At 44.2% G+C, this 72089-nt stretch overlaps 1 long non-coding RNA gene across 1 annotated transcript; it reads right to left on the bottom strand.

Annotated features, from left to right (window-relative positions):
* Nucleotides 1-21136: 21136 nt before the first annotated feature.
* LOC138784651 (uncharacterized) lies at nt 21137-60010 on the bottom strand. Its single transcript, XR_011361902.1, has 3 exons — nt 59908-60010; nt 27475-27624; nt 21137-21999 (listed from the first exon to the last, which is right to left on the bottom strand). It is a non-coding gene; the product is annotated as an uncharacterized lncRNA (long non-coding RNA).
* Between the last annotated feature and the right edge of the window lie 12079 nt (nt 60011-72089).

Genomic DNA, 72089 nt, shown 5'->3' with positions numbered 1-72089 from the left:
ACTTATAACGAATCTTTATGAAAAAACTCAAAATAGCGTGAAAAATTGTGAAAAAATGCATTTTTCCAACTTTAAACCTTTTCTGCTTATACAGAAAATGGTTATACCACATAAATTATATATTAAATAGCATTAGCAACATGTCTACTTTATGTTGGCGGCATTTATCAAACTATATTTCATTATTTTTAGACAATAGGAAGCTTAAAACATTAGCAGCAAATTTCCAAATTTTCAGTAAAATTTCAAAATCAGATATTTTTAGGGAACTGTTCAGGTCTGGGTTCACACACAGTATATTTCAGGCTGTATATTTGAGGCTGTATAGCAACCAAAACCAGGAGTGGATTGAAAACACAGAAAGGCTCTGTTCACACAATGTTGTAATCAAGTGGATGGCCGCCATTTAATGGCAAATATTTTCTGTTATCTTAATACAATGGCTTCTGTATTGAAATAATGGCCGTTATTTACCGTTATATGACGGCCATCCACTCAATTTCACCATTGTGTGGACAGAGCCTTTCTGTGTTTTCAATCCACTCCTGGTTTTGGTTGCTATGAGGACCTGACATGAGGACCAAATACAGCCTGAAATATACTGTGTGTGAACCCAGCCATAAAGTGTATTTGAGGGGACTGTGTGTTAGAAAGCCTCAGGAAGCACCCCATTTCAGAAACTGCACCCCCTAAACTCTGCAAAAGCACATCCAGAAAGTTTTTTAACCCTTTAGGGGAGTCACAGAAATAAAAGCTAAGTGTGTAAGAAATTTGAAAATTTAAATTTTCTGTGCAGAGATTTTATTGTAATCCAATATTTTTCATAATTATAAACCTATTACCAGAGAAATGCACCCCAATATTGATTGCCCCGTTTCTGCAGTTTATAGAAATACCCCATATGTGGCCCTATTGCGCTATTTGACGCAACCACAAGCCTCAGATATAAGGGAGCGCCTAGTGAATTTCAATGGCTCCGTTATTTTTGGTCATTTTTGACTGTACCACTTCAGGTTGGCAGAGGCTGTGGGGTGCCAAAACCTAAAAAACACCCCTAAAGGGACACCATTTAGAAAACTACACCCCTCAAGGAATGTAACAAGGGGTGCGGTGAGCATCTGGACCCCACAGGTGCTTCACAGATTTTCCAAACAATATGGCTTGAAAAAAGACTAAAGTATTTTTTACACTAAAATGTTGTTCTAGCCTTCAATTTTTCATTTTCACAAAGGGATAAAAGGAAAAAAAAAACACAAAACATGGAGCGCAGTTTCTCCCGAGTACGGAAATACCCCACATGTGGACATAAAGTGCCAAGCGGGCGCAGGACGAGCCTCCAAAGGGAAGGAGCGCCAATTGGCTTTTGGAAGCTGGATTTCACTGGAATGGATTTCAAGGGCCATGTCGCATTTACAGAGCCCTCGTGCTGCCAAGACACTGGAAACCCCCCACAAGTGACCCCATTCTGGAAACTACACCCCTGTACCCCACTGGTGACGGGCACAAATGTGGAAAAATGTGACGTGAAAGTGAAAATTTTCATTTTTTCACTTTCATGGCACAAATGTGCCCGTCATCCAGGGGTCCATATCCTCACTGCACCCCTTGTTAGATTCCTTGAGGGGTGTAGTTTCCAGAATGGGGTCACTTGTGGGGGGTTTCCAGTGTTTTGGCAGCACGAGGGCTCTGTAAATGCGACATGGCGTTCATCATCCATTCTAGCCAAATCTAACCTCTAAAATCCAAATGGCGCTCCTTCCCTTCGGAGGCTTGCCCTGCACCCACATGGCGCTTTATGTCCAGATGTGGGGTATTTACGGACTCGGGGGAAATTGCTCTAAACATTTTGTGTTTTTTTTTTCTCTTTTAACCCCTTGTGAAAATGATAAATTCAAGGCTAGACCAACATTATAGTGTAAAAAATTTAATATTTCATTTTCACGCCACATTGTTCCACATTTGTGCCCGTCACCAGTGGGGTCCATATGCTCACTACACCCCTTGTTACATTCCTTGAGGGGTGTAGTTTCCATAATAGGGTCACTTGTGGGGGGTTTAACTGTCTGGGCAACACAGGGGCCTTTTGAATGCAACATGGCCCCTCGAAATCCATTCCATCCAAATCCAGCCTTCAAAAACCAAATGGCGCACCTTCCCTTTGGAGGCTTACCCTGCACCCGCATGGCGCTTTATGTCCACATGTGGGGTATTTCCGTACTCAGGGGAAATTGCTCTACACATTGTGTTTTTTTTTATCTTTTAACCCCTTATGAAAATGAAAAAATCAAGACAAGATCAATGATTTAGAGTAAAAATTAAAAAAAAATTACACTAAATGTTGGTCTAGCCTTGATTTTTTTCCATTTCCACAAGGGGTTAAAAAAGAAAATGAACACAAAACGTGTAGGGTAGTTTCCCCTGAGTACGAAAATACCCCACATGTGGACATAATTTGCCATATGGGCAGAGGGCAAGCCACCAAAAGGACAGAGCGCCATTTAGAGGCTGGAATGGGGGATGGAGGCCATGTCGCAATTACAAAGCTCCTGTGCTGCCAGAACAGTAGAAACCCCCGACAAGTGACCCAATTCTGGAAACTACACCCCATAAGGAATCTAACAAGGGGTGCAGTGAGCATATGGACCCCACTAGTGATGGGCACATGTGTAGAACATGTGCCGTGAAAAAAAAAAAAAACCATTTTTTTCATTTTCACGTCCCAAATGTGGCCGTCACCAGGGGGCCATATACCCGCTGCCCCACTTGTTAGATTCCTTATGGGGTGTAGTTTCCAGAATGGGGTCACTTGTGGGGGGTTTCTACTGTCCTGGCCGCACAGAGGCTTTGTAATTGCATCATGGCATCCTCTAATGGGAATGGCGGCCATACCTATTTAGCTGGGGAAAAGGGACAATTCTAATTTATTTGGGGGTATTAGGCCAATTATTAGTTTATAAGGTTGAAAATGACAGGTGTCCATCAAATTCAACCTGTGTTGATCCAGAGGAAGGCAAAAACCCCTCGTGAGGCAGACGACAGTAGCCTCATCACAGGGGAAAAATTCCTTCCTGACTCCATATTGGCGATCAGAATAATCCCTGGATCAACGTGACCCCTGAAATAGGAATAAGGGAAAGAATTTAGATAATGTAGAACCCCAGTGACGTGTGGTACGCCTTGGAGCGATCCAGTATGCAGAGGCCGGGGGGATCAGGACAGGTGTCACACTGGTAAATGGTGTCCTTCCTGATCCCCCTGTTACGCCACACTCTGCACTTCTTCTGGGGTCTCCCTTTCTCCAGTGTGGGGGACGTCACCTGGAAAATGTTGTCCTGGTGCGATACGGGGTCCTTCATATCCAGAAGCGCTGGGTCCGCTCCATGGCTGCTAAATATTAGGGCTTTATTACTACTTCTGATATGTTCGGATCGTGCCGCAAGCTACAGTAGCTCGGGCAGCGAGGGACAGGAAGAGGGGGTGCTGGTATAAAAGTTATCCCCGTCCAGGTGGTGACCTTTATCCAGCAGTGGGAAGATCAGTTCCCGGACGATGTCCCCACTAACTCCGAGGATGGGGGGGGAGGGGGCATCTGGGGGCTGGATTCGAGTGTCCCTTCCTTCATACACTCTAAGGGTACGTGCACACTGCGGAATCGCGACAGATAACCCTTTGTGCATTCCGCAGTTGGCACCCGCCGGCGGACTGATGCAGGCGCACGTCTCCGTCCGTGTCGTAGACTCCATTCTATGCACGGGCGGATTCCGCTCTGCGTCCAACATGTTGATGGAATGACTGATGATGGAATCCGCCCGTGCATAGGATAGAGTCTATGACACGGGCGGAGACGCGCCCCTGCATCAGTCCGCCGGCGGGTGCCAGCTGCGGAATGCACGAAGGGTTATCCTTCGCCATTTCGCAGTGTGCACGTACCCTAAATCTGTAAGTGTACCCTGAGGTACTCTCACAGAGTTTGTAGAATTTCACGCCATACCGTCATCTCTTATTGGGACTGTACTGGCGGAAAAGACGTGTCTGGGGGGCAGCGTACGCTACGCTACCCCCCAGACATGTCATTGGAGGATGAGGATGAATGGAGGAAAGAAGGATCCCCCCCATTTATCCTCACTGGCTGTTTCGGTGTCGGAGGCAATAATAATGTATGCGTCCGATACCGAAAACACCCTGGGGGGCCATCTTTATATGGGGATTGGTATATGGGGTATGTAGTGGTGTAGTGTAAAACTTTATTCAATGTAGTGTGGTGTAATGTAGTGTTTTTTTACGTGTTTTTTACAGTAAGTATACAAAAAAAAACTACGCCAAAAATGGTGTTGCTGATGAATGCCGCACTTATGTTCGGCACTTATCAGCAGACCGTGGCAGTAGGATATAAAAAAAAACCACCCTACGCCAAAAAGGAGGAGTTGCTGATTAGCAGCGCACTTTCGTGCGATGCTGATCAACACTCAGCGGCGATAGGGTGCGGAAAATAGAAAAAAAAAAAATTGGGAAAAAAAATTTTTTTTTTACTACATTCTGAACATCCCTGTAGTGGCTGATACGTGTATTACACTTATCAGCCGCTAGGGGGCAGCAGAGCGCAAGATCCGAAAATTGACGACGCTGGAGCCGGAAAAATACGAAAATAGACGACGCTGGAGCCGGAAAAAGCCGATCGGGACTCACGGAAGAAGCCGAAGTCCCGACAAGATGAAGAGGACGCCGGGAACCCGGAAGACGCCGATCAGGACCCCGGGACAGGTGAGTAATGTACAAATACCTGCTCCGGACCCCTCAGCTACCTAGCTGAGGGGTCCGGAGCAGGTATTTATTACTTGTGGGGACTTTGATCGCCGTGAACGGCCGGCCGGCTGGCCGGCCGTTCACGGCGATCGGGACGGTGGTACCGTGACCACCATTACTTTTTACAGTAATGACGGTCGGTGCCGTCCTCGGACAGCACCGACCGCCATTTTTTTCCGGGTCATCGGGCCACCGATGGCCCGGAAAGGTTCCGATCGCCGCTATGGGCTTATCAGCCAATAGCGGCGATCGTCGGCATGGGGGGGGTTAACAACCCTCCATGCCGACAGGGAGAGATGGCCTGCTATGTATTATAGCAGGCTATCTCCCCCGATCGGGACCCGGCCGGCCGCGGCGCCCGTTTAAAGGGCTGACGTACCGGTACGTCATGGGTCCTTAAGTGACAGTGATCCATGACGTGCCGGTACGTCATGGGTCCTTAAGAGGTTAAGGACGTGGCCCATTTTCGTTTTTACGTTTTCGTTTTTTCCTCCTTGTGTTTAAAAGGTCATAGCACTTGCATTTTTCCACCTAGAAACCCACATGACCCCTTATTTTTTGCGTCACTAATTGTACTTTGCAATTACAGGCTGAATTTTTGCATAAAGTACACTGCGAAACCAGAAAAAAATTCAAAGTGTGGTGAAATTGAAAAAAAACCCGCATTTCTTTTATTTGGGGGAAATGTGTTTTTACGCCATTCGCCCTGGGGTAAAACTGACTTGTTATGCATGTTCCTCAAGTTGTTACGATTAAAACGATATATAACATGTATAACTTATATTGTATCTGATGGCCTGTAAAAAATTCAAACCGTTGTTAACCAATATACGTTCCTTAAAATCGCTCCATTCCCAGGCTTATAGCGCTTTTATCCTTTGGTCTATGGGGCTGTGCGAGGTGTCATTTTTTGCGCCATGATGTGATCTTTCTATCGGTACCTTGATTGCCCATATACGTCTTTTTGGTCGCTTTTTATTACATTTTTTCTGGATTTGATGCGACTAAAAATGCGCAATTTTGCACTTTGGGATTTTTTTGCGCTGACGCCGTTTACCGTACAAGATCAGGAATGTGATTAATTAATAGTTCGGGCCATTACGCACGCGGCGATACCAAACATGTTTATTTATTTATTTATTTGTTTACTTTTATTTAAAACCTGGGAAAAGGGGGGTGATTCAGACTTTTATTAGGGGAGGGGGCTTTTTACTATTAACAACACTTTATTTTTATTTTTTACACATATACTAGAAGCCCCCCTGGGGGACTTCTAGTATATACACTTGGATCTCTCATTGAGATCTCTGCAGCATAGATAGGCTGCAGAGATCCATGAGATCGGCACTCGTTTGCTTTCGGCTGCTGCAGCCGAAAACGAACGAGTGCCGAGCCGAGGACGGCGCCATCTTGGACGCGTCCCTGGCCGGCATCAGTAACGGAGATCGCTCCTCCGGGACATGGTCCCGGAGGAGCGATCTCCCCCACTAGACCCCAGGGAAACGTTGCCTCCGGTAATCGGAGGCAGCTGTCAACTTTGACAGCTGCCTCCGATTAGCTAATTAGCGGGCACGGCGATCAGACCGTGCCCGCTAATAGCAGCGGTCCCGGGCTACTCGCGGCAACCGGGATCGCGGCACTTCAAAGCGGGGCCGCCGCGCGGCCCCGCTTTGAAGTGCAAGTGCGGACATATGACGTACCGGTACGTCATATGTCCTTAAGAGGTTAAAGGGGTTTTCCAGTGTGGGGGCACTTTTTGGGGGGGGACCGGGGAGGAGGTGGCTGAAATAAAAGATGTTCACTCACCTCCCCGGTTCCAGCGGCTGCGTCAGACACCCGGAGGCGGCCGGGAATCGGGGACCGGAGCGCCGTGATGAGTGAGCCGCCGATGGAACCGGGGAGGTGAGTGAACGTCCCCCCAAAAAAGTGCCCCCACACTGGACAACCCCTTTAAGGCCATGGCAATTGAACTGTGTTGTTTTTAAATACACAGGAGATTGTATAGGAAATACTGATCCATAAATAGGATAGAAAAAAAAAGCATAGGAAAGCAAGAAAACAAGTATCCAGGAGTAGAATAAGCGCAGCTTTTTTTCATGTTGTGTGTGGTTTTATAATTTAGCTCCATTCAATTTAATAAAACAGAGCTGCAAAACCGCACCCAAGCTGAGAACAGGAGTGCTGTTTCTGGACGAAAGTGGACATATTTATGTAGCCTGGATAATTCTTTTAATCCCTTTCCCTGGCCCAAAAGTAAGTTTCTTAATTTTTCTGTGGTCTCCTCCCAAGCGGTGTAACTTTTTTTTTTTCCAAACAACATAGCCATTTGCTGGCTAATGGGACAAGTTCTTTTACTGATTTTTAGGAGGCGTATTAACAAATGCAGCAAACCCAGCATCTTTTTAAAATGATTTTCATTTTTTTTGTTATCTTGTTCACTGTGCAGGATGAATGATAAAATCATTTTATTGTTTAGGCCATTACATTACATTACATACCTTGGGCTAGGATCACACTGTGTTTTTGCTGTTCATTAAACAGATCAGTTTTAACAATTTATTTTATCGTACAGAAAAACGTGGTCAACCACGTTTTTGTGTACTCTAAAAAAAAAAAAAAAAAAGATCAGTTTTGATTTGTTTATTTTTTTATAATGTATGTCAATGGGAAAACAGATCCTGACAGATGGCCTGCAACTGCATCCGTTTTTACCATCCATTTTTGCATCAGTTTTTCCCACTAAACGGATACTTTAACCCTTGGGCGACCCTGGACCGCCTATGTGTGTTCAGAGCGGTCCCGGGTGCGGCATGTTGCCCGGGAACGCAGCTGTTAGCGGGCACGGTCCGATCGCCGTGCCCGCTAATAAAGTAATCGGATGCAGCTGTCAAAGTTGACAGCTGCATCCGATTACTTGAATCCAGCCATCCCTGGTGTCTAGTGGGGTGGATCGCTCCTTTTGGGACGTTGTCCTGGAGGAGCAATCCACACATCCTACTCCTGGCTCGGCACTTGATTGCTTCTGGCTGCAGCAGCCGGAAGCAAAGTGCCTATCTCATTGATCTATCCTGTATAAGGCTGGGTTCACACTACGTATGTTTCAGTCAGTATTGTGGTCCTCATATTGCAACCAAAACCAGGAGTGGATTGAAAACACAGAAAGGCTCTGTTCACACAATGTTGAAATTGAGTGGATGGCCGCCATTTAATGGCAAATATTTGCTGTTATTTTAAGACAACAGCTGTTACATTGAAATAATGGCAGTTATTTACTGTTATATGGCGGCCATCCACTCAATTTCAACATTGTGTGGACAGAGCCTTTCTGTGTTTTTAATCCACTCCTGGTTTTGGTTGCAATATGAGGACCACAATACTGACTGAAATATACATAGTGTGAACCCAGCCTCAGTATACAGGATAGATCTCAATGAGAGATCAGAGTGCTTATACCAGAATTCCCCCAGGGGGGCTTCTAGTATAAGTGTAAAAGTTAAAAAAAAAAAAGTGTTTACATTAATAAAAAAAAAAACTGCCCTTATAAAAGTTTGAATCACCCCCCCCCCCCTTTTCCCATGTTATAAATAATAATAAATAAATAAACATGTTGGTTATCGACACGTGCGTAATTGCCCAAACTATTAATTTATTATGTTCCTGATCTCGTACAGTAAATGGCATAAGCATAAAAAATCCCAAAGTGCAAAATTGTGCATTTTTGGTCTCATCAAATCCAAAAAAATTGTAATAAAAAGCGATCAAAAAGTTGCATATGCGCAATCAAGGTACCGATAGAAAATGACACCTCACACAGCCCCATAGACCAAAGGATAAAAGCGCTATAAGCCGGGGAATAGAGCAATTTTAAGGAACATATATTTGTGAAAAATGGTTTGAATTGTTTGCAGGCCATCAGATACAATAAAAGTTATACCTGTTACATATCGTTGTAATCATAACGACTTGAGGAAAATATATAACAAGTTTTACCCCAGGGCAAGCGGCTTAAAAACGAAAACCACCCAAATAAAAGAAATGTGTTTTTTTTTTTAAACAAAATTCACCACACATTGAATTTTTTTCTGATTTTGCAGTGTCCTTTATGAAAAAAATCAGCCTGTCATTGCAAAGTACAATTAGTGGCGCAAAAAATAAGGGCTCATGTAGGTTTCTAGGTGAAAAAAATGCAAGTGCTATGGCCTTTTGAGCACAAGGAGGAAAAAACAAAAATGCAAAAATTGAAATTGGCTCAGTCCTCTAAGGGTTAAACAAACAGCAAAAACATTGTCTCTCTGATTTCCTTCCCGTCTAGACTATTGCAATTCCCTACTAATCGGCCTTCCTTCCTCTAAATTCTCCCCTCTCCAGTCCATTCTTAATACAGCGGCCAGGCTCATCTCCCTGTCCAGCCGCTATACTGATGCCTCCCCCTGTGCCAGTCACTGCACTGGCTCCCTATTAAACACAGGATACAATACAAAGTCCTCCTGCTCACCCATAAAGCTCTCCACAGTGCTGCACCTCCCTACATCTCCTCCCTCATCTGTCTACCGTCCTACCCGTGCCTTACGCTTAATGACTTAAGGCTAACATCCACCTTAATCCGCACCTCTCACTCCCGTCTCCAGGACTTCACCCGAGCTCTATGGAATACATTACCAAAGACTGTCAGACTCTCCTCCAATACCCAAAGCTTCTAACGTGTCCTCAAAACTCATCTGTTCAAGCAGGCTTACCAATTTGACTGCTACCCTCAAACCCCACCACCACCACCCACGCACGCACACACAGACATATATACACCCACACACACCCACACACACACAGACACATACATACATACATACATACACACACATACATACATACATACACACACAGACAGACACATACATGCACGCACGCACACACACACACACACACACACACACACACACACACACACATACATACACACACGCCAAGCATTTAAGCACTTAGACCTGTGCATGCAGGCATTGGTTGGTGACAGGTTCACCCACCCTTACCTGCACTGCCTTATTTATAAGGATGGCCGGACCATAAGAACAATGAAGCACTTTGCCCCTCTGCCATTTTGTCTCAAACCCCCTCCTAATAGTCTTTAAGCTCATGCATGCGAGCAGGGACCTCACTCCTTATATATGGATAATTATATGTATATATCTGTAATGTCTATTTTTGTCTATGTATGTACCCCCAGAATTGTGAAGTACTGCGGAATCTGTTGGCGCTATTTAAATTATTATTGTTGTTGTTGACGACGACGACATGAACCTAGCTTAGTATGTGTATTTATTTTTTTACTTTATATATTATTTTTACTTTATATATTATTTTTCACTTCTTTTCTGTTCCACTAGGGGACTTTTAAAGTGATCATCAGATTACTGCTATAATACACAGCACTTGTCCTCCGGTGCAGTGTATTGAGCCTATCAGCATTATGCAATGTACCTGGATGTGCTGCAGACACATCCGAGTACTCAGGCATCAATGGCAGGTCTGGGAGCCTTCAAAAGCCCCCCCCCCCCCCCCCAACTGCCATGGAGGCTCATTAGCCCCGTAGATCATGATATACAGAAGACTAGATAGATAAGTACTGAGCAGCTTACTGTCACAATCTGAAACTTTCATTCCTGGTAGATTAACCCTCTACATGCCATAGTAAGAACTTGATATAGTGGGGGCCCCGCTTTCAAACTGACAGCCAAACTCCTATGAACCCTACATGGGAGACCTGCACTGCTGTATTCTAGGCCTGTTGTGAAAAGGTGGTAGGCTAAAATAGGAACCCTTAATGAATGCTGTAAAAAGGTCTGTAAGAGGTTAAAGTATCTGTGTCATTTGAAAATTTTGGACATGTTACAAACACAATGAAAGGTTTAATGGGAGCCCATCAGAGGCCAGTGACCACTTTTTTCCCCCCATTGTGTTGTATGTGCCGTACGGCTATCTTCTTTTGATGTTTTAATTGTGTGTATGACTGAGGGACTATAAACGGTAAGTCCTGGCACTTGCAGGTTGTTGCTGCACTTTTCTGTTTTTATATGTCACAAAGACAGGTTAAAACCTTTTGATTCTTGAGGGCCTTTTACATGGGCCAATTATCATGTAAAAAAAATATTAAATCATTTTAATTTAAGCGTCATCTTCTGGTGTAAATGCAGCAGCGATTAAAAGACGAACTAAAATTGGTTCATGTTTTGTTGATCGCATCTTTTGAACTGACCTCAAAATCATTGTTAATCGCAATTACGATCATAATTACTATGAGAATTGTTACAGCCACGGCAGCAACCCATGTCCAGGGGTCTCCTGCTCACAGTTAAGATTGTGGGTTTTCACATACCACTAAGGCTTATCTGGGGTTGTGTTTCCTGGTGCTATTTGACCTCTTTGTTTTGTGGTTATGACATGTAAAATGTCAAAGTTTTTTCAAATGACAGGGACAGTTACAAATTAGTAAAAAAATAATCTTTTTGAAAATCTTTTAATTTTGTAAATCTCAATTCTAATAGTGTGCCACTGCACCCACTACTCAACTGCCCATATTTTGGCTTTCAATCATGTTTAGGGATGAGCGAACTGGCAGAGGTTCAAGTTCGTATGAACCTGAACTATCGGCTTCTGATTCCCGCTGTCTGCCCGCTCCGTGGAGACGGTGGATACAGCCTGAGGACCTCCTGGAAAACTGGGATACAGCCATAGCCATAGGCTGTATCCCAGTTTTCTAGGCGGTCCTCAGGCTTTATCCACCCTCTCCACGCAGCGGGCAGACAGTGGGAATCAGAAGCCGATAGTTCAGGTTCATACGAACCCAAACCTTTTGCATCCATTACAACAGCTACTACTAAACCATCTAAAGAGCAACATTTCCATCCTAGTTTTAGTTTTAGTGCATCATTTTTTTTTTATAATGCATTACTTCTACTGCTAACCCTAACCAGCTGCATGTGTCCTGTGATATCCATAATATTCCATTCTAGACTGATTCTGCTGGAAACTTTCCCTCAGTGCACAGGGTAAATGTTTAGACTTGAAAGTGCTCAAAAAAGGGATAATTTTGAAAGGGCTTAATATATACATATATATTTTTAAATAACACCAAAATCTTTATCACTCCCCAAAATGGCATACTATTTGGAATGCTTGTAAAAAGTTTTAGATTCTTAGATACCATAATGCGCATATAAACACCAACAGAGATCTGCTCTTTATAAAAGGCATAATTTTTGGACCTTTTTCTATTTCAAAAAGCACAAAAGATGCTTATGTTGCATTTGTTCACACTTCAAAGTGTCATACATGACTGTTCTTTGTAATTGGGGCATTTCCATGCTCAATCTGAATAAAAATGAATGACAGATTTCAGATATTAGGCTAGATTCACACACAACATATCCACAGTGGATTTATCACTGCAAATTCGCTGCGAAATCCACTGCGAATACTTGCCCATTTACTTCAATGGGCTGACATACTCAGAGTATCTCAAACTCAGCAACATTAACCCCCACGGCCCGGGAACATACTGTACCGGGTCCCTGCACTAGCCTGCTTGGGAGGCTCCTGGCGGTCAGCCAATCAGTGCGCTGCGGCAGGGCCCATTAAAGTGAATGGGCAAGTATCCACAGCAGATTTCGCTGAGAATTCACAGCAAGAAATCCGCTGCAGATATGTTGTGTGTGAAGTTACCCTTAAAGCAAACCAATCAGCCCATTTGGGCTGATTTGGTTCCCTGCATCATTGCAAAATGCTAAGCAGCTCACAGCACTTACTGAACGCTGCTACAGCAACAGCTTCATACGGGAGAAAAGAAAGTTTTAATCCCCCAGTGCACGGCAGGTAGTCATCTGTGCGATTCCCCACCCAAGTGTACTCAGTGCGCTATGCCTGTCAGTGCGCTCGACAGGAATGATTGACAGGCAGAGAGGCCTATTACAATTATAAGGAGGGTTGCACCAGGCTCCTACCAATGATTTTTTAACAGTGTTACGCCAGGCTCTCACCCACAATTATAGGCTATGTTCACACTGCGTATGATTCCGTCCGTAGATCGTACGCCGCCGTACATGTGCGGCTGAAACTACGGGCGTGGGAAAAATTGACATGCGGCCGCCCATGTCAATTCTTTGAGCAGATGGCGGATTGAGCTTGAGAAATACATTGAATCAATGGGATAGGCGGAACTTCAAGCAGAATCCGCTGCACAGCCTTCTTTTGAAGTTTCTGCTCGTATTCCGTAGTGTGAACATTCTGTATGCAGTGGCCCAGAAGACAGGTTTTCTCTAATTTCTCTCAAAAGTGTATATTGGTGTCAGGATTTGTTCTTATTTGTATGTTTCCTAATTATTCCTGTTCTGGAAAAGTGGTCCGACTGCAAACTATTTGTATTATGTCGCCCCCCCAGTGTCCAAGTATGGTACTTCTCATGTATATTCATCTACCTATGGTCCAATGGTGTGATAATGGAATAGGCTTGGTGAGTCACGTGACTGTTCCCCTGCTGCCATGGTAACTCCAATAGCTGTCGAGCTTTGGCTGGGGATACCATGTCACTTCCTGTCTACCTCAAGGGAGGAGGTTGTGTAGTCCTTTCCTCTACCTTCAAGAGGGAAGGTTGTGTGGGCCCTCTCTCCACTTTTAGGAGAGAAAGACGTGTGCTCTGCTGCTCCAGTGCTGAAAAGTAGTCCAGTCGGAACCTGGTTCCTTATTCTCAAGTTCTCCAAGATTCTCATCTCTAACAAAGATCTGGGTGTCGTTCTTCAGTCACTATTCTCATCATCATCTATTATCATCAACAGCAAGTATTCATTTCAACTCCATTCCGCCCAGTATCATATCTTCAGCACTACTACTCCCATCATTCAGTCTCCTTGCTTCAAGTAACGCTACCATCACAGCCTATTGCAGCATCACCCATTTCACAGTTAAATTCAAGTCTTCCTCAATCCTGGTTGCATCCAGAGAGACTGTTGCTATTAGTTACCACCGTTACAATAATTGCACAACTACCGTTGTTTCTGAACCCTGGCATTGGTCTAGTTATTGGTGCCTTGACTAGGGACAATGAAGAATTGCTCGGGCCCCGCATGGTCAGGTTCCCGTGGGTTAGTCAGCTCCCCTCGTGCCAATACCGTGACCTAACATCTGGCAACTGGCTACCCGGGTCCTACCCAGTACTACCACCTACTACTACCCTCAGCGGGAGGCCCCAGCGCAAATTTTGGCATCACAAACAGGATACAGACTAAGTTGTGCCAACTCTCAGTACCCATGGAACTGTACTACAACTCCCAGAAAGACTGTGTTTAAGGTGGTGCTGCTGAAGTGGACAATTTGCTGTGCCGTCTTGGGATTTGTAAATGTGCCCAGTGATAGCTCTGTGGTCCTCCCATGGGGGCCTACTGCCTTGGAATTACTTGCTGCGCCATGCCCCAAAGAGGAAGGGGTTAACTGCAGCGCCGCCAAAGCACGGGAACCGCCAGGCGCCATAGACTTTGCTGACGCCTCCTCTGACTTGCCATCCGAGCCCGCTGACGTCACAGTTGCTGGGCAGATTAGAGAACCGAGCTTGCCGTTCTCTCGTTCCTTCTTCCTCCTCCTGAAAAGCCCGCCAGTGCGCAGCAAGATGGCGGCCTACGAGGAGCACCTGCCTGCAGCCCCAGCTCTTGTGATGCCTACACTGCCTGAGAGTCTGCCTCCGCTCAATCCTGCGTGCCTGTTAGTTCCGCTACCCTCTGACAGCGATATCAGTTAGGGCTCTACTCTGTCGAACGGCGAAAGTCTTAGCCGGGCTTCCACGCTGGCCTCTGCCGATCCAGACGACGGACCTGTCGCTGATGCCAATGTCTCACCGAGACCCGATTGCTTTGATGCTCCCGAGTTCGCCTTCTCCTCCGGAGGGTCCGCATCGCCAGAGAGGGATGTGATTGTAAGTGGACCGACTGCTCTACCCCCGTTCCCTGGCCTTAAAGGGGAGAACTCTGCTAAGGCCACTACAGCTGCAACCGCTATGCCTACTGCTGCTCCTGCAGCTTCCACTACAGCGGGCCCATCCACTACAGCAACCAGCACTGCTGCTTCCACTGCTGTGGCTAAAGCCGCTACTTCTTCCACGACCGTCACCTATCATGTGGCCCCCATCATCTCTCCTATCACCATGGTGACGCCCAGCATTGTGGTCACTACTGCGTATAATGATGTTCCTGCCCCAGCGGCCTCACGCCACTACTATCCTTGGAAGAAAAAGAAGAAGTCCACCGAGGGTTCCTCTGCACCCTCTTACTGAACACCACCAGTTCGCTATAGTGATCAAAGTTCTTGATTGTCCCTATGTTATATTTCCTTGTGTTCACCTTGTTGACTTAGTGTAAGAAAAGTTCACCTGTAACATTTAAGGTTCGTGCCTGGTTCTCTTGACCAAGAACTTTGTTTGCTATATAGACATGAGCTGAAAGGACACTAAGTTATTACACAGTTCTTCAGTGCCTGTCCCAGAGACTTTTCATGGACGATGGTTTTCATTGCCGAAAGAGACTCATTCGAAACAGAGACACTTATTCAGTTCTTCCTAGAGCACTTCCATGAGTATAAAGTTATAAAAGTTTATTATTGCACTCTAGTATTGCACTTCAATAGTCAGAGTTTATTTTCATATCAGTCGTATATTTTTCCTCCTCCTCTGAGTAAGAAGCACGTTATATATCACCTCAGAGAAAGTCTATTTTTCAAAGTGTATTTCCTAAAGAGTATTATATTTTCCTCATATGTTGTATTATTGTATTCTCAACTGGAAAGATTCCTTTGAGCCAGTGTTCTTCAGGACCTCACAGTATTTTGTCTTCTGCGTTCCCTTCCTTGTGTTTCCATTGTTTGTCTATCCCTGTCTTGTCCCAACACTCAGTAGTTGCTACACATAGTAAAATTCAACACTCACACTTGTTCATACATACTGCACCTTTGGCACCTTTTCGTGTGTCTGGCCTATTGAATGATTGTGTTGTACGATTGACTGGTATGTATGAGGGATCCCAAATGTATGCTTGCTTTTATTATTTTATTCTTTCTCTTCCAGGTGTCCAAATCACTCCATGCACACACCTGCTCAAGTTGACAACATGCCCAAGGTATAACACAGGTCTTCACGTGTTCTTTTTCCAGTAGGGTAACCTATTTCATTGAAAACCTACTGTCCAAACTGTCTGGAATTTGAGGGTCGCCCGCCAGCAGTTGAGTAGTCCTGACTTCCATGTCAGATGGTTCACGCACTAGCTACCTGGTCGCCAGAGTACGTTAGGCACCCCTAGGTGAAGTCCTGACACTAGGGTTTTTCTCTCTCTTCACATTTCTTTTCATCACCTGTACCTTGAGCGTGGGAAACACACATACACCCACATTCCTTCCTCTTGTCTTGTTGTCTTGGTGCACCATGTCTTATTCATATATACCTCAACTTCAGATTCGCCGAGGTCGTCTCATTCTTAGTGGGGAGGTATGCAGTGGCCCAGAACAGAGGTTTTCTCTAATTTCTCTCAAAAGTGTATATTGGTGTCAGGATTTGTTCTTATTTGTATGTTTCCTTATTATTCCTGTTCTGGAAAAGTGGTCCCACTGCAAACTGTTTGTATTATGGGAAATGGAGCATCTTAGTTATGAGGAGAGATTAAAAGAATTAAATTTGTTTAGTCTGGAGAAGAGACGTTTAAGGGGAGATATGATTAATTTATTTAAATATATAAATGGCCCCTACAAGAAATATGGGGAAAAGATGTGCCAGGTAAAACCCCCTCAAAGCACAAGGGGGCACTGCCTCCGCTTGGAGAAAAAAAGGTTCAATCTCCGAAGGCGACAAGCCTTCTTTACAATGAGAACTGTGAATCTGTGGAACAGTCTACCACAGGATCTGGTCACAGCAAAAACAGTAGAGGGCTTCAAAACAGGGCTAGACAAGTTCTTAGACCAAAATAATATAAATGCATATGTATAGAACTTATCATCCCTCCCCCTTCCCTGTATCCATCCCCTCCTTGGTTGAACTTGATGGACATGTGTCTTTTTTCAACTGTATTGACTATGTAACTACTGTATATGTTGCCCCCCCCAGTGTCCAAGTATGGTACTTCTCATGTATATTCCTCTACCTACAGGGGCGTAACTACCACTATAGCAGCCATAGCGGTATCAGCGCATCAGGGGGCCCCATGGCCTGCTCCTGCAATACACAGGGGGGGGGGGGGGGGTTGGAGGGCGCAATCAAAAGTTTGCTATGGGGCCCAGCCATTTCTAGTTACGCCCCTGTCTACCTATGGTCCAATGGTTTGATAATGCAAGAGGCTTGGTGAGTCACGTGACTGTTCCCCTGCTGCCATGGTAACTCCAATAGCCGTCGAGCTTTGGCTGGGGATACCATGTCACTTCCTGTCTACCTCAGTAGTCTTTTCCCTACCTTCAAGGGAGGAGGTTGTGTAGTCCTTTCCTCTACCTTCAAGAGGGAAGGTTGTGTGTGCCCTATCTCCACTGTTAGGAGAGAAGGACGTGTGCTCTGCTGCTCCAGTGCTGACCAGAAGTAATTCAGTCGGAACCTGGTTCCTTATTCTCAAGTTCACCAAGATTCTCATCTCTAACAAAGATCTGGGTGTTGTTCTTCAGTCACTATTCTCATCATCATCTATTATCATCAACAGCAAGTATTCATTTCAACTCCATTCCGCCCAGTATCATATCTTCAGCACTACTACTCCCATCATTCAGTCTCCTTGCTTCAAGTAACGCTACCATCACAGCCTATTGCAGCATCACCCATTTCACAGTTAAATTCAAGTCTTCCTCAATCCTGGTTGCATCCAGAGAGACTGTTGCTATTAGTTACCACTGTTACAATAAACGCACAACTACCGTTGTTTCTGAACCCTGGCATTGGTCTAGTTATTGGTGCCTTGACTAGGGACAATGAAGAATTGCTCGGGCCCCGCATGGTCAGGTTCCCGTGGGTTAGTCAGCTCCCCTCGTGCCAATACCTTGACCTAACATCTGGCAACTGGCTACCCGGGTCCTACCCAGGACTACCACCTACTACTACCCTCAGCGGGAGGCCCCAGCGCATGTGCCCTAAGAAATCAAAGGATTCCTTATAAAAATCTTGTATGGAGACTTACAATATGAGTAAAAATTAACAATGTCACAACAGTAGAAAAAAATGAATGAGGGCACTCACCACTTATGTGTGTTCTGTCTTTATTTTATCTTCAGTGGAAACTCACATCACAGCAGGTTAAAATTTCATGTCGGGCACGAACGGAAAACACAATGCACGCATAAGTGGTGAGTGTCCTCATTCTTTTTTTTCTACTGTTGTGACATTGCTCAATCCTGGTGAATCTTTTATGAGGAGCACCTCCACATACACATACAATGTCTTGCACGCTTTAGATTACCATTGTGTCAGGTAGTGTCGGTGAACTTTTTCTCCGCAAGTCTTTTCACTAAAAATTAACAATGTTTTGTTGAATACAATTTTAAAAAAATATAATAAAAGTATAAATCACACACCCCCTTTCCATTTTTTTTTTTTTTTAAATAGTGTAAATAAAAAATCTAAAAATCTGTGATATCACAGCATGCGTAATTGCTGCTAAAAAAAAAATCACCATCACGTCTGGACAACCAACATTTTGTCATAGTCAGTCCAGGCATCATGCGAAATGCAGTTTTGCAACAACTGGAGAGCTGCTTCAACCACTGACGTTCTTATGTGACATATTTATGGCATACGACAGGATTAACCCCTTAAGGTTAAAGCCAATTTTCGTTTTTGCACTTTTGCTTTTTCCACTTTATGTTTAAAAGTCCATAGTACTTGCATTTTTTCACCAAGAGACCCGTATGAGCCCTCATTTTTTGCGAAACCAATTGTACTTTGCAATGACAGGCATTTTTTTTCCATAAAATATGCTGCGAAACCGGAAAAAAATCATTTGCGTTGTCAAATTAAAAAAAAAAGGAATTTGTTTGGATTTCGGGGAGTTTTGCATTTACGCCGTTCGCCCTATGGTAAAACTGACTTGTTGTGCATGTTACTCACATCAGTACGATTACAACGATATTTAACATGTATAACTTTTATTTTATTTGATGGCTTTTAAAAAATTCAAACCATTGTTAACATACATATGTTCCTTAAAATCGTCCTATTCCCATGCTTATAGCACTTTTATGCTTTGGTCTATGGGGCTGCCTGAGGTGTAATTTTTTGCGCCATGATCTTTACTTTCAATCGGTACCTTGTTTGCACATGTGCACCTTTTCGATTACTTTTTATAAAAAAATTTCTGCATTTGATGCGACCAAAAATGCGCAATTTTGCACTTTGGAATTTTTTTGCGCTGACGCCGTTTACCATGTGAGATCAGGAATGTGATAAATTAATAATTTGGGGACGATTAAATGCATGGCATTACCAAACATGTTTATTTATTTGTTTATTTATAAAATGGGAAAAGGGGGAAGATTTGGACTTTTATTAGGGGAGGGCGTTTTATTTAATAAACACACTTTTTTTTTTTTTTTACATTATCTGAAAGTTCCCCTGGGGGACTTGTATATACACAGCACGGATCTCTCATAGAGATCAATGCTGTGTATATACACAGCAAAGATCCATTAGATTTGTGATACATTGCTCTGGCCTGCGGCAGAAGAACGTCGGGGGAGATTCGACCCACTAGACACCAGGGACATGAGGTCTGAAGCATTTCAATGCAGCTGTCAGGTTTGACAGCTGCATTGGAATGTTTAATTAGTGGGCGTGGCAACGGGACCTGTGTCGGCTAATAGAGGCGCTCTTCGGCTACAGATAGCAGCCGGGAGCAGCGCCGTTCAGAGCGGGGTCCCGGTGGGACCCCTCTCTGAACTCCCCCTGTGTCACCATGAAGTACCAGGTACGTCATGGGACGCTAAGAGGTTAACCATGGGCCCAAGTTGCAGTTTATTTTGAGGGCCCAAAATCTAACCAAAAATATGTGCCCTGGACTCCTGGAGGGCCCATTCCCACCAAAAATGGAGAAATTTTTTCTATGCTGCATGGTTTCCTTACTATAGTACTATGAATAACACAAAATAGCCTTAAAACCATGTGTTTTACAGCAATTTTGCACAAATCACAGCAGAACTGCAGACTCTTCAGGAGTGACTTTGACATCACTACAGGTCCTTCTGAGCCTGCAGTGCACTATAGAGGAAGAGAAGGTATGTGAGAAAAGACAGTGGCGAGAAGGCCAGTTTGGGGTGTTTTTTTAATAGCAATAGTCTGTATAAAGGTAAGTACCTAGCTCTCTTCAGTTTGTAGACTGGGAGCAGGTTTGTTTTTAGCATCCTGGGTGCCCCTCTATACACTATAATGGGAAGTGCAAATTGTCTTCACTTTGCTTATTTGCGATGCTTCTCAGTGTATAAAATACTAAATTTCAGTGGGCACAATATGTATCCTAATAAATTTCAGGAGGCATAGGGTGTAATATAATGAATTTCAGGGGACACAGAGTGTATTATAATGAATTTCAGGGGATCTAGGGTGCATTATTAAAGTGACTCTGTACCCACAATCTGCCCCCCCCCCCCAACCACTTGTTCCTTCAGATAGCTGCTTTTCATCCAAGATCTGTCCTGGGGTCCGTTTGGCAGGTGATGCAGTTTGTGTCCCAAAAAGAAAACTTTAAACTTGTAGCCCCATGCCCAACGGCCGTGGCCTAGAATGTGTATGCATTAGGCTGGCACAACCTCTCCATCCCTTCTCCCCGCCCCCCTCATCATTAGGAATGCCCCAAGCAGACTTTCTACTATTCATCAGCTGTGTCAGCATGGGACATGGGCTGGATCGTTAAGGCACATGTGTAGTTTTCACTGCAGAGGAAAAGGAAAAATGGTGAAGAGGGCGCGGAGGAGGGATGGAGGGGTGGTGCAAAGTTAGGGCACAGATATTTAGAGCCACGGCCGTTGGGCACAGGGCTGCAAGTTTAAAAGTAGTTTTTTAGGACAATAACTGCATCACCTGCCGAACGGACCCCAGGACAGATCTTGAATTAAAAGCAGCTATCCGAAGGTACAAGTGGCATGGGGGGGGGGGGGGGGACAGATTGTGGGTACAGAGTCGCCTGAAGAATTTCAGGGCAACTAGCATGTATTATAAAAATTTCAGGGGATATGGTTTGGGCTTGTGGCAGCTGTGGTTTCATAAGGTAAAAACTTCTATAGTGCGTTAACCTAATTTAGCAATGGGTAGATTTGATTATTAGGGTAGAAATAATTGATCTAACATTATTATGATGATGACTGTTGTTATTATTATTATTGTTAGTATTATTATTATTATTATTAAAAATGTCAGCATTATTTGAATAGTAGTATGTGTGTGTGCATGGGGGTAAGTTTTGAGATGCTGCGGTTGGCCAAACTACCTAGAAACTGCCTTAGCTGAAAGCATAAGATTAGCATATCCATCTGTTTATACTGGTGTGGTGCTGCGCGGTCATTGTTTTTGCAACGTCCATGGGGTGGTTTGACCAAGATTCAGGAGTTTTGGAGCAGTGGTGTTGCTGGACCACTGGGTCACTCGCTCTACGGGTGCTTCTGGCGGTCTCGATGTCAGAGACTAAGCCTGTGGAAGATCCTCTGAAGGGCAAGTCTCATGCTAGGAATGGTCTAATGCAAAATTTTCAGTCATACATTGTCAATGAAACATTAACAACAATTTACAGTCACTTTTAAATTACACCATTTTTGTTGTTGAACAAAATGGCCCTATTCTTTCACCCTTGTAAGAAAAAGATTATTAATACATTTTTGAACCTTCATGCTGCCATAATGATTGCATTTATTGTACTTTTATTTCTGTGGAAATAAAGCATAGCTGGGATAATAACAGCTGTGATTGTAATTATGAATAACTTTCTTTGTTTGTTACTACAGCATCCGACAATATTTTTTTTCTCCTTTTTTTCTTTTTTTTTTTTTTTTTTTTTACAACAGAGTTGTTGAGTTGACAAGTAAACTCTAGCTTTACATCTCTTGTAAACCCAGAACATTATTTCACAGCTGAGTAGAGTGTGGGTCACACAAATGGTAATTGTTGCTTGGAGCTTTCTCCTTCTTGCCATAGCTGCACATTATTGGAACACTCTGTTAATGAGAAGGAACATTACATTGCAGGATTTAATTTATCAAGCATTGCAGTGCTACAAAATCTAGACGCCTCCGCTCAAAATCTGTTAAAATGTAGACAAAGGGTTTTTTTCATTCTAACACCAGGGCAACACTGAGACGTTTGGTATCGCTACAACTTAAATGTAACTTAAATTTAATTCAATGACAGCTGCAGTCCATGAGATTGTTTAAAACTCATTAAATTCCTTTACACGGTAGCTGTAGCTACTCAGAGTTTGCCATATATTAAGATACAGAGTGAAGCTGGCACTACCTGTCTGGATCTGATGTGGGCATAGGTATTAAAAGCAGCACAGAGGAGATGCAGGTTGAATGGCTACTTCAGAGATTTTTTCTAAATATTGCTTTAATAAAGATATATTACTTTGTAATATAACTTCATTAAAATAAATGTATATTTGTTCTCTACTACTCAAATTCTGTTGAGTGGCTCTGTTAAGGGGTGACATGGGACTCTCTGCTGCTGTGGTGACTATAGCGCTCTACTCGTCCAATGATGTTGTATTGTTTGCTGTGACGCCAGCACTGTAAGAGTGCACAGGTGTAATGTTGGTACCTGTTGTGTGGCCGGTTTATGTCAAAATGGTCAGTAACCTCCGGGTTTGTTCAGGGTCCCTTGGGCACTTGTCACGGCAACCTGGAGTGGTGATAGACCCATCCGGGTTGTTGGTACTGCCACCCACAGAGAAGGGAAAAAATAACCCAAGGTAGATGGTGGTGTGTGTAGGTGCAGATGCAAATATAAAGAGTCCAGTGCATTTAGTATAAAAAAAAAAATAGAATGCTTTACTGAATAACATTTGCAGGTGTACAGTACACTCAATACAGGTAGTGCAAATATTGATAAACTTAGTTGCTGGTAACAGAGTAAGACCAGTGGTAGGTAGGTGGCAAGTAGGTGCTTGTTAGGAGTAAGTGCTTGTAGTAGTAGTAGTAGTAGTAGTTGTAGTTGTAGTAGTAGTTTTTGTAGAAGAGAAGAAAGAGGAAAAGGGTAAAAGTGATACTCATACTCACGTATAGACTAAGTCTGATCGCCTTCTGCCCCTAGTTGTGTAGAACCCATCCTAGGTGGGTAGCACAAGCCCCAGTTGCCGGTTATCTGGGTGTAGCAAACTTCCAATGTTACCCGGTTGTCTTGCACTGTGCAGTAGGATATGTAGACCAATTCTGGTAGCTTTGTCCTACTGGAGTCAGCTCCTCTCGTATAGGTAGTCTTCCCTGCACATTTTTAAGAGGTTCCTGGCGTGGGATAGGGTGATCCTAGGGGTCTTCTCTCCCCTACGTAGGCTTAGCACTGCATAACTGTAGTGGCTGTTTGCATAAGAAAAGTCTAGATTCTCACACATCTGTTTACACTGAAAACCTAGTCTGAAATGACTCACTTCCTCCACCAGATTATCTCCTCCTACAGGGGCTATATTTAAACCCTCCTGTGAGTGGTGGGGCTAAGTTTGTGTAAGAGAGTAGAGATAGGATAGGACAAAAGGAGAGAGCACCTGCAACAGCTCAGCAAACAACACATGACACAAAACAATTAACCCATTACTCTTCAGCTGTGTACACAGAACATCAAACAGTAGAAACATCTAGTGGGGATAATAGAGCACTTCATCTACCACTTTAACCTGAGTGAACGACTAGGGTGCACATACAACACCCGTAGTGGAACACCACACTCCCACCAACGTTCATGTAGAGAACAGAAAGACTGTCTAAGAGTGCCCTAACACATCCTTTTTGTTTGGCGTTTTTAATGGGTGGAAAAGCCACAAAACAATGGTGGTTAAGGCGTTTTTGTGTGCTGAACTTTATTTCCTTTGTCATCACATGAGTTAGTTGCAGGACCCCAAAAGGTGACAGAAATGCCATAGGCATAGTAATGGCATTTTTGAGACAATCAGAACAATCCTATTGAAGTCTATGGGAGAAAGAAATGCCACAGTTTGCCGAAAAAACTCAAAACCCTCAGCATTAACAATGAACAAATGGAATGGACCAAACTTGTGTGCTACCCTCTGCAGTATAGCTGACAGCTGCCTCCTCCTCTTCAACAACCTCTTCCTTGTCCTTCTCCTGAAATTGCTGCTGAGAAGCCGACACGAGTGTCAAGCTGCGTTACGCCTTCTCCCATCCCGGCCTCCTCCGTACAGACAGTGATGAGAGATTCTTTGACCACACAGAGAATTGGTATTGTTAAGCTGTCAATAGCTTCATCGCAGCTCACCCTCTTGGTTGACTCCTCAAAGATGTGTAACATCTTTCATATATCAGACATCCATGACCACTCATGGGTGTGAATTGCAGAAGCTGAGTGGGAGGCACACAGGGGTTTTGGAGCTGATACTCCATTAACACTCTCTGCTGCTTGCAAACTCTGGCCAACATATAGTATGTTCTTTTCCAGCGTGTTCTGACGTCGAACTTTCACGTCCCACTTTCAACAGTAGCTCTGACAAATTGGCAGTGTGGGAGTTCGCTAAGCTCCAGAGCCGCTACTAGGTTACGGGCACTATGACACATGACCATGCCTGGTCCTAGGTAGAGATGATCGAACAGCGGAGAACCTTAGGTTCTATAGAACTCGAACCTTTCACATTTGATTCCCGATGCCTTCCCGGTACGTGGGGAAGGAGAAGACAGCCCGGGTACCGCCTGGAATTCTGGGATCCAGCCTAGGTAATAGGCTGTATTACTCTCTAGTCCTAGGTGCAGCAGTGAGAGTCAAAGTTCGGTCTGCTACATTATGGCGTGCAGCACCTCTGAGGCACTGTGCTTCTTCTCACCAAGCTGATGAGCTTCAGTGTGACCTGTTGATGTCTCCCAATGCCACTGCTCCAGAGCTTCCAGCTAGTGGCTAAGGGCGACATTACTGTGTTACTTGGCGCAACTGATGTTATGGAACACGTCCTGTTGCAAGGTGGGGACGGCACAGTGGGAAAAATAGTTTCAGCTAGCAACAGAATACCAAGGGATGGCGATGGCCATGAGGTTGTGGAAAGCCTGCAAACAAATTCCTGGGCTTTCCACAGCCGTCCATCTGTGATCAAATGTCTGGGATATGGACAACTAAAGGGATGCCGTGGATGATGGTGCAGGTGAAGGGGCAGATGCAGGCGAAGGGAAAGCTGAAGGAAAAGTAGCAGAGAGAGGCAAAGGGGCAGATGCAGCATGGGTGCATGTGTTATGGCTGGTAAACTGGACTGTAGTGCCAACACCCACAACAGGGGAAGAGGCAGTGGCAGCACCCACTGGGTCAGATTGTTGTCTGTTCGCTCTTGCCCACTCTAGTCTAGACTAGACTCTTGCCCAGTCTAGTACTTGCAAGCGCCAGCGCATGCCAATGGTGGTCAGGTTGCTCTTTTCAGAGCCCCTACTCAATTTTGAACAGCACAGTGCGCAAACCACCCTGACTTTGTTGTCCACACACATTAAAATATCTCCACACCAAGGAAGAAAGAGCTTTGCACAAGGGGCTGCTACGGGGAAGAGTTGCGATCCAGCTGGCTCTGGTCTGCCTTCTCCATAAGGACTGCCCTCTGCCTCTTGCCACTCCACTGCCTCTTCCTGTCTTTTGATGTGCTGCGCATGCCTCCACATCTGCACTGTTTTCCCTGCTAGACATTAGACTTGGCCAGGTCAGGTAACTCACTTTGTCATCCACCACCTCCTCTTCCACTTCCTCACTCTGCTCCTCCTCCTGCCTACTGGACATAAAAACAGCCTCCCTTGATGACAACTGTGTCTCGTCATCATTGCTCATCATTTCCCACTCAAGTTTCTGGTCTACACCACCAAAATTACCCGCTTCAGTGTTTGGGCAAAGGTACAAACAAAATCCCCAAAATCTCCTGCAATTCTTGTAGTACTTGCAAGGAATCAAATTCAGGAAAAGGACCTGAAAAGAGTGGGTTAGGATGGGATCACTCGTTTGGTAACATTGGTTAGGCTGGGAGGAAGGAGGATCAGAGTGAGGTTGCTGCTGTCCTGACTTTTGGCTATCGACAAGACTGGACTGTGTGGATGACTGGGTGGTGGACAGATGACTTAAAGCGTAACTGTCATGTATTTTTTTATTGCAGAAATCAGTAGTATAAGCGATTTTAAGAAACTCTGTAATAGGTTTTATCAGCCAAAAAAGCCTCCTTCTGTACTCAAGAAGCAATCTCCCAGCCTTCCCCTCCTGACTTCTTATCTGTGCATTATCAGGCAAACACGTCTTCATTGCAGAGAGGCCAGTGAAGACGGACTCTACTCTCTCCATTGTAAGCCTATGAAGGGGGGAGGGGCTGAGGGAGATGAGGGAGCAGGAAGAGGTGACATGAAGGTCAGCTGTTTGTAGACTCTCTGGACACCTAAACCACAGGATTCAGGTTTCAGAAAGGTCAGTGCTTATCTATGAACTTACTGAGAGAAGATTGCAGGGTGTTGTGCTTTGCAGAAATCCTCCGTGCTCAGTCACTCCTAAGAGCCTGTCCCTCTCCATAGTCACATAATGGAGACAAGACAGAAATCCTGCTTCATTTGATGTGAGGGGGGAGGCTGGGAGATTGCTTTTTCACTACAGAAGGAAACTGTTTTAGTACATAAAACCTATTACAGAGTTTCTTAAAATCGCTTGTACTGTTGATATTTAATGTTTTCAGAAAAATGACCCTGAAATGACAGTAACGCTTTAAAGCATTATCCACTATCCATTTGATCACCTGCTCCCACTGCTCTGGCTTTGACATCAGTGTACCCCAACCCTTAATCCAGGCTGCCTCTGAGCAGCGGGCATTTTTTGCCCACGTGCCTGTATTATTATCGCACCCCCATCCTTGTCTCTTTGCGCTAGCCTTCCTCATTGCTGAAGTTATAGCTTAACACAAAGTTGCGGGATATATGTGTTGTATTTTAATGCAATTAACTATAATTAATGTCCAGAAAATAGTTTTGTCTTAATCTAACAATAAGGTATTTTATGTTTTTAGTCCTTCTGAATGTTACTAGAGGTGTATTAGGGAAAAGCTGTGACAATAAAGGATCATGCTGTATTAAATACCAATGTCTACTAATTACTTTTTTTATTCTATCTGCAAGTGGGTTATACTTGAGAGAAAAAGCAAACCTGAAGCTATTAGACTGAGATCCATCATTAGATTTTTTATAAATATATACATTTTTATTTAAACAATAACGAGAATCTAGTTTGTAAAAATGCTCTATCTTGTGCTTCTTTTAGTTTTTTTTCAGGATATCCACGTAGAAGCAACCTACATGTTAAGTCATTGGCCTGTCTTAGGTAAATTTCATTAGTGCTATTAATCCTGCGCAATCACAAGTGCTGTCCATATGGGACCACACGTTTTGTGTCTTCTGGGCGATAACTACCAAAATGCAAAAAGAAATCAGTTGCTGTAGGTTTTCTGAAACTAGTAGTTGTCAGGTTACCTTGTTGCAGAGAAACCTGAACGTCTAATAACTCAATCGTGGTGTCACTATAGCGGCTTGAAAAGAACATATTTCTCCCATTAGAGTTAAGGAATTGGACAAATTCTTTAAATGAAGCGACATCTCCACTTCAAAGGATCAAGATATGGTCTACAAAAGAAAAAACTTTGATAAATTGTTTATATGGGTTGTTTACAGTAAAAACCTTAAAAATCAACACACTTGGTGAGGTAAATAGTGTCCTCATGGTCTGCTAATATGGATTGTTTGTTTTCCATGGAACACGAATAAATGACACACAAAACGGTCAGTGCCTCTAGTCATCTTTCTTTGAAGATTTTCAACTAAGACAACACTGGCGTGTATAGTATGCTTGTAAAGCTTTATGTATTGTGACAGGTGATACCCAACAGAATTTCTTTTTCTTCTCAAACCTTGCGTAGAGTGAATTGAACTATCCTGCAACAATTTTTATCTAACAAAAACACAGAAAAATGCAACAGCTCCCCGCAATGGCAAGATACAGACCCACTATAGATATGAAAATAGTTCAAAGCAGCCCCCAACTGTTAAAAAAAAATTCCCACAGAAATAATGAGGCTCTTAGTTACCATTTGCAAACAGTGTAAACCCCCCCACCACGATAAGGTGGGGTGGTTTACACTGTTTGAAAATGGTAACCAAGAGACTCCTTATTTTTGTGGGAATTTTTTTTTAGCAGTTGGGGGGGCTGGTTTTAACTATTTTCATGTCTGTAATGGGTCTGTATCTTGCCATTGCACTACAGTTGTAAAGTTTTACAGATGGTAGCAGGAGATACATAATAGTTGTTTTTTTTTTTTTAAACCATGCGTAGAGCACAATAAACTGTCCTGCGACAATTTTTATCTATCAGAAACTCAACTAAGCCAACACTGGCTTATACAGTATGTTTATAAAGTATTGTGTATTGCGGCAGCTGGTGCGTAACAGTGTTTTTTTTTCTTTTGTAAACATTGCGCACAACGCAATAAGGTAGCCTGCAACTATTTTTATCTAACAGGAACTCAATTAAGTCAAAACTGGTGTATATAGTATGCTTGTAAAGTTTTAAATATGGCGGCAGGTGATACGTAACGAATTTAATAAACTGCTGACAGACAGGTAAGTTACCCCTAGATGACAACTCCAACACTTTTGGGTTCAGAGATTCAACTAAATCTGAGTGTTTCTTTCAGACTTAAACTGCCTACAGAGGACTGATCTGCAATCAGAGACACTGGCTGACAGCTTTGGGAGCAGGAGGTCAGGCAGCATTGAATATTCATAAAGGAGAGGGAGGAGGAAGGAGTGGTGAGGTGTGCCAGAGTGTGGAACAAACAACTCCTCTTTGACACTTCATTATAGTAGGATTGTGCATATTCCACTGCACAGACATATTACCAAAAGGCACCTTGCTCACAAGGGGACTGCTAGCTACAGCACACTGTCAGCACCTTAGGTAGGGCCCGGTTGCTGACAGAATCCCTGTAAAATTTTTATTGAACTGAAACTTCTTATAAAATGTCAGCTTTTCAGCTTGTCGGCTTGTATGATTGTCCTATGCAGGGCTGTTTCAAGCTCCCGGTGGGGTGTGCAACCAGAGGTGCCAGGGCTAGAAGGGCTTTATTCAACCTATGCCATTGCAGTTGAAGTGGTATTTCTTATCTCAACTAATAGAGTTATTGTTATAGGGCTCGTCAAGATAAATCTTTCTGTAAATTTCTGTAAATACACCAGCCAGTGATCAGTGGTCTGGCTGGTGTATTTATATAGCTATACTATACACATTTATATATAGTATACCATTAGAGATGATTGAGTAGTATTCGATTGAGTAGCTATTCATACTTGTTTTTTTATTGTATATCCAGGTGAAAACACAAAAACTTTGTTTCTCCTCCCACCATGCTCAGCTCTTTGGTCAAGCCATAAATATGCAGGGAGGGTGTGACAGTCCCTAGGAGCGTGCGGGCATTGCGAGAACAGCTTTTACACACTTTGGCTGGCTAACTCATGTGACCTCAAACTATAAGAACTTAGCTCCTGTTGCCCATCATCAGATGCCATCTTGAACCTTGTGAGAGAGAGAGAGATCTTGGAGTAGGAACAATGAGGATTTTATCTGATTGTAGGCGGGCAAGACACCAAAATTCCTTCTTAGGGATAATCCAATACACAGCATAGCAAGAGCATATATCTTAATACACAGTGAATAAGCCGGCTACCAGCACATCAGCTGCTTATTCTCACAGACAGGCAGCTTCTGTTTATTGTGAAGAATAGGCTTCACTGGATCTATCTGCTCCTACATTCTAATTGTTGCAGGACAAGTTGAGGGAGAGATCTTGGAGTAGGGACTGAAAGAATTTTCATAGATTTTAGGCAGGCAAGATCCCAAAAGCCCTTCTAAGAGCTACTACAAAGCACAGCATACAGCTCCATTCATACAGTGCACAGACTACAGCACATCAGCTACTTAGACAGGCAGGCAGTTTATAATTCTCCTTTATACACCTGTGTTGGCCTATTTCGGTTTACATTGAAATTGCCACAGGACACCTCACTGCACTCTACGCTATGTTTAAAAAAAAAAAAAGAAGAGTCTGTTGCGTACAGGCTGCCACCATACGTAATATTCTATAAACATACTGTATACACCAGCGCAAACCAAGAGAAAAAGAAATGGCTGCACCTCACACCAATGGCTTGCAATAATGCCTCTCGGCTACATTTAAAAACCATTGCCAGAATGTTGGTATATAATTTAATCAAACCATATTGTCTCATGTACCGCAAGCAGGTCTTCTGGCCCACATGAGTCCCTACACTAAACCAACACTGTGTTGGTCAGCGACCGCCAACCCTGCAAAGCAAGCAACAACAGGGGAGGGGGGACCCCAGAATAGCCCTGCAACCCCACTGTCACAGGACCAAACCCACTGGGCCCCCCCACACACACACCCCGCAGGCACCTCTGTTGGAGAAAGCAGCCGCCAAGCAACACAAGTGTGAACAAGGTAATACTAGGATCAATTGTCTAGCAAGCTAAGAAATACCTGATTCCCCAGTGGACTTAAAATGTAACTTTTATTAATTATGTTTTAAAAAGTACTCTTTTCACCCAGTGAGTTGTGCAATGTTAAAACACTTGTGATCGGACAGTTGTGTCTTACTTGATAGGGGTCACGGTTAGGTAGTAAGATAATATTGGTCTTACAGTTATTTGATGTATAAGTAAGCTGATCGGACCAGACGGTGGTGCATTACTTCATGCACCAGCCGATAAAGACCCTGTGAATCCCACAATCAGTCAAACCGTACTTCCAGAGGAGTGCGTGCCCGCTTAACCAATGGACAGTACGGTGTGATATCGAGGTACTGCAGGACTCGGATGAAATGCTAGCCGAATCTGCAACCGTACTGGAGTAGTGGCAGGAGAAACGAGTGTGCGGCAGAGTGCCGGTACGGTACCGCTCGTGGTGGAGCTGCATCTGCTGCTGATTAGATAGGGGTTTAGCCGAGCTAACCCCTTAACACCCCACAATCTGTCAGTGGTGCCTCTAGGGGAGCGCAAGTCGTATGTCCTGTAGACGGCACCAGGAAAGCTGTCGGATCTCGGAAGGGACTGTTGGACGAGTCCGTGGCTAAAATACAGAGTGGTAGCGGGGTACACAAGCAACCGGCATATCACCGATGCAGTGATCCTCGTAGTATAGTAACCCCTATTTGCTGAGGTGCCTAATCAGTAGCTTAAGAGTAGGTTAGCAGTATTTAGGGCAAGCTATATTAGAGCTATATTGCCCAGGAATGATTTAGTATACGTTCCGAGTTGCTCCCACAGCATCCAATAATACCCACTACTAGCTAGATCAATCACAAGTGGTTAAAAGTCCCATTCTATCTCTGACATGTTTTGTCAGCAGGCTGCTGACTTTTTCGAAGTGATAGACTTTTAACCACTAATGATTGATCTAGCTAGTAGTGGGTATTATTGGATCTGTTTTGTACAGCCAGGGACCGCGTGCATTAGCCGCCGTGGCCAACTGCCGCAGCAGGCTAATTAGCTAGTTAGATGTAGCTGTCAAAGCTGACAGCTCCATCTAACTAGCGTTACAGCCCCATCCCTGGTGTCTAGCGGGGGAGATCGCCCCCCCCCCTCGATCCCTTCTTCCTACCCAGGCCGGGCCTCAGTGTCTGTATGACGCTGATCCCTGGCTACAGCAGCCCTGAGCAATCTAACACTGATCTCATTGATCAGTGCATTGTAAGTACACTGCAGTGATCTCTATGAGAGATCACTGCAGTAATAATAAAAGTCCAGGGGGACTAAAAGTTACAGTTAAAAAAAAATAAAAAAAGTTTTTCATCAATAAGAAATCCTCTCCCCTAATAAAAGTCTGAATCACCCCCCTTTTCATATTTTATAAATAAAAATAAATAAATAAACAAACATACATATTTAGTATCGCTGTGTGCGTAATCGCCTGAACTATAAAATTATCACATTCCTGATCTCGCACAGTAAACCGCATAAGCATAAAAACCCGCCAAAATGCTAAATTGATGATTTTTGGTACTATCAAATCCAGACAAATTAGAATAAAAGCGATCAAAAAGTCGCATATGCGCAATCAAGGTACCGATGGAAAGTACACATCATGGCGCAAAAAATTACACCTCACAAAGCCCCATAGACTAAAGGATAAAAGCGCTATAAGCATGGTAATAGAAGGATTTTAAGGAACATATATTTGTTAAAAATGGTTTTAATTTTTTACAAGCCATCAGATAAAATAAAAATTATACATGTTACTTATTGTTGTAATAGTCACAACTTGAGGAACATATATAACAAGTCAGTTTTACCATAGGGCGAACGACGTAAAAACAAATCCCTTTTTTTTCAATTTCACCACACATTTATTTTATTTCTGGTTCCGCAGTGTACTTTATGAAAAAATACAGCTTGTCATTGCAAAGTACAATTAGTGGCACAAAAAATAAGGGCTCATGTGGTTTGTAGGTGAAAAAATGCAACTGCTATGGCATTTTAAGCACAAGGAGGAAAAAACGAAAACGCAAAAATCAAAGATGCTCTTAAAGGGGCGGTACCAAATTTGCTCTTAAAGGGAAGGTACCAAAGTCTCTCTTAAGAGGGATATTACATGAGTCCCTCTTGAAGGGACGATACATAAGTCACTCTTAAAAGGACAGTATTAAAGTTGTTCTTAAAGAGATGGGGTTAAGGTCACTCTTAAAGGGACAGCACTAAAGTTGCTCTTCAAAGGTTGATACTTATGTCGCTTTTAAAGGGACAGTACGTAAGCTGGTCTTAAAGGGACAGTATATAGGTCACTCTTAAAGGGTTGGCACCAAAATCGCTCCTTAAGGGACTACACTAAAATTGCTCTTAAAGGGAGGGTATGAAGGATTAAAGTTTCTCTTAAAGGGAAATGCCTGTTAAAGGGGCACCCTTTTTAAGCACTATGTAATTCCCTGAAAATGCAAATCTAGTTAATTATCGGCACTCCTGGAAATTAACCATGACAGCTTCAACACATAAGTATAAGTACCCCTCCAACCTATTGTTGTAATAGGCTGTAATCAAATAATACATTACACCTTCTGGTAGGGAGATTTAGTAGTTAACTGAAAGCATTTGACCCCTATAGTCTAACAAAGGGTATATTGCTCTGTTTGCATGTCGTTACTTGGGCTTATGGAAATCAGACCAGTCTGATGGTTTCTAGGACTATTACTGGACTGTTCTGCTGAAAAACACATATATAGTATTGTATGCTACAGACAGTGTACTTTATTTGTTTTAATCTACACTATCGAGGCATGTATTGGAAACCCACCATGTCACATATATATATAAGTATGTCACCAGTGTATATAAGAAATTAAAAAAGATGTTTAGTTAATCCTGTTACTCTCACTCTTTACTCTTTTACAGACTTTTTTCAAGAAATGTCTCAGTCAACAGTTTGTATTTATTTTTATTTTTTTACATACATCAGCGATTCTAAGCCAAACACTAAAACTTTTTACAACCTATTACAGAAGCCATTATGCCCTGCCAGATGCTCCTATTTACTTTCTTATTAGTGTTATTTATTTAATTTATAAAGAAAAGTTTGTAGCCTCTGATAGCATTGCATAATGGTTTCTTGCCTTTCTGGAGTGTATTACAGACTTTGATCAGACAAATTTATATTTTTGCATTCTCATCTCACATTTTAAGAGCCATAACTCTTTAAATGTTCTATCTACAAAGCCATGAAATGGTTTATACAGTTGTGCTCAAAGGTTTACGTACCCTTTCAGAATTTTCACTTATCCTTATCCTTTTTTCAGAGAATATAAATGATACCACAAAAACTTTTTTCCACTCATGGTTAGTGGTCGGGTGGCCATTTATTGTCAAACTACTGTGTTTTTATCTTTTTAAAATCATAATGACAAGGGTGTCTGAGTTGTTTTATTGTCTTGGGCCCTCTTTTTGCTCTTTACAGTTTGCTGGTTTATATGTTTAATGGGGTCCGTGTATAACGGGTTCAAGTGATGCGCCTGGCATTAGGTTGGTGCCAACATAGTTAAGACACTTATGCTCATTTGGCGGCTGAGCGTTCTCTTTCTCTTAGTGAGAGTATACAAGTTACAGTTCTTTCCCAATTACCTGATAGATCTTGCTTGGTTAGTCCAGATACTTTTTTTTTCCCCCTTCCTCCTAGGGGTATTTTTTGGGGGGTCCATTGGATCCCCACTTTTCTCCTTCGGAGCGGGGGGGGGGGGCGGGGGGGTCTGTGGACCCTTTTTTCTGTGGGCTGCATTTGCCTGATTGTGATTACTTGACCCCGCTATAGGACTCCCAGGGTGCCCTCGCGGTCATCCGTAAGGTTCCCTGGTCAAGATGACTGGGAGTTTAGTTTGTTTATTAATATTATTCTTTCTTTTTATTGGTCTCTTACGTTACTTTTTCTCTTTGGCTTAGTTTGTATCCACCCCTGTTTGTCGTCTACCACTTCCCTAGTGTTTTTGCCCTTCCCTTCCTACAGACGAGGTCCTTCTAATCCCTGGTGAGTACATTCCACATCTTTTTTTTTATTTGGGGATAGGTGCTGCTGCACTCTGGGAAATGGGGTGGTTGCTTACCTTAAACATCCATGGCCTGAACACCAACGCAAAGCGTAGATTGGCTCTTACTGAGTTTTCCGCCTCAAAGGCCGAAGTAATCTTTTTACAGGAGACCCACTATGATGCCACTAGCAACTTTAATTTAGCAAAAGACAAGTTCCCCTCCTCATATTCGGCATGCTGTAATAGGAAAAAAGCGGGAGTAGCGATCCTGCTAGCTAGACACTGTCCCATTCAAATATCTACAGCGGAGGTAGATCTTTTTCTTCAGGGGTCCTACAAAGGCTCCCCAATTACCCTGTGTAATGTATACGTTCCCAATACCCACCAAATAAGATTTCTTCGTAAGCTTCTACTGAAACTATCACGATTACCCCCTTCTACACTTATTCTTGGGGGAGATTTTAATATGATATTCTCTGAACAGATGGACCGCTTTTCCCTGACCCGCCCACAAACTCCCGCTTCTTCTACTAGTCTGGCAAGGGATTTCCGCAAATTAATACGACAATATTCTTTATATGACCTGTGATTAACCACCCTAGAGATAAGTCATATTCTTTCTACTCGTCCCCCCATAAGACCTTCACGAGAATTGACTACTTTTTTGGCAATATTATGGGACTTCGGCTTATGTCAGATGCCTCCATGGGTATTATCTCATGGTCAGACCATGTCCCTGTTTTATTAGATACTGCTTCCCATGTGAGGTCCTGTCACTGGCGCCTTAATGAGTCGCTTTTAAAAAAAAACCCACCTACGAGACTCTCTCTCTTCCTCCCTAGAGGCTTATTTTACAGATAATCTGGGTTCTGTTAGGTCTCTGGGGGTTTTGTGGGAAGCCCATAAGGCGGTTATGAGGGGCCATTGTATTTCTCTTAGCTCCAAATGAAAGAAAGATAGAAACTATAGGATGGAGAAGTTGTCTGCTCAGTTGCAAAAACGGGAAGCTGATTTACTAGCCGCTCCTTCACTGTCCTTACTTCGGAGGGTCATAGGCCTCCGGGCAAAGGTGAAGAATTTGGCTTTACACAAAGTTGAGAAGCTGCTTCTCTATACTAGGCAAAAGTACTATGAAAGGGTCAATAAAGCCCACACACTATTAGCCAAGCAGCTTCGGGATCGCACGGAGCAACAAACTCCTCATGCACTTAGAAATAGAGATGGTGTCCTGCTCCATGACCCCTCAGCCATAGCTGAGCAGTTCCGGGAGTACTTTGCCCGCCTTTACAATCTACCGTCCACGTTACCAGGAGACTCGTAAGACTCTTTGATGAGTTCCTTGCGGGATGTCGCCTCCCCAGGGTGCCATCAGAGGCTCGGGAGGCTTTAAAGGAAGAAATAACTGCGGAGGAACTGGAAGTCATAATGAAAGACCTACCCACCGGTAAATCCCCTGGACCTGACAGTCTCACGTACTTGTACTACAGCACTTTTGCGCCGACCTTAACTCCCCATCTACTAAACCTCTTCAACGCATTTCTAGCAGGGACCCCTCTTCCCACGACATTGACCCTTGCTTATATATCTTTAATCCCCAAACCGGGCAAAGACCCCACTGACTGCGGTAGCTATCGTCCAATCGCCCTCTTGAATGCTGATCTCAAGTTATTTACGAAGGTTCTTGCTACTCGGCTGTCGACATGCTTACCACAGCTTATTGACAAGGACCAGGTCGGGTTCGCTCCTTGTCGACAGGGGGGTGACAACACGAGGAGAGTCGTCAACCTGATTGATGCGGTTAATAGGGAGGATGGGTCGGCCTTGCTGTTAGGCCTTGACGCCGAAAAGGCCTTCGACCGTCTGAGTTGGCCTTTTATGATACGGGTCTTAGAAACATTCGGTATAGATGGAGCCTTTCTCAGAGCGGTCGAAGGCCTGTACTCCTCTCCCAAGGCCTCTATAAAATTCCTGCATGCAATGTCAGGGATGATCTCAATCCACAATGGCACCCGCCAGGGGTGCCCGCTTTCACCGCTAATTTTTGTGATGTGTATCGAACCACTGGCGGCTGCCATTAGAAACCACCCGGATATACATGGGGTTCAAATTAGTGGGAAATATTATAAACTCTCTCTTTTCGCGGACGATGTTTTGCTGACCCTGACTCAACCGCATATTTCTCTCCCTAATCTCCATGCTCTCCTAACTCACTTTGGCCACCTGTCAGGGTACAAGGTGAATGCATCCAAAACTGAAGCCCTGCCTATTAACATCCCCAGTCCATTATTAACTGCCTTGAAGAGAAATTTCACCTATAAGTGGAAAACTGATGCGCTCAAATACCTAGGGGTTCAAATCACTAATTCCTACTACTCTCTCTATGCCCACAATTTTCCAAAATTATTCGCGGAAATTCGAACCCTACTGGATAAATGGAATTCCCTACCCATTTCTACCCATGTACTAGAGAGGATAGCGGCATTCAAGATGATGGTTTTGCCTAAAATTCCATATTACTTTGAGATTCTTCCGATGCAGGTCCCTATGAGTGCTGTTAAGGCAATCCAAGCCTCCATCTTCCGTTTCGTGTGGGCTCATAAACGCCACAGAATAGCTAAAAATATCTTGCAGGCTCTCCCGGGCTTGGTCTGTTACTATTGGGCGGCACATCTTCGCCACATTCCAGCCTGGTCGGCGCACTTAGCCTGCACGAAATGGATGGCATTGGAGAAACTGTGGATAGCACCTGTACACCCCAACTCCTTCTGATGGTCCACGTTTGATACCCCCCTTTAGGGGCCGGCATTGGGCCCTATGACCCACACGAGGCACATTTGGCACGCATGCATCAGAAAGTTCCCCTTAGTTTCCAAATGCTCCCCAATGAACTCCTTTCTCTTTCACCCTGGCCTCCCGGACAGGTTGACGAGTGGTATGTCTAGAGCATGGCACTCCAATAAACTATTTTGATTTGCTGATATTGTTAACCCTAGACACCGGTCCCTCCTGCCTTACTCTGTGTTGGCTGCTGAATATGACCTACCTCCCATAGCGCAGTATCAATATCTCCAGATAAAGCACTTTATGTCCACCCTTTTCTCTACCACTACGGTCTCCCTCCCCACGGACTTTAAGAGGCTGTGTAAGGCAGGAGTATCCACCAAGGGCTTTATATCTGATATATACCGTATTCTGAAGAGCCCCCCCCTGCAATGAGGATGTGAGATATCCTTATATGGTGCGCTGGGAAGCATTGTTTGGTAGACAACTTCCCCAGTCTGTATGGCGTGTGATATGGGATAGAGCTGCTAAGACCTCCATATGCACAACTTACAAAGAAAACCAATATAAACTAATGTTGTTCTGGTCTCACACACCCGAATTCCTCCATGCAATGAATCCCACGATACCTAATGTTTGTTGGAGATGCCAGGGGGGTGTGGGTTCTCTCCAGCACATTTACTGGTCTTGTCCCCTAATAGCCTCTTATTGGGCAATGGTGAAGGATCTGATCAAGGAAGTTGTGGGTATGGAGATAGCACCTGACCCAGTTTTCTATCTCTTAAATATCCCACCTATGAAATTGGGGAGCAAGACCATGAAATTGCTCCTCCATATTCTCACAGCCGCGCGCTGCCTGGTAGCTAGGTTTTGGAGGCAGACGGTCTCTCCTACACTAAATGACTTATATGCTCGCATTCTCGATGTGAGGAACATGGAACAGTTAACGGCCATGCTTAACAACAGATTAGATCATCTCAAACAGGTCTGGAACTTGTGGGAAGTGTTCTGGGCTGAAAAGGAATCTATGGGTATCAGGCCCCATCGTACTACCTGTCCCCAAAACGATAGCGATCCCTCTCCGTAGACCTTCCCCCTTGTGTCCTATGTCCTGTCTATCCCCTCCCTTTCCTCTTTGCTTTGTCCGGTTTATGGTTGTTTATTCTACTATGCTCTAATTCGGTTGTTCTCTTATCTTTTATTTTTTCCTTTTTGTTGTTTTTCTTAGTCCAATATGGTGTGAGCAATACCTTTATTCATTCATGCGCCTGACTATAGGCTCTGACTGTTTCTTTGTATTGCGATGTTTGAGCTTGCATATGCCTTTTGATTAATGGACATGTTGTTTATCACATTGGCTGTTTTATGAAAAAGAAAAAATCCTTTCAATAAAAACAAAATTTAAAAAATTAAAATATAATCATAATGACAAACAAAAACATCCAAATGACCCTGACCAAAAGTTTACACACCCCAGTTCTTAATACCATGTATTGCCCCCTCTAACATCAACAACAGCTTGAAGTCTTTTGTGGTTGTGGTAATGTTACCATTTTGTTATAGATGGGGCTTTTTAATCCCTTTTTATTACATTTTAGATGTGCTATGGTCAAAAAAAAACTTCTTCCTTGATGCCTATCTATACTATGCATTTGAGGTCCTGTCTATACTGTTTGGAAAAACTTTAATAAAAAAAAAAAACTAACTTCTGGCATTTAATCTTTTTTGTAGTTGAACATGTTTGTGCTAATTTATTAAGGCTAGATTTCATTAGTTATCACCACGTTTGCATGTCTCAATTTTTGTGCCAAGATGGAAGTTGTGCAGCAGTATTCCACTCCTACCTTAGCGTCATTTTTTTTAGTCAAGCTGTTATAGGCAAAAATTGCTTATGAGTCTACATGTGGCATTACCAAATATGTAATTTTTTTTTTTTATGTTTACATATTTTATATGGAAAATGGGAAAAGGGGGTGATTTAAACTTTTATCACAAGATGATTTTTTTTTGCACACTTCCCTAGCAAACTTTCATGAGTAAACTTTTCAAAGCATGGAAGATGAGTATAGCCCTCTGGCTGCAGAAGTGACCAATTGGCACCAATCGGACACCTTTGAATGCCACAGGCAATATTGGTCATGACATTTAAATAGTTTAATGACTGACATCAGTAGGGTCATTTGTGTCAGTCATTAGCAGCGGGTGTCTGCTCTATATGGGCTGGTCTCAGCTTCTGTACAATTTCAACTGTTAAAAAAAAAAAACACAATTATATCTGAGAATAGTTAATAGAGAAAATTTTTTGAAAAGGGTATTCCCATTTGTGATATTAATGGCATATCCAGAAGATATGCCATATATAACAGTTGAGAGCCTTTGCACCACTATGCAGGCTTGTGTCTGGAAACTACTTTACGCATTATACATAGCTCCAGAGGGGTCCATAGGAGTTGTCTAAACAGCATAGCACCACAAGGTACATTATTTCTATAAGTTACATAGTTACATAGTTAATACGGTTGAAAAAAGACACATGTCCATCAAGGTCAACCAAGGAGGGGATGGATACAGGGAAGGGGGAGGGGTGATAGGTTCTATACATATGCATCTATATTATTTTGCTCTAAGAACTTGTCTAGGCCTGTTTTGAAGCCCTCTACTGTTTTTGCTGTGACCAGATCCTGTGGTAGACTGTTCCACAGATTCACAGTTCTCATGGTAAAGAAGGCTTGTCGCCTCCGGAGATTGAACCTTTTTTTCTCCAGGCGGAGACAGTGCCCCCTTGTCCTTTGAGGGGGTTTTACCTGGAACATCTTTTCCCCATATTTCTTGTAGGGGCCATTTATATATTTAAATAAGTTAATCATATCTCCCCTTAAACGTCTCTTCTCCAGACTAAACAAATTTAATTCTTTTAATCTCTCCTCATAACTAAGATGCTCCATTCCCCTTATTAGTTTAGTTGCCAGTCTTTGTACCCTCTCCAGCTCTAGAACATCCTTTTTATGAATGGGGTTCCAAAACTGGACAGCATACTGCAGATGAGGCCGCACCAAAGCTTTATAAAGCGGTAATATTATATCCCTGTCCCGTGAGTCCATGCCTGTTTTAATGCATGACAATATCCTGCTGGCCTTAGAAGCAGCTAACTGACATTGTGTGCTGTTCTGTAGTCTATTATCTACAAGTACACCCAGATCCTTCTCTATCAGCGACTCTCCCAGAGTAACTCCCCCCAGGACATATGATGCATGCGGGTTATTAGTACCCAGGTGCATAACTTTACATTTATCCACATTGAACCTCATTTGCCAAGTGGATGCCCAAACAATCAGTGAGTCTAAGTCATCCTGTAAGATCTGCACATCCTCCATAGACTGTACTGTACTACAAAGCTTGGTGTCATCTGCAAAGATAGAAACGTTGCTGTTAATTCCATTCTCAATATCATTAATAAACAAGTGAAACAGAAGAGGGCCCAGTACTGACCCTTGGGGTACACCACTTATTACTGGGGACCATTCAGAGTAGGAATCATTGACCACCACTCTCTGGGTACGATTATTAAGCCAGTTTTCAATCCAGTTACACATTAAATTTTCCAAACCGATAGACTTTAACTTACCCATCAGACGTCCATGAGGAACTGCGTCAAACGCTTTTGCAAAATCCAGGTACACGATATCCACAGCCGCGCCGCCATCCAGGCTTCTACTCACCTCTTCAGAGAAACATATCAGGTTGGTTTGACAGCTTCTGTCCTTAGTAAAACCATGCTGGTTATCACTTATAATACTATTAGCCACTACATATTCCTGGATGTAGTCCCTTATAAGCCCCTCAAATAGTTTCCCCACAATGGACGTTAAGCTTACAGGTCTATAGTTACCTGGGGAAGTTCGAGAGCCCTTTTTGAAAATCGACACTACATTTGCCTTACGCCAGTCCCTCAGCACAATACCAGTAAGCAAAGAATCACGGAATATTTCATACAAGGGTAGAGAAATTACAGAACTGAGTTCCCTATAAACTCTGGGGTGTAATCCATCAGGCCCTGGAGCTTTGGTTACATTGAGTTTGTTTAATTTATCTTGGACCATATCTATAGTAAACCAGTTCAGTACATTACATGTGTTAGCAGCACTGGCCCCACCCACCTCAGTACTGGCCCCACCCACAACAGCTCCATCCTCTTCTTTTGTATATACAGAGCTGAAGAACCCATTAAGTAACTCAGCTTTCTCCTAATCCCCAGTTATTAACTCCCCGTCACCATTATTTAGGGGTCCTACATGCTCTGACCTTGTTTTTTTTTGCAATAATATATTTGAAGAATTTTTGGGGGTTTCTTTTGCTATCTATGGCTACCTGCCTTTCATTGTGAATTTTTGCTGCTTTTATTACATTTTTACAGGTTTTGTTGATTTATTTGTAATGTTTAAAAGCTACAGCTGACCCCTCTGATTTATATTTTTTGAATGCCCCTTTTTTCTCATTTATAGCCCTTCTAACCTCAGTTGTAAGCCATGTGGGATTTGATTTTAACCGTTTATATTTGTTACCCATAGGAATATATTTGGCAGTACAGTTATTTAATGTGGATTTGAAGATTTCCCATTTATTAGCTGTATCAGTGTGTGATAGCAGCCGCTTCCAGTCTATGCCCTGAAGTTCTGCCCTTAACCCAGGAAAATTGGCCCTTTTAAAATTAAGAGTTTTTGCCCTCCCAACATGTTTTTCTTTTCTACACTTTAAGCTAAAAGTTACTATATTGTGGTCACTATTACCCAGGTGTTCATGGACAGTGACATCCCTAACCAGCTCAGCGTTGTTAGAAATAACCAGATCCAACAAGGCATCACTTCTAGTTGGCTCCTCCACAAACTGGCCCAGAAAATTATCCTGCAGGAGGTTAAGAAATTCCCTCCCTTTGTGGTTTTAGCTGAACCGTGACCCCAATCTATATCTGGGTAGTTGAAGTCCCCCATTAACACTACTGTCCCCTCCCGGGCAGCCCGCTCTATTTGTCTATTCAACTGACCATCTATCCCCTCAGTAATGTTGGGGGGTCTATAGATTACACCAAGAATAATTTTTTCACTCTTTACCTCCTTCTGTAGTTCTACCCATAATGCTTCCACATCATCACAGTCATCGCCCACTATTGCATCTTTTACACTCACTTTAATATCACTTCTGACATACAGACATACTCCTCCTCTCCATCTGCCCACCCGGTCACTTCTGAACAATGCAAATCCCTGAATATTGACAGCCCAGTCATGTGAAGAGTCCAGCCATGTCTCAGTCACACCAACCACATCAATGGACTCCTCCAGAACCAAGGCCTCCAGCTCCCCCATCTTGCTGGCTAGACTTCTGGCATTAGTAACCATACACTTTATATTACCATGGTGTTTAACCGCTTCATTATAAGAAATAGGATTTATTACTGTGCTGTGGCTACAATCATCCCACTGCTCATCCGCAACATATGGATCTCTCTATCCACTGCTCTTATCCTCCCCCCACAGGACCCTTCTCCTCCCTCCTCAATGATCTGTCCCCTCTCTAACCTATCCGCCACTATATTACACACTACATTGTCCTTCCTCCACATCCCTAGTTTAAAAACCTCTCCACCCCTTCTAGGATTCTCTCCCCCAGCACAGCGGACCCCCTTCCATTAAGGTGCAAATTATCTGTGGAAAACACTTTGTACCCCAATGAAAATTCAGCCCAGTGCTCTAAAAACCCAAACCCTTCTTCTTTACACCACAACTTGAGCCATGCATTTAACTCCTTAAGCTCCCGCTGTCTTTCCTGCGATGCGCATGGCACAGGCAGTATTCCAGAGAATACCACCTTGGAGGTCCTTCCCTTCAACTTAGCACCTAGTTTTCTAAAAAAAAATTTAATAGACCTCCACCTACCTTGTATCCTGTCATTGGTTCCCACATGGACCACGACAGCTGGGTCATCCCCAGCCCCCCCAAGTAATTTATCCACCCTTTCCACCACATGCCGAACCCTGGCACCAGGGAGACAGCAAACCATTCGGTTGAGGCGGTCTTGGGGACAAATTATTCTATCCGTCTTCCTGATTATAGAATCCCCTACAACAACTAACTGTCTAGGCCTACCTACAATACCATCTCGCCCACTACTAGTTGGACTGTTGGCTGTTAGGGAGAACAGGTTCCACTAGAGCTGCCATTTCTGACACGGATGCCCTCGCATCATCACCTAACTTGGCAATTTTGCTTGGGTATACAGTAGGAGAAGTGGCCTTCCTTTTCTTGGATCCCTTACTGGTCCCTCTAACTATATTAACCCAGCTACTTACTTGGGCCTCCTGATCTATATCACCACCCTCCATCACTACCCCGCTAACTTCCTGCTCAGTGAGCCGAAGTTCCCTCTCAAGGTGGCCAAGTTCCCTCAGTGTTGCAATATGCTTCTCCAGATCTCTAACTCGAGCTTCTAGATGGGCAACATGCTCACATCTGTCACAGCGGTACTCACCCTGGAACTCTTGCTCCAGTTTGCGTACATGCGGCAGACTGCGCACTGAATGAAACCTTCCATCTCGCTAGCCATCATCCTCAGTGCAATAAAAACAGTGAAAAAGAAAGAGATTTAGAACTTGTAACTCCTTCTTTTAACTCCTTTTTTCAACTCCACTTATTTTCAACCACTTGTCAGCAACCACAGTGAGCAAGCACTGTGAGAGTTATTCAACATGGTAATAGGTTGTATGCTGTTTACACAACTCCTATTAAGGTCATCTGATTGGTAAATGTGAAAGGGAATGAGATGCATCACACTTGGAGACGGGGAGATAATCTTATGACAGCAGTTATTAGAGATGGACGAACCGAATCCAGCAAAGTTGAATTCGCTGCAAATCACACTTTCAATTTGCTTTGTTTTGCGAAGCAAATTCTGCGCGATATCTTAACAAATTTGCTAAACATGGTGGATGCACATGCTAAATTACAGCACTGTAATTTGGCAAGAGCAAGGGATTGTCTATAATCCCTATGATCCCTTGCAGCCATCCAATCACTTGCAAGCCTCACTGTTATGTCAGCCTTCCCCCCCCACACACACACACACAACCTGTATATAGTGTGATCCCCTTCCTGGAAGCAGGCAGTCGGCTGTGTATGCAGTGGAAAGAAGGATCACAGCAGGCCTTTAGGGCAAGGCAGGGAGAGAAATAGAGAGAGGGATATGGAGAAAAAGTAGAGGATAAGAGAGTCCACACTGGGGAAAAAAATCTTCGTCCTCCTGGGTTTTCCAATGTGCCCTGCCGCACTAAATACCCTCTCGGATGCCACATTACTGCCTGGGCAGGACAACAGGGTCTGAGCAAACTCTGCCAGATGCAGCCAGATATCGACCTTCTCTGCCCAGAACTGCAACTGGAATTTCAGCTGCTGCTGGAGGGACAAATGAGGGTGGGGCTGACTGGTTTCTTCAGTTATCTTTTGGCTCTTTTTTTTTTTTGCTGACCCCGGCTTTTGTACCCCAATTATCCTTTTTATCTTGCTCCCCTGACCTTTGGCTATCATGACCTGATTTTTCTGGTACCTGGCTGGCTGTTTAATGTGACCTAAGGCCTGCAAATATAACTCCTCTTTCTCCTCCACCACCATTTTGTCCCTCCCTGGGCTCAGTTTCACATGATAGACTGTAGCATTACTCCCCTCGGTGATGATGTTCCTCAATGCAGTCTCCATGGGGTGAAGCAGTGGTGTCATTTACACTGAAATAATTGCGGCTGACAAACAGAGTTAATACCTCAAACAGTACCAGAAATCGTCAGACATCAGACATCTTCAGAGATGACAGATTTCTGTTGGTCTGTTGATCCAACATGTGGAAGGACAAGTTACATCATGTCGACATATGGCAGATCAGAGGATGTTGTTGCAGTCCACGATTGTGTTGGATTTGGAAGATGTTGTTACATGCAATATATGAGTGGCTGAAATGGATACAAAGTCTCCTCGCCATCTTCAGGAGATCCTTCAGTCCTGCGAAGGACAGCATTGGGCTTGGTAGTGTTGGTACACCAAAGGGACAGGGTTTGTTACATCATAATGACCAGACGAGGTGCTGGAGGCAGACAATAAGGTCTCTGGATGATGTCCACACAGAAATCTAGGAGGAAATAGCGGTGTGACCTCCATTTCTTGTTGATGCCACTGCAGATCTCCTGGATTGACTGTTATGCAGTGTGCCTTTATGGACATATACTTCCCCTGGCCATAGCTGGAACTCTAGATGTCAGTGCTTAGTTGCACCCAATGTGAGACAGAGAGCTGCAAGAAGTTGCCAAGCTTCTGTAAATTTTTGGTGTTTTTTGGGTGGTATTAGGTTATGCACAATGCAAAGGGAGTTCACATTTAATGAGTTATATTGGTTAATAGTATATAGTAGTGAGTTGTATATAGTAATGTACATATAGTTCATTAATATATTATTGTTAGTAGTAATTACAATTTTTGGGGATATCTTGTAGATATAGATTGTATAGGTTTTTAGTAGTGACAAGTACTAAAATGCTCGGGTGCTCGTTACTCAAGATGAATATCTCTTGATACTCGAGTGCTCATTTCAAGTAACAAACCCCATTGAAGTCAATGGTAGACTCGAGCTTTTTTGCAGGAGACTCAAGTTCGGTAGCGTGAAGGTCGTTTGAAAACCTGTCAACCTCAGAAATTGATGGAAACACGACGGTAATGGACAGGGAACAGCAGGGGCAGCATGTATGCATGCCTCTGAGGCTGCTAATGGCACCATTATGCCTAATTCTGTGCAACAGCCTGGTTAAAACAGAGGTAGGCATATGGACCACCCAAAAACTCAGCCTGACACAGCATGGCAGTGAGAACACAGAAAACCATTAAAACAGAGGAAGCATATCATGAACCAGCCAAAAATTCAGCCTGACACAGCATGGCGGTGAGGACAGAGTGAACAAGGTAGAAGCGGTAGCCAGTTGGCCTTCCAAAAATTGGACCAGACCTAGCATGGCAGTGAGCACACAGAGAACCATTAAAAGTGAGTGAGGAAGCAAGTGAGCCTCCCAAAAATTACGGCAGACACAGCATGGCAGTGAGCACACAGAGAACCATTAAAAGTGAGTGAGGTAGCAAGTGAGCCTCCCCAAAATTAGGCCAGACACTGCATGGCATTAAGCACACAGAGAACTCCCGGGAGCAGCAGTAGCCAACATGGATGCTAGTGAAGGTCCAGCAGTAGTCAACATGGATGCCAGTTAAGGCCCAGAAGTAGCCAACATAGAGGCAAGGGCAGGCACAGCAGTAGTCAACATGGATGCCAGTAAAGGCCCAGCAGTAGTCAACATGGATGCCAGTTAAGGCCCAGCAGTAGCCAACATGGAGGCAAGGGCAGGCACAGCAGTAGTAAGAAGCAGTAGTCAATATGGATGCCAGTTAAGGCCTAGCAGTAGCCAACATGGATGCCAGTTAAGGCCCATAAGTAGCCAACATGGAGGCAAGGGCAGGCACAGCAGTAGTCAACATAGATGCCAGTAAAGGCCCAGCAGTAGTCAACATGGATGCCCGTGAAGGCCCAGCAGTAGCCAACATGGAGGCAAGGGCAGGCACACAAGTAGTCAACATGGATGCCAGTAAAGGCCCAGCAGTAGTCAACATGGATGTACATTACTGCTCTGGTCAATCCTGCCTTAAAAACGGCTACAACATCAAAAAAAGGTAGAAGGTACTGGTGAAAGAATGGCAGAGGACACCCATAAGAAAAGATGACATCCACAGATAATATGGTTCGAAATGGAGAAGACAAGGAAGGTAAATTGAATTTGACTATACATTTGACTGTAGCAGTTGGGGTAACATTCCCTGCATCATGTGACTCCCCACTTCTCCCCCCCCCACCATTGTTTTGAGTTTGAATTTGACTTTGCATTTGACTGTAGCAGTTGGGGTTAGTTAAACTGGTTGACTTGACTTGCGGAAATGCGCACAGATGTGGTGCACCTTGGGGTAAGTTTTAAGGAACCGCAGCAACACTGGGTTGAAGACATGCGACAGGCATTGTACATGTGTGAGGCTGCCGAGTTGCAGAGCCGCCACAAGGTTTCGCCCTTGTCACATGTTAAAGCTCACTGCTAATTACACACGAACCCGGGTGCTGACAGCTAACTGGCTAGGCCAGCTGTCAGTCACCATCAAGGGTACACCTGATGCCTCTTGACCGGGGGTGGTGAGGCCACGGCCACGGCTAGACCCAAAAAAATAAAATAAAATAGCTGGCTGGTTGGCAGGGGCGCGATCGGCGGGCCCCCGGCAACCAGTCCCGCTCCTTCGCAGACGTAGTGCACCTCCAGAGCATGGCAGTGAGAACACAGAGAACCATTAAACGTGAGTGAGGAAGCAAGTGAGCCTCCCAAAAATTAGGCCAGACATAGCATGGCATTGAGCACACGGAGAACTATTAAAAGTAAGTCCTCAACCCTTACCCCTGTGATTCACCATTTTATGGACACTGCACAGTATGAAACTTAGATAGGCCTCGCGTATGAAATACAGAAATCAGGAAAAACACTTGTATTACCCACTGGTTTTGTGGGGCTGTATGGTATAATCTGGTAGTGGCTGGACCTAGACACACTCTCTGACACACCCTTTACTTTGTGAAAGCACTTGTGATGTGATTGAAATTAGATAGGCCTTGCGTATGAAATACAGAAATCAGGAAAAATACTTGTGCTCCCACAAGTTTTTTATTTTGGGGGGGCTGTATGGTACAATCTGGTAGTGGCTGGACCTAGACACACGCTGTGATACCCCCTTACAATGAGCAGTGAAGTTTTATGCAGGTGTACTACAAATCCCATCAATACAGTGTAGTACCGACTAGTTTAGGGGGGCTGTACGGTACAATCTGGTAGTAGCTGGACCTAGACACACGCTAGGATACCCCCTTACAATGAGCAGTGAAGTTTTATGCAGGTGTACTACAAATCCCAGCAATACAGTGTAGTACCCACTAGTTTAGGGGGGACTGTACGGTACAATCTGGTAGTGGCTGGACCTAGACACACTCTCTGACACCCCGTCCAATGAGCAGTGAAGTTCTATGCATGTGTACTACAAATCCCAGCAATCCAATGTAGTACAGAAGAACCACCAGCCCCAAAATCAAAGAAGAGTACACTAAGCACTTCTTAGGGGTCTGTATGCAACACCTAATGTCCCCTTTCTGCCAACAGCCGATCACCACAGTGTGCTGGTGAAATAGTGGTAGCAGCACTGCAAGTCCCAGCCAGCAGTCTGTAGTAATACTATTAATAAACGCTTTTAAGCCCTGAAAAGGACTGTTTGTTTGTATTGCTAGTATTCCCTGCCTACTGGAACGCTAAATCCTACACTGACACTCTCCCTGACCAGCAGCAGCTCTGTCCCTGATCTCTCACAGCATGCGTCTGAAGCGAGCACTGCCGGCGCCGAGTTTTATATGGTAGGGTCATCTGATCTGGCCAACCAATCACTGCTATCGACATGTATGGGTCCCACGTGATCGCAGGATGTAACAAAGAGTCTCCTGCATGTTTATTGACTGAGAAATAGCGCCCAAACTTACAGGAAACGAATGATGAGATCTTCTCGAGTATAGCAAGATGCTCGTCTGAGTAATGAGTACCATCGAGTACCCTAATACTCGATCGAGTACCAAGTTCGGACGTCACTAGTGAAGAAGAGTGAGTGTGAGGACGGACTTATGGTGTGTTTCATTATGTTTTGATAATTTTTATGAATTTTGTTGAAATATGGTATGTTTATTTTTGTATGTTTGTAGTTTTATGTTTAAAATTTTAATACAAGAAATAAAGGGAAATCAGCCAGTTGTCCATTTATCATCCTGCAGGGTGCTTGCAGAGTGCTGTCTTGTTCCGATGGCTTCAGACAGCGACTCTTGTCTTAGCAGTGGCTGTGTTTTCCCACAGGTGCAGATAGAGGAGTCAGAGGTAGATGTGAGGAACCTACTGCTTCCGACAGAGGATAATGCTGACTTGCAGAGATGGGGCTGCCTGATGGTAGCTTCAGCCTTTGTTGTTTATGGGCAAGAAGTGGCATGGGGGTCCTGATTCTTCCAGGCAATGGGGTGGTGGCATTCCATGAGCTGATGCATAGAGGGAGTACCTGGGTTTGAAATCAAACCCCAACAGGAAATAATTGCCACACTACTGATCACCAGTCTCGACTAGCTGATGCTGTACCTCTCCCTTTTGGCTCTGGACTGGCAAGCTTTGGATGGGACCTGAGGTGGGCTCGGTGTAATAAATACATCTTCATCCTCTGATGATGATGACATCTGGGGACCGAGATTCCACATGGTGTCTGCAACATTATCATTACAGTCTAGGACAAAGTTATAGGCTGTCCCTCCCTTGCTCTCCTGACTTCTTTGTGGCCTAGAAAACCCTGGAGTCTCCATGCTGCCTTACAATCACTGACAGTCCTGACATTCCTCCAAAAGTTTTTCAGAGTACAGCGGCTGACTTGAGCTCTCTTGCTTATGGTCCTTCAAAGCTGACTTAAGGCAGAGACATGACAGGAGACAAGTCAGAGGAAATGTCCTGACCTTGGCATGGATTAGTGTTTGTGAGGAACCTTCTGATGATTGTTGGTCCTGGGATTTACTACTGACTGTTGTTGAGCTGGAATTTTTGAAGATCCATCCCACGATACCAGCCTGGCTCGTATTCACCTCACCACTTGTTGTTACTGGGAGCTGCAAACTTCTTCCAAGCCTGTTAGGATTGCACCTACTACAACCTTGTCTTCCACCACTTCCACCCCCTTTACTGCTACCTCTCCTGCTGCCACTGGCCAAACCCTGAGAAGGGCCAGACTTCTTTAGACACTTTGACATCCTTGCAGAGGATAATTTATTTGAATCAAAATTACAGTAGCTTAAAGTGTCTATGTCGTTATAGCTTTTAAAAAATATATCAACAGTTATTGTAAAATAAAACCAGTTTGCAATTTACATTCATTATCTCTTTTTTTTAGTTATCATGGAAAACACTGCACTTTCTGTGTTCTGACTCTTTTTGGGGAAAAAAAAACTCGAAACACAGTAAGTCCAGTGTTTCCCAGGTCATGTGAGCACCCAAAGAGAAGGCAGTCATATGATTGATGGACACAATGAGCCGTGACTCTCTGTACTAGCCAGACTTCATGTGTTTAGTCACTTTTTTTTTCAACCAGCACAAGACTAAAAGGCTGCTTTCAGGAGACTAGGCCTGGATTTCTGGTAAGTATAGCTTTATTTTACAGCATGATGACCAAAAAAATAAAAATAATAATAATATATATATATATATGTATATATGTATATTGCAAACTTGCTTTACAGCCCATCTACTGTTGATTTACATTTTAAAAGTTAAAACGACAGTGACACTTTAATAAAAATAAATCAATAAATAAATTTAAAATAAATTGATACTTACATTGGTACCTCTTAAACTAACATGGCATGCAAAGGGTGCCACACAAGGGGAGGCAAAAGGGTACTTGAAGGGCAATTGGAACATGTTAAATGGTTTATTAGATAGTTTATAGATTTTACGACCTGACTCCCAGAGCTGTGCAGGCTGTGGCTGCTGGAGAGGATGATGGCAGAGGGATGCTCAGTGCCCATCCAGTGCCCTGTGTCCCTCAGTGTCCCCCTGCCATCATCCTCTCCAGCAGCCACAGCCCGCACAGCTCTGGGATTCAGGTCGTGACATCACCATTTTATCCAGGAAGTGAAGCCTTGATGCAGTAGTTAGTGCAGGGGAAAAAGCACTTTATAAGCATTTCCCGTAATATTGGTGATTTGTATAACTTTTTTTGGGGGGAAAATACAATACTTTAAAAAAATGTTTTGCTGGACTTCTCCTATAACTAGGTTATGAAGGTTTCTTTAAAGGAGTTGTGTCATGTGGTCAATTGAATAGGATCCTAGCATTTTCTTACCAGATTATTTTTTTACCACATTAACTGTACAGATTAAATAATAAACCTTTATTGTTCAGGTCATTATGCACATCAGTGATTATAATTTGTGTATAATAGTGTATATATAGCTATAGTATACATATATATATATTATACAGTATTTATTCACATCTCGCTATATGTCTACAATATAGCCTTATAAACCCCACTTAGACCACTGTTTTTAGAGCAAAGTGGTGGTCTGTAACCTGGACACAAAGCTGTGAACAAAGTGACAATGATCAATGATTTCCTATGGACATTGGACCCATCTCTGCTTATTAGCATAACGAGCGCCAAGAACAGAAGTGGGAATTTCTTGGCAACATGAACGGCATTCAGAGTGTCACCACGACCAGGAGGGCAAACATAACTCTGTTCTTAATCATGGTTTCTGTACAACAAACATACATGAACAATATGTTAGTTCACACAAGTTAGTGACTTTTCATTAGCTTAAAAAACGTGGAATTAAAATGATAAAATAATGACATAACAGTGTTATTTAGCACAGTTATTTAGCACAAGAATAAGGGAGAGGAGGGAGATGAAATATATACCTGTTATAGATTAATAAACATGTAGATATACTCAATATACTCATGTGCATAACTGATGAAATCCCAACATATTTGTTGTATTTAATATTTGCCATTAAGTAAAATATATAACCAGATTGGATGAATTGTCAATGTGTGCAGCGATATGTGCAGCAGATAAATATCTTCTAAGTACACTGGTTTGTGGAGATGCTTGGCTGCAGAGAGATCTTCGGGTGAATGACAGAGGTTTCAGGGGGTGTCAGCACAGGTAGTATGTAGGTAACATGACTGCCAGGAGAAAGGAACCGGTGAGTTAATGGTTTGTTTTTTTACTGGGGGAGTCAGGCGGTGGGGGACTACACTGCATGCTCTCCCGGGCTCCCAGCACCGTCACCTCCTGCTTGGATTAACTCCTGCCTGACTGTAGCAGGGCTCCCCAGCTGCAGCTAGTCAGCCACTTCTAAATTATAGTCTTTATAGATTATAATTTAGAAGTGGTTGACTGGCTGCAGCTGGTAAACCCTGCCGGGGTTAAAATTTTGCGGTGTATAATATGGTGTATAAGTCTGGGGTCGCCTTATATGCCAGAAAATAAAGTACTAATTGTTACAATGAAATGATGCAGTACTGCAATGAAATGATTAATTAATGGAATTAAATAATGGAGCAATGCAATGAAATGCATGTGTGAGCATCTAATTTGTACAGGAGTGTCCCAACGTTAGCCTGATGGGATCTGTCATGGTAAAGAAGGATCAGAATTAGGGATGAGCGAACTTTTGAAAAGTTGGATGGCTCACCTCAAGGGTCTGTTTGATTTCCCCCTTGCCTATGCCATCTGTAGTTGTTAGGGATGAGCGAACTTTTGAAAAGTTCGGTTCGGTTTGATCTAGCGAACTTGAGTGAATTTCGGATCGGTCTGAACCGAACCGAAAATGAACCTTGCTCTAACGGCTGAATAATTGCAGCTACATTAGTGGGAGTGTGATAGGGTATAGTTTTGTTTAGTTGCAGTTGATATTACAATGAAAAAAGTGGGAGGAAAAAGTGTAAAAATAATGAGAAAAAAAAATTAATTATAGAAATAATAATAAAATATAATAAATAAAAGTGCAAAAAATATTGAAAAAAAAAGTTTACAAGGAGGATGCGGCAGCACTTGATTGCACCCAGGCTAGTATTGTTGAGAAGAGACAAGTTGAGCAGCAGGAGGAGGCAGCAGTTGATTGCTCGCCTCTCAGGCCAGTATTGTTGAGAAGAGACAAGTCGAGGAACAGGAGGAGACAGCAGTAGATTGCTCGCCTCTCAGGCCAGTATTGTTGAGAAGAGACAAGTTGCCAGTCCAGTATTATTGAGGAGAGGCTACTTGAGGAGGAGGCAGCAGTTGATCGATTTCAGGCCATTAAGGCTACTTGAGGAGAAGGAGGAGGCAGCAGTTGATCGATTCCAGGCCAGTATTATTGAGGAGAGGCTACTTCAGGAGGAGAAGGCAGCAGTTGATTGATTCCAGGCCAGTATTATCGAGGAGAGGCTACTTGAGAAGAAGGAGGAGGCAGCAGTTGATTGATTCAATGTCAGTATTATTAAAACAGACCAGTTGAGGAGCAGAAGAAGGCAGCAGTTGCTGGCTCTCAGGCCAGTATTGTTAAAAACAGACAAGTTGAGATGGCAGCTTCCGCAGCTCTTGATTCCACCAAGTATGTTTCCAAATAGACAATTGACGGTGGAGGCATTAGTAGGAGTAGTATTCTTTTGAACCCAGTAGGACCTAGTACAGACAACTGAAGTTTGAAGCTAAGGATATGCACGTTTGTAAAAAATTCTTTAAACATGACAACATGTTGATGTAGAGTTCAGCACAGGACAGTCAACGTTAAAAAAAAAAAAAAACCCTCTAACATTACACCTAGTCTAGCAGGATATGGATACAGTAAAATAGACAGAGAACCTCACCCACAGAATCCATGAGGTGAAGAAAGGACATTTAAAAAGGCACAGATTCAAGAAGGCTTTACCCCAGTTCCATTAAATACCATAAATATGTGTCCAATTTTCATTAAATTGACACCTCACTGGCACTTGCTTTATAAATTGACGCAACTACTCTGGTGTCAAACCTGTTGAATCTGGGCCTATGGCTGTTGACGATACACACACACATATATATATTTTTATATTTTTATTTTTTTATTTTTTCTTAACACCAGTTTGATGTCCTAACTTAGTGTAGCGTCCAATCCAATGGATGTACTGTATGCTTTTGTGTTTTTTTAAGTGCTGTCACCAGCTGGCTTAAAGGATAAGTCCAGTCAATTTATAAATTTCTGGGTCAAGTAAGGGTACAGAAAGTTTTTGATTGCCTGGACTTATCTTTTAAAGTGGGTAGGGGAAAAACCCCTGATGGGGTATGGGAGTGACCTCCCACCCTCGCTTTTGTCACTCCCAAAAAACCTCACCCTATGGGTACCTTCACCTGTGGCTGCGGGTCTGCTGAGTAAAATCCACAGGGCATTTTTATACCGTTCACCAAATGGCATTCAGTACTAGGTTGCCGGCCGGACATACGCAGTTCTGCGCTGAACTGGGTATTTGCGCCCAGCCCCATAGTACTGAAGGTGGCATAAAATCAGCCAACGATGCGCTGTGGATTTTAGTCAGCAGGGAACCACAAAAAAGCCTCCCATTGTAAAGGCACCCGTAAATAAGGCAAGTTTAGCTGCCTTTCAGCAACTGATAGTTGCTGTAACTAACTGTGGTGGTTTTTTTATATCACAGTTGAAGGATAGTAGCCTCCGTGATATATACCCCATAGACAGCCTTATTCCACGCGTGACTGCATGAGAGGCGTGAAATAATTTGCACACAGAAGAACCCCATCGGGATTTGCGGTGCAAGATTTCACTACTCTCATGATATCCACAAAATACCTCAAGAACAGTTAGTACCCGCTCACAAAACGGTGAGTAGTGTTCCTTGGCACTGGTGCCAGGGATAAAACCCCACGGCTATAGTTCACAAAAGGTGAAATCCACACTTTTTGAAGCATAGTCGTGGGGATTATTTTAGGGTTGCTACTGTTCTTAGGGTATGGGTTGGACGGTGCACTGGTGTGAGGCATTTATCTGGTGTGGAGATGTTAAATGGCCAACACACCATGGGCATCAAATTTGGAAATGGGGATCTGTTTTTTCAAATGTATCCGAATTAAGTTAGGAATTTTTAAGGTGATTTTTTAAAAAAAAAAATTTGGGGTCTAAGGGGGGAACATTACTTAATAAGTTAAATTACGGATTTTTACGTTGGGCACATATTTAGGATATTAAGGTCAATTTCTTGGACACACGGATTGCCATGTAAGACGGGTGACTGATGACTTAGTCATTCACATCAGGCAGGGGGGTGGTATAATCCGATGTAATCCAGGCACGATTCATCTTAACAACTGGAGGATTGGGTAAGCCAATCTAGAACCGCTGGCTGTGTGGTTCTTACATGACCCGTGGGCGTCTGGGGTAGCTGCACCCTGCTGCCACACCTGTTGCCCCGGCTGCCACCGGGCCTGGTGCTGCCACTCCTCCTACCCTCACCGCCTGCCGTTGCAGTCCTTGCCTGGGAAGTGCTGGAAGTAGGACGCTTGGACATAGTTGTTTGGTTGGTGTAAATTTTGAAAAAGAAATAATCTATTGGCCAGAAGGCACAAAGTTTCAGTGACTATTGCTTTGTGGGTTGGAGGCACACAGCAAAGCAGAAATGTACAGGTTATCACAAAAAAACAATTATTTTTTTTAACTTATTTTGGTTGCGGGTGGCTAAACGGGTTTGACGGCAACTAGCAGAGCAAAAACGGACAGCTTTTGTGGGGCGCTGACTTAGCGTCACCTAGAACAGCTTATCACAAACAAACTTTTTTTTTTTTTTTAAGTTTTTTTAAAACTTTTTTGCTTAACGGCACCTAGCAGAGCAGCAATGTCTAGCGTCTCCTCTCTGTCATGAAACAGTAGCTGGTTCAATGCTACGTGTCCTGAGTGACTCTTCTCACTTTTCTCTCCCTATTTCTTTTTTTTATCTCCCTATCTCTCCCTAGATATCACAATTTTTGAGTTAGATGCCTATCTATTCCTCTCTCTACCTAACTCTTGATTTCTCAGCCTCTTTCACTATGTATGGGCTTATCAAGCTTTCCCTGGATCTTGCAATTTTTTTTTTTAACTTCCTCTCTCCTGCTTCTCTCACAAACAATATATACTCCTTCTCTATCTCTCCCTGTACTTATCCAGTTGTTTGGATATGTAATCTATGTGTTTTCCCTCTCTGCCTAACGTACACCTCCTCTCTCTCTGCAGTCTAGACACACAATGAGAAAGAGCGTGGACGCTCAGGCACTTCCTGTTCTTGTAGTGACGTCACACACCTTGATATTCACATAATAACAGGATAAAAGGGATTATAGGAGTAATAATTCCTTATATCCTCTTCCATTCTGTGAAAACAATACAGTTTTGTGACACCGTTGCGATTTTAACGAACTTCGTAACGAACTTTTTGCAAAGTTCGTAACGAATCTGGTTCGTAACGGTTCGGTTCGCTCATCCCTAATCAGAATGTTGGATTTGAAACAAGGTTAGAAACAAACTTTCTTAGACTCTTTGGAAAAAATAAATGCAACAGATTAAATAAATAAGACTTGTGAATGAGATTTCCAATTACCATCTCCAGATATGTAACAGCAGTAGAGATCATGCCTTTGATCCCGGCCGCATACTTGTGCTCACGGGAATATGCGGCCAGGATATTCCAGGGAATCCCTGTTGAATTCCCTGGAATATCCTGGCCGCATATTCGCAAGAGCGCAAGTATGCGGCCGGGATCAAAGGCATGATGAGAGAGCACCGATGCCGTCAGACCAAAAGTCTGACAGTCCGCTCATCTCTAAACAGCAGTATCAAAGCACAAAAACAAAATAAAAAAAGTAATGTTTTGTTATTTAAAAAGAAGTAATCTGGATGTATCTAAGGTGCTTACAGTGTGCTGTAGCAGATAGTCCTCCAATGAGCATGGTGCTTTTTGGTCATTTTCCGTGCAGCAGATTATGTACAATTTGTGCCACACTCTGACACACCTCTCCACTCCTTCCCCTCCCTCCTCTTCATGAATAATCAATGCTGCCCAGCCTCCTGCTCGCTCAGCTGTCAGCCATTGTCTCTGATTGCAGATGAGTCCTCTGTAGGCAGTTTATGTCTGAAAAAAACATCTAGATATAGTTGAAGCTGTGGTCTAGGGGTAACTCTCCTGCCTAAAGACCTGCCAGCAGTTCATTCTCTGGTTCAAGTTCCCTGATGGAAATAAAATATAGGTATTTATTTATGTTTTAATCATTATTGTATCATTTTTAAGGCCATATTCACACACACAGTATTTTTGCTCAATATTTTGGTCAGTATTTTTCAACCAAAACCAGAAGCGGATTAAAAACACAAAAAGGCTATGTTCACACACTGTTGAAATTGAGTGGATGGCCGTCATTTATTGGCAAATAATTACTGTTATTTTAAAACAATGTCTGATATTTGCCATTAAATGACAGCCATCCGCTCAATTTCAATGGTGTAAGAACATAGCCTTTCTGTGTTCTCAATCCACTCCTGGTTTTGGTTGCAAAATACTGACCAAAATACTGAGCAAAAAAACTGTGTGTGAACATAGCCTTAAAAATTATACAATAATAAGAAAAAAAGACATCTATTTAATTTCCATCAGGGGATTCAAACAAGAGAATGAACTGCTGGTGGTCTCTAGACAGGTGAGTTACCCCTAGACCACAGCTCCAACACATTAGGGAGAAGAGATTCAGTTATACCCGAGTGTTTCTTTCAGACATAAACTGCCTACAGAGGATTGATCTGCAATCTGACAGCTGAGCGAGCAGGAGGCCTGGCAGCATTGATTATTCATGAAGAGGAGTGAGGAGGAAGGAGTGAAGAGGTGTGCCAGAGTTAGGCACTAACAACTTCTCTTTGACTCTTTGGTACCGTAGGAGACATAAGACTGTACATAATCCGCTGCATGAAAAATTACCTAAAAGGCACCATGCTCACTATGGGACTGCCAGCTACAGCACACTGTCAGCACCTCAGGTAGGGCCCAGGAGCTGACAGATTCACTTTAAGTGCTTCACCTTAGGATATCTGTAGTTTTTTCTGTCAGTTTTGTGTGACAAAACTGTTAGTGCTAAAACTCTGTAGCCCCAGCCTTACATGTTTTGCCTGTCTTAAACACAATGTGAATTTTGCATTTACATTTTTGTCCTTAGTGTTAAAGGGAACCAATCACACAAAAATTGGCCATAAAGCTAAGGAAACGTGCTGGTACATCAGCCAGCACGCTTCCTAACCAACCCCCTGTACCCTCCGTCCCATGTACATTCAACCCGCAAAGTTAGTTTAATCGTGTCCCACGCTCTATGCAAATTACCATACAAGTAGTCACGGTGGGCGGGCGGCTAGTCAAGTAGTCACGGTGGGCGGGGACTTCATAAAGTAGTCACTGGGCCCTGGGCCGGCTCCGGCGCTGTAATCATGCCCCTCTGGGTGTGTTGTGAAGCGGCACCTGGTGACGTCATTCGGGGGGGCGGCATTGCACGTCGGCCACGCCAATGTCTTTACTAAGCTGCGCATGCGCGGCGTAGTACAGCAGTGGCTCCACCCACTGTACTGCGCATGTGCAGCTTAGTAAAGACGTCGGCGTGGCCAACGTGCAATGCCGCCCCCCCCCCGAGTGACGTCACCAGGTGCCGCTTTACAACACGCCCGGAGGGGCGTGATTACAGCGCCAGAGTCGGCCCAGGACCCAGTGACTACTTGACAAAGCCCCCGCTCCACCGTGACTACTTGACCAGCCGCCCGCCCACCATGACTACTTGTATGGTAATTTGCATAGAGCGCGGGACACGATTAAACTAACTTTGCGGGCTGAATGTTCATGGGACGGAGGGTACAGGGGGATGGTTAGGAAGCGTGTTGGCTGATGTACCAGCACGTTTACTTAGCTTTATGGCCAATTTTTGTGTGATTGGTTCCCTTTAAGTTATTTTTAAAAAGGCTATTTCCAAGGCTATTTTTTACACAACTTTTTTATGCAAAATAACAGCTGCTGCTTTTAAAATAATGGGCGTTATTTTACAATGATGGCCGCCAATAATGATTATTTTTATATTTATGGATATCATGACCGAACAACAGCTATTTTTTGTCCAGAAAAAGACGTTGTCTGAACATAGCCTAAATCAAAATTAATTCAGATAGCAAAGAAGCCAATAAAACTTTTGCCCAAGACAAAATGAAATCACAATAAAGTCTGCTTCATCTGCTTGTTCAACAAACCACACATTTTAGAAAGTATGCTGTTTACAAGCACCAAAATGCACCTTGAAATAATTATGCAAATTATTATTAAATCATAAAACTTTGAAGCATATTCGGGCTTGTATAATGAAGATAAAACAAATCCATGCTGTGCAGACATTTTGAAGGAGACCTGCTTGGGACAGATAAATCTGAAAAAGGCAAAATGGCTCATTTATTTTCTACCTAAACAAAATGTGAAAAATTTCCAGTTTTATGTTTAAACCTGATACTAGCTTTATTAAAGAATTAAATAAATCATACAGGAGCACAAATATGTTTTTTTCAGCATGATATCAGAACATTGTCGTGACATAAATTGTAGTAAAAACAAACACATACATATATAGAGAGACAGAGAGATAGCGGAACATTAGTTCAGTGAAGATGCAATGTTCTTTTGTTCCATAGTGTTGTAAACAATCACAGTGATTATTCATCTTATCAGTTTCATAAAAGAATGAAATGGAAAATTAACTTTCAATATATATATATATATATATATATATATATATATATATATATATATATATGTCTTAAAATAAAGTAGTTAAAATACAGTACCTGGAATTCTCCAGGATCTCAAGAGTGTAAAATAAGTCATCAAATAGTACTCGAGTAGTCATCAAGTAGTACTCCATTGAGTAAGTATTGGATCAAATACCACACTATGTGAAATACTTGTTTTTGTTTAAGCAGCCGACCAAATACGCAGTAGTAATTTGTTTCCCCTCCCACCTACCCTGGTGCTTTTTTGGACCAATAACTATTCAGGGGGTGTGACAGGCCCTAGAAGCACGCTGGCATCGTGAGAAAAGTGTCTATATTCATTGGCTGGCTTACTCATGTGACCTCCAGAGTATAAGAACTTGGCATTTCCTGCTTGTCGTCAGACGCCATATTGCAGCTAGTCAGGGAGAGAGGCTGGAATTTATCTTATTCTAGGTAGGAAAGACCCCAAAAGCCCTTGTTAGGGCTACAAGTATACACAGCACAGGATATTTTTTGTGATTCCCTATGAATAGGCTACCACCGCACCTGCAGCTCGTTTTCACAGACAGGCAGGCTTCTGCGAACTGTGAAGAATTGGCTTGGATAGTGTTGCAAGTAGTGAGGGATAGAGAGATTGAATTATTGACTGTGAGCATCTTATCAGATTGTAGGCAGGAAAGACCCCAAAGCCCTTGTTAGGGCTACTACACAGCACAGCATAGCATATACATCTGCATATACAGTTCATAGACTAGCAGCATATCAGCTAATGAGACAGGCAGACACACAGCTTTGAGTTTTCCTGCATAGACCTGTGTCTATCTATTTTCTCCTACAGGTGAATTGTCCCAGGACAGTTTATTGCGCTCTGCGCCTGTTAAAGGGGAAAAAAAAACAAAAAAAAAAACAGCTTGCGCGTATTGCCGTCAGGCATATGTAAAACTTCAGATATATTTAGTGTGCCCCAGGCTTGGTCTAGTTACGGTGTGATAACAATGGTCACAATGTTTTATTGGGCTCTGCACCAGGTTTAAAAATAAAAAAACACCTCTGACATATCGCCAGCTGGCATATGTAAAACTTCAGATATATACAGCGTACACCAAGCTTGGCCTAGTTACTGTGTGATAGCAACAATTACAGTGTTTTATTTGGCTCTAAACCTGTAAGGTTAACCTCAACGTCATCCAAATAAATTTTTGTTGGTGTTAACTCTTACAGTTACAGTTCCCTTGTAACTCCCAAGATTTTTTAAAGGCTCACCTCACTCAAGGGCCTCAATTTAAATTTTTACATGGTTTCCATGAGACCGATACCCCTTTATGTGTAGGACTTGTCTGACCAGATCACACGCACACCCACAATGACAGTTAGCGGTGGGTGCTGTTTGATTTCCCCTTTCCTATGCCATCTGTAGTTGTCATAGGCAACGTGATTTAAAGGAGTACATGAAAATGTTTCTTTTGCTTAAAATTTGGATTACTGTCCATGCTAATGTAAAGGAAAGAAGGTTTTCTGGAGTTTTTTCCACTTTACATAGAGGTTATATTGTGTTTGGAATGTATTTTTGAAAGGCTGTGATAGTGGCATAATGATGTGACTTGGGCGTGTTAGATGCACCCAGGCATGCTTCCCCTGCTGTCCCAGCTGCATTCTAAAACATAAAGAGAGCAGGGCTTAATGTTTTGTTACAAGTATGTCCAGGGCCGGATTAAAGGGAGGGCACCTGGGGCACGTGCTGGTGCACCGTGACGTCATGGTGCCGGGCAGGGGAGAAGTCAGGGCCAAGCCTGCCCCTCTTCTCCTTGGCTGATCCCCCTGTCCCCCAGCTTCTCTCCCTGTCCCGGCAGCTTCTCTCCCTGCCCCCGCCAGCTTCTCTCCCTGCTCCCCCACCTTCTTTCCCTGCTCCCCCACCTTCTCTCCCTGCTCCCCCACCTTCTCTCCCTGCCCCCCAGCTTCTTTTCCTGTCCCCCCTGCTGCTCACCTTACCCCCTGCTTCTCCACCTGCCCCTATCACCCTAGCTGCCCCCTGCTTCTCCCCTGTTACCCCAGCTGCTCCCCCTCCCCCTGTGCCCCAGCTTCTCTCCCTGCCCCCCCCCAGCTTCTCTCCCTGCTCCTCCCCCAGCTTCTCTCCCTGCCCCCCAGCTGCTAACCCCTGCCCCCTGTTTCTCCCCTTGCCCCTATCACCCCAGCTGCCCCCCTCTTCTCCCCCTGCCCCCAGCTTCTCCCCTGTCACCCCAGCTGCTCCCCCTCCCCCTGTCACCACAGCTGCTCCCCCTCCCCCTGTCACCCCAGCTGCTCCCCCTGTCACCCCAGCTGCTCCCCCTGTCCCCCAGCTTCTCCCCATCCCCTTGTCACCCCAGCTGCTCCCCCTGTCACCCCAACTGCTCCCCCTGTCACCCCAGCTGCTCCCCCTTCCCCTGTCAGTGTAACCCCAGCTGCTCCCTATCACCCCAGCTGCTCCCCTGCCACCCTAGCTTCTCCCCCTGTCACTCTAGCTGCTCCCCATCACCACAGCTGCTCCACCTATCCCTGCCCCCACAGCTGCTCCCCCTCTGCAGTCACCCCAGCTGCTCCCCCTTTCTCTGTCACCCCAGATGCTCCCCCTTTCACCCCAGCTGCTCCCCCTGTCACCCCACCTGCTCCCCCTGTCACCCCACCTGCTCCCCCTGTCACCCTAGCTGCTCCCCCTGTGACCACAGCTGCTCCTCCTGCCCCCCAGCTTCTCCCCCTCCCCTGTCAGTGTCACCCCAGCTGCTCGCCCTGTCACCACAGCTGCTCCCCCTGTCACCCTAGCTGCTTCCCGTCACCACAGCTGCTCCCCCTCCCTCTGTCACCTCAGTTGCTCCCCCTGTCACCCCAGCTGCTCCCCCTATCACCCCAGCTTCTCCCTCTCTACTTGTCACCACAGCTGCTTCCCCTTTCACCCCAGCTGCTCCCTGCCCCCCAGCTGCTCCCCCTCCCCAGTCACCCCAGCTGCTCCCCCTTTCTCTGTCACCCCAGCTGCTCCGCCTGTCACCCCAGCTGCTCCCCCTGTCACCACAGTTGCTCCCCCTGTCCCTGCCCCCCTATCTGCTCCTCCTTACCAGTCACCCCAGCTGCTCCCTCTGACACCACAGCTGCTCCCCCTGTCCCTGCCCCCTATCTGCTCCTCCTTACCAGTCACCCCAGCTGCTCCCCCTTTCCCTGTCACTCCAGCTGCTCCCCCTGTCACCCCAGCTGCTCCCCCTGTCACCACAGCTGCTCCCCCTGTCCCTGCCCCCCTAGCTGCTCCTGCTCACCAGTCAGCCCAGCTGCTCCCCCTTACCCTGTCACCTTAACTGCTCGCCCTGTCCCTGCCCCCCTTGCTGCTCCCCCTCCCCAGTCACACCAGCTGCTTCCCCTTTCCCTATCAGCCCAGCTGCTCCCCCTGTCACCCTAGCTGCTCCCCGTCACCACAGCTGCTCCCCCTCCCTCTGTCACCTCAGTTGCTCCCCCTGTCACCCCAGCTGCTCCCCCTATCACCCCAGCTTCTCCCTCTCTACTTGTCACCACAGCTGCTTCCCCTTTCACCCCAGCTGCTCCCTGCCCCCCAGCTGCTCCCCCTCCCCAGTCACCCCAGCTGCTCCCCCTTTCTCTGTCACCCCAGCTGCTCCGCCTGTCACCCCAGCTGCTCCCCCTGTCACCACAGTTGCTCCCCCTGTCCCTGCCCCCCTATCTGCTCCTCCTTACCAGTCACCCCAGCTGCTCCCCCTGACACCACAGCTGCTCCCCCTGTCCCTGCCCCCTATCAGCTCCTCCTTACCAGTCACCCCAGCTGCTCCCCCTTTCCCTGTCACTCCAGCTGCTCCCCCTGTCACCCCATCTGCTCCCCCTGTCACCACAGCTGCTCCCCCTGTCCCTGCCCCCCTAGCTGCTCCTGCTCACCAGTCAGCCCAGCTGCTCCCCCTTACCCTGTCACCTTAACTGCTCGCCCTGTCCCTGCCCCCCTTGCTGCTCCCCCTCCCCAGTCACACCAGCTGCTTCCCCTTTCCCTGTCAGCCCAGCTGCTCCCCCTGCCACCCCCAGCTGCTTCCATTCCACAGTCACCCCCAACTGCCCCTCTGCAGATAAGTTGTAGTCGGAGAAGTCTTTATTATGGCTGCACCAGATGCAGAAGAAAGCAAAAAGTGAGTCATTAGTACCTGCACTGTAATCACTTCTATAGTGTGCAGAGCATGTGTACCATTGGGGTCTAAATAGGTCAGTGTATTGTTTGCAGTAGTGTACTGACACAGCCCCGTGGTCACTACAGTACACTAGTGCAAACTTTTAGGGTGCCTTCACACCTACCGACTCACAGCGTAAATCTCGCTGCGAGTCTGGCAGGTCCTGGCAGCTACATGTCACTACATACTCCCAGCCGCTGCTCCCCCTCCCCAGTCACCCCAGCTGCTCCCCCTGTCCCTTCCCCCCTAGCTGCTTCTCCTCACCAGTCACCCCAGCTGCTCCCCCTCCCCAGTCACCCCAGCTGCTCCCCCTGTCACCACAGCTGCTCCCCCTGTCCTTGCCCCCTAGCTGCTCCTCCTCACCAGTCACCCCAGCTGCTCCCACTTTCCCTGTCACCCCAGCTGCTCCCCCTGTCCCTACCCCCCTTGCTGTTTCCCCTCCCCAGTCACCCCAGCTGCTCCCCCTGCCACCCCCAGCTGATTCCCTTCCGCAGTCACCCCCAGCTGCCCCTCTGCAGATGAGTTGTGGTTGGAGAAGTCTTCATTATTGCTGCGTCAGATGGAGAAGAAAGCAAAAAGTGAGCAATGGCAATCGGAGAAGACGTGAGTCATTAGTACCTGCACTGTAATCACTTCTATAGTGTGCAGAGCATGTGTACCATTGGGGTCTAAATAGGTCAGTGTATTGTTTGCAGTAGTGTACTGACACAGCCCGGCGGTCACTACAATACACTAGTGCAAACTTTTAGGGTGCCTTCACACTTACCAACTCACAGCGTAAATCTCGCTGCGAGTCTGGCAGGTCCTAGCAGTTCCCTGTCACTACATACTCGCAGCTGTCTGAAAGACCGCTGCGAGTATGTAGTAACAGGGAACTGCCAGGACCTGACAGACTTGCAGCGAGATTTACGCTGCGAGTTGGTAGGTGTGAAGGCACCCTTAAACTAGAATCTAACTACAACAGCTGCAGGCACTACAACTCCCAGCATATCCTGAGGACTGCAGACTGTCAGTAAATGCTGGGAGTTGTAGTGCCTGCAGCTGTTGTAGTTGGGTCCTAGGTGCATCATACACTGGAGGCATTTTGGGAGATCAAAATACATAGATCTGTGGGGGCTCAGTGTAGGGAAGTGACCCCAGAACATCACTAATAGGGAATAGAAAAAAAACATCTACCCCTATCCCCTATTAGTGATGTTCTGGGGTCACTTCTATGCACTGAGCCCCCACAGATCTATGTATTCTTATATGCCACAATGCATCCAGTGTATGGGACCCAACTACAACAGCTGCAGGCACTACAACTCCCAGCATGTACTGACAGTCTGCAGCCCTCAGGATATGCTGAGAGTTGTAGTACAGTAGAACCATCCTCTGATAACTGCCGCTGTAGACAGATGTATTGCTGGACCTTCAGGGATGATGGTTGTCAACCACAGATTGCAGCCACAGCAGAGGGCACAGCAGGGGACATTACTATATGGAGGCACACCAGGGGGTAATATTACTATTTGGAGGGCACCGCAGGGGGCAATAGTACTATATGGGAACACAGCAGGAGGCATTATTGCTATATGGGGTGTATAGCAGGGACATTATTACTATATGTGGACATAGTAGGGGACATTATTACTATATGGGGACATAGGGACTTTATAACTATTTGGGGCACAGCAGGGGACATACCCACATACCTACTCACTTTACTGGAAATCACACCAAAAAGTGGAATTACTACTGTTTTGGACCTTATGGGTTGGAAAAAGGGAAGGAAGTTGTTGTAAAAGTGCGGAGCCTGAGTTTTTTGTCTGGCAGGTCAAGAAATCATCATAGAGGCCTTGGCCGGATGGAGATGAAACGGAAAGTGATCAAAGAAGACGTCACCTGTGAGTCACTGGATGACATTTTTTTTATATTTATTAGAAAATTATTCTGTAGGGGTGCCCTGAGTTGCTCTAAGCCATAATACCCACACTTCTTCTCCCTAGCAAAATTTCCCCCCATTAACTGATTGATGTCTTTCTACATGTTCAAAAGTCATTGGCCACCGGACATACATCGCTGCGTTTAATAGTGATGTGCGACCGACGGCTGATCCAGCTCTCTTTCTAAGCGAGCGCCAATCTAGCAGAATGGCGCTATTTACCCAGGATATCAGGCCGTGTAATATGGCACTAACACAGTGGCTAAGAGCACACAGAAAGTGCTGGGTTCTCACATTGCGTTATAAACACAATGTGAGAACACACCCTGATACTCACCCCTTCCCGCACCTGTCTCTAGGGCTTTGTATCTTCCTCTGCACTGCAGCCTCTAGTGACCATCACGTGCACAACAGAGGAAGATGCTGAGCCATACAGCCAGGAGCAAGGAGGGGTCTGTGATTAGTCGCCTATAGTAAGCTGACATCTGTATAGATTGCGGTATAGTTTTGTTTTTGTTTTTTTGGGGGGGGTGGGGGGAGTGGGGGCCTCCAACAAAAGGTATCAATAGAAAGAACACATAATGGCGCAAAAAATGACACCTGACACAGCCCCATAGACCAAAGGATAAAAGCGCTATAAGCCTGGGAATGGAGCGATTTTAAGTGACATATATTTTTTGACAATGGTTTGAATTTTTTACAGGCCATCTGATACAATATAAGTTATACATGTTATATATCGTTGTAATCGTAACGACTTGAGGAATATATATAACAAGTCAGTTTTACTCCAGGGCGAATGGCGTAAAAATACATTTCCCCCAAATAGACAAAATGCGTTTTTTTTTTTTAGATTTCACCACACATTTATTTTTTTTTCTGGTTTCGCAGTGTACTTTATGCAAAAATTCAGCCTGTCATTGCAAAGTACAATTAGTGATGCAAAAAAGAAGGGCTCATGTGGGTTTCTAGGTGGAAAAATGCAAGTGCTATGGCCTTTTAAGCACAAGGAGGAAAAAACGAAAACGCAAAAATCGAAATTGGCTCTGTCTTTAAGGGGTTAATGCGGCCCTGAGTATGTCTGTCTTGATAAATGCCCCCCCAGTTATTTTTACTGCTCTTAATGCTTCCTAGTGATTCAGCATATATAAGATATCTTCTTGCAGCAAAACCAGCTGCCTGAATGTCTTCAGGGACAATGAGCTCATCCTTCTTTGTGTGCATAACATATGCACGTTATGTTGTTTAACCCTGGCACAGCTCATTTTCATTTTGGTGTTTTCATGTTTTCCAACTCCCCTTCTAGAAGCCAGAACTCATTTTACTGTGTGGTGGCATTTTTACTTTACCACAAAATGGACGGCAGGGCTTTTGCTCTACCTCCTTCCAGATCCACCTATCCACAAAAATTTAGAAATCTCATAATCACATAAACCTAGTGAGGTGAGTAGATAACCCCACAACCAGGGCATTTGCTTTCTTCCCTCACCCACATCTGTTGTCCTACTTCAACTTACACTCCTTCTCTTTCTCGACCTTAGTAAATCCGGTGCAGTGCATGGGGGGGTGTATAAGTGTTTTTAGATTTTAATGCGAATGTTAATGCGAATGTTAATGGTAATTTTTGTGGTGCATTACTGTCATGGATGTATAGTTGCATTCTCAAATGAAATGGATACAGAAACTGTGCCCGTTCCATCTGTGGCAGGTACCGTCTGCCGGTGATAGCTGGGCGCCCGCCACAACTGCCAAGACCCATGCCGAGTTAGTTAAAGGGAATGTGTCACATAGTAAAAAAATAAAAATTAAAGTGTTAAAATTGCATTTGTCATTTTTTTTTGTTATTTTTTATTATTATTATTTTTTTTTACATGTAAGAAGATATGAGAAATTTTTCCCAGTGATGGCCACCAGCGGGAGCTCCAGCAGGAAAATGCTGGTAAAAGGACCTCAAATACAGCTGCTGAAAAAAAGAGACAGTCTCTGCTCAATTGCTGTGACATCATCACCTCCCTCCTCTTTTCACAAGAGAACAAAGAGGGGAAAGGTGCTATTAAGTGTATTGGTGCCAACTTCATAATGCACGTCAGCTGCTGCTGAGCATCACGCTACACCTTAACCTGCTGCAGAACCTTAAACAGCTCGCCCTGAATGTTTGGACACCTGTTCTGCAAAACTTTACCCAGGACTGCATGAAGCTTTTTCAGACACCCAGAGTGGAGCTCGAATGCAGTTGCCTGATAAGTTGATGACCGAGCGCAGTGAAGCACTTCACTGCTACTGTAAATTTGTTCATCTCTAATGTATACTTAGACAGCTCATACCTTTACACTCAGGCAGACAGCTCATACCTTTACACTCAGACAGACAGCTCATACATGCACACTCATACAGGCAGATCATACATGCACAATCATACGTGCAGATCATACATGCACACTCATACGGGAAGATAATACATGCACACTCATACAGGAAGATCATACATGCACACTCATACAGGCAGATTATACATGCACAATCATACGTGCAGATCATACATGCACACTCATACGGGAAGATCATACATGCACACTCATACAGGAAGATCATACATGCACACTCATACAGGCAGATTATACATGCACAATCATACGTGCAGATCATACATGCACACTCATACGGGAAGATCATACATGCACACTCATACAGGAAGATCATACATGCACACTCATACAGGCAGATTATACATGCACACTTATACAGACAGCTCATAAATGCACAGACAGGGTCTAGACTGTAGTTAGCTGATAGAGCCCTGGTTGATGTTTCATATATTTTATCTATTATTGTTGCCTCTTTTTTCTTTCAATTTATTATCCATTGCACTTTATGGATTAGGTAGAATTGGATATAGGAGGTGCTGGTGGACATAATGGTTATAAGGGTTTAATTTATTTAACAGATTTACCTCTGCTCATGTACTTTGAATTATTGGATTTTGTGTATATATGAATTTCTGGGCTGCACTAGCAATTTTAGGAAGGGAGATAAATAATAATGCTATTGTATGTGTTATATTATTGTGGGCTCCGTTATACTGTGGCATTGTAAAAAGCTCTCTGGTAGGGAACGTATGAACGATCACTCGTTCCCCAGTTATGGTTGTTGTTGTGTTTTAAAAACACTCATACAGACAGATCATACATGCACACTTATACAGACAGCTCACCAAGGTCAGTAATCAATGTGACACTGAGAGATGGGACAGTGATTAGTGTGACACAGGGGGAAGAGGGGACAGTAATTAGTGTGACACGAGGGAGATGAGGGGACAGTAATCAATGTGACACAGAGGGAGATAAGGGGACATTAATCAGTGTGACACAGGAAGATGAGGGGATTACATGATATATTACATGATCAATAGGACACAGGTTGGGGGTGTCTCCTTACAGGGTGATAAAGTTGTGGGACGACTTCAGAGGACAATGAGGATGTGATGTAATAAAAAAAAAAAAAACATACACACCCAGCTGAAACAGTCCACCAGCATCTTCCCTCCTGTCTTCCATCTGTTGGCACTTCATGCGTGCCGTGTGCTGGTGCAGAGAGCAGCCTTTTGTAGCTAGAGGCATAATGCTGCCTCCGGCCACAATGATTGACAGAACAAGGAGCCTTTTGCTCTTGCTCCTCGCTGGGTCAATCACAGTGCTGGCCCAGAAAGAACTGCATGCGCTCATCAGGAGTGCATACAGTTTGAAACAGAGGAAGCCATCAGAATGCCTGACCACTGATGCTGTCATGTGACTGGGTAAGTCAGATGACAACATTGAAACAGCAGCACCCGGAGGAGTGGAGATCTCATGGAGCACAGAAGTGCGGTGGATCAGGTCCCAAGGGTGGGGGAGGGGGGGGGGTCAATACTTACCACAGCTCTGAGTCAGGTCGGAGAGGGGCGCTGGGGGAGAGTGGTCGCGACTGTTATTAGTCACCACTGCTGTGAGTGAGGTCTGGGTGGGTGTCAGGGTAGCCAATGGCGCCCCCTACCTGTCACCCGCACCGCACCATGGAAGAAACGCCCCAAATGGAGGCTTGTAGCTGCTGCCCGGTTTTCACGGGGGGTGGGGGCTATAAGCAGGGCACATGGGGGCCATATGGCCCGCACTGCCGCTTACCGTAGGGGTCATGGGGTTATGCACTGTTTTGCCACTCCTCCCGACTGCCTCTATTTGCTGTTAGCTAACTTCAAGTCTGTTCACTTCAATTCTTTGTGTGTGCCGTACAGCGTCTGTGTAGTTATCGGGAAATGACACCATACACAGACGCTATTCAACATGGCAGCCCCCTTGGCAAGCATCACAGTGTTTTAAAGAGTCACTGTCATTTATTTATTTATTTATTTTTGCAGAAATCAATAGTCCAGGCGATTTTAAGAAACTTTGTAATTGGGTTTATTAGGCAAATATGCCATTATCTGCATTCAAAAAGACTTTTCCCAGGTCCCCCCCTCCTTATTTCCATTCACTGCAAAATATCAGGAAATTGTGACTTATTGCATTAGACACAACCCTGTCTGTTCTATGGAGAGGGGAGGGGGAGGAGGGAGTTAGTCGTCAGCAGAGAGCAGAGAACAAAGAATTACACAACACGAAGGTGGGTGACAGCAGTATTCAGAGGTCTGAGAGGTCAGTCCTGACTGTCAGAGGAGATAGCCAGGTGATTAACTGTAGATTAACTCTTTGTTGTCCTGTTTTAGTGCCTCATCTCTCTCCACCCCTCCCCTCTCCATAAGCAAGCCACGAAGACAGAGGGGAGAGCTTCAAACAGTTTTTTCATGATAAAAATGCATTTTTGGCTAATAAACCCAAATACAATGTTTCTTAAAAACGCCTGTACTATTGAATTCTGAAAAAGAAAATTTAAAGACAGTGACACTTTAAAACTCTGTGATTGCAGCATCTGTAGGGCAGAATATCAAAGGAGCTATAACCCATAAAGTAAGAACAGATTTAAAAAATGGGCTCTGCTCCTTAAAGTGAATGTACCACTGGTACATCATTTTTTTGTTTTTTAACATGAATAGACAGGTGTAGGGATGCTGGTGCGACGGTCCTTTTTTTGAACCGCCGCCCGTTTCCCACGTAATTACCGAGCACCAGCCAGGCATTAAGCACTGGATGTGGGCGGGCTGGCCCCCAGTGTGATGATCTGCCCTCCCCTATGTGACACAACACTATGTTTGCAAATTAACTTTTGCAAGACTTAAAAAACATGGTAAACCACACTTTTGATACCCATCCACACTTTTGATATCCATTCAGAAAATAAACCAAATGTAGTTACTAGAATACTGTTACTTGTAGACTAGTCTGTTAAAGTGAATGGGAGTACATTACATATGCATCAATGTAGCTTTCATAAGGTATTCCATCAAATGTTATGAACATAGCACTGTGAATAGGCCCTTATTTATGCAAAATATAGGCTTAAAGGGGGACTCCAGTAAAAAAAAAAATATTTCATTTAAATCAACTGGTGTCAAAAAGTGCCAGAAATTTCTAATTTAAATTTCCAGTATTCCAGTACTTATCAGCTGCTGTATGTCCTGCATGTAGAGGTGCGGAAGATGTACGTGTGAACGCACCCATAAAGGGAGATTATCAATTTATTCTCATGATTAATGGGGTTTTCATAACTCTCAGCAATCATAAAATAATGACACAACTTTAAAAGTTCATATCATTGCTTAGAGAACTGTAACATAGGGCATAGTTTTGTGCCTATAATAGCTCCTACATTGCTTCTAAAATTTGCATAAGTGTACCTCCACATTTAGATTCATAAGACACACCACTTTTACTTTTTTGCATCTCTTTGCATGAATAGAACTTATCAGAGTAGGAAATAGCTATTTTTCAGATTCCCAATGGTATATGAAATGCTCATATGACAAAATGCTGTGATAGACTTCTAAATGTCTAGTTCTGAAAAGTATGTATCCCAATTAGGTTATTATGTTGCTTTCACATTCATCTGCCTTTGTGAAAAGAATGTCTCGTCTAAAATAGCAGTATCTGTTTGACATTTAAAAACTGACTTGAATACATGGAAAAATCAGCAGTGTATAAGGCAGTAAGCTTGTTATCTATACTGTTATGTGA

This window comes from Dendropsophus ebraccatus, chromosome 2, assembly GCF_027789765.1.
Source record: "Dendropsophus ebraccatus isolate aDenEbr1 chromosome 2, aDenEbr1.pat, whole genome shotgun sequence".
Taxonomy (NCBI): Eukaryota; Metazoa; Chordata; class Amphibia; order Anura; family Hylidae; genus Dendropsophus; species Dendropsophus ebraccatus.
Note: the sequence above shows the minus strand (reverse complement) of the source record. Positions and strands in the feature narration are given on the sequence as shown.